Consider the following 51,620-nt stretch of genomic DNA (forward strand, 5'->3'; position numbering starts at 1 on the left):
TTACTATAACTTCATAGTATACTTTGAGATCAGGAAGTGTGATGCCTCTAGCTTTGGTCTTCTTTCTCAGGATTGCTTTGACTATTTGCACTCCTTTGTAGTTCCATACAAATTTTATGACTGTTTTTTCTACTTTTGTAAAAAAAAAAAATTACTATTGGAATCTTGATAGGGATTGTATTGAATCTATAGATGGCTTTGAGTAGTATGGACATTCTAACAATATTAAATTCTTCCAATCCATGAACACAGATATCTTTCCATGTATTTAGGTCTTATCCAATTTCTTTCATCAATGTCTTACAGCTTCCAGTGTACAGATCTGTCACTGCCTTGCTTAAGTTTCTTCCTAAGTATTTTATTGGTTTTGATGCTATTGTAAGTGAGATCATTTTCATAATTTCTCTTTCAGATAATTCATCATTAGTGTGTAGAAACACTACTGACTTTTGTATGTTGATTTTGTGCCCTGCCAACTTTACAGAACGCATTGATTAGATCTAATGGTTATTTGGTGGAGTCTTTAAGATTTTCTATATGTAAAACCATGTCATCTGCAAAGAGAGACCATTTTACTTCTTCCTTTTCCAATTCTGACAGCTTCTATTTCTTTTTGTTGCCTGATGTCTCAGGCTAGGACTTCTAGTACTTTGTGGAATAGGAATGGTAAGAGAGGGCACCCTTGTGTTGATCCTGATCCAAGAAGAAAAACTTCTAATTCTTCACCATTGAGTATGATGCTACCTGTGGGCTTGTTATATGTGGCCCTGTTTGCTGACAGTTTTTACTATGAATGGGTGTTGAGTTTTTTTAAAAGCTTTTCCTACATTCATTGAGATGATCATATGATTTTTATCTTACATTATATATTTTTTTAGTTTTTTAAGGTTTATTTGTTTTTGAGATAGAAAGAGAGACAGAGCATGAGCAGGGGAGGGGCAGAGAGAACAGAGGCAGAACCTGAAGCAGGATCCCGGCTCTGAGCTGTCAGCACAGAGCCCATTGTGGGGCTTGAACTCACAAACTGTGAGCCAAAGACAGACGCTTAACTGACTGAGCCACCCGAGCGTCCCTATCTTTCATTATATTAATGTGATGTATCACATTTATTGATTTGTGTATTTTGAACCAATCTTGTATGCCAGAGATAAATCCCACTTGATCACAATGTAAGGCCCTTTTTTTTTAAGCTTATTTATTTATTTTGAGAGACAGCACATGTGCACAAGCAGGGAAGAGGAAGAGAGAGAGAATCCCAAGCAGGCCCCATGCTGTCAGTGCAGAACCCAACCCAGGACTTGATCTTCTGAACCATGAGATCATGACCTGAGCCAAAATCAAGAGTCAAACACTTAACCAACTGAGCCACCTAGGAGCCCCAATAGTGTAGCATCCTTTTAATGTGCTGCTGGGTTCAGTTTGCTAGAATTTTCTTGAGAATGTTGGCATCTATGTTTATCAGGGATATTGGCCTGTGTTTTTCTTTTCTTGTAGTACCCTTGTCTGCCTTTGGTATCAGGGTAGGCTGGCCTGGTAGAATAGTTGGGAGTGTTCCCTCCTCTTCTATTTTTTGTAAGAGTTTGAGAAAGATTGGCATTCATTCTTCTTTAAATGTTTAATTCACCAGTGAGGCCATCTGGTCCTGGACTTTTTTTTGTTAGGAGATTTTTGATTACTGATTCAATCTCCTTACTTAGTAATTGGTCTGTTCAGATTTTGTATTTCTTTCTGATTTGGTCTTGGTAGGTTGTATGTTTCTAGGAATGCAGCCATTTCTTCCAGGGTGTCCAGTTTTTTGTCATATGAGTGTTCAGAGGAGCCTCTTATGATCCGTTGCATTTCCATGGGATCCGTTATTGTATCTCCTTTTTCACTTATAATTTTGTTAATTTGGATCCTCTCTCTCTTTTCCTTGGGAAGTCCAGCTAAAGGTTTGTCAATTTTGTTTGAAGGGTCAAAGATAGAACTCTTAGTTTGGTTAGTCTTTTCTATTGTTTTCCTATTCTTTATTTCATTTGTTTCTACTCTAATCTTTATCGTTTTCTTCCTTCTGCTGACTTTGGGCTTAGTTTGTTCTTCTTTTTCTAGTTACTTAAGGTGTAAAGTTAGGTGGTTTAGTTAAGGTCTTTCTATGTTCTTTTTTTTCTTTAAGGTTTATTTTAATGTTGAGGGAGAGAGACGGAGCGTGAGCAGGGGAGGGGCAGAGAGAGAGGAGACACAGAATCTGAAGCAGGCTCCAGGCTCTGAGCTGTCAGCACAGAGCCCAACATGGGGCTCAAACTCATGAACCGTAAGATCATGACCTGGCCCGAAGTCAGATGCTTAACCAACTGAGCCACTCATGAGCCCCTCTTATTTCCTTGACATATGTGTTTATAGCTATAAAATTTCCTCTGAGAACTACTTCTGCAGTATCCCATGTTTTAGTACATTATTTTTCCATTATTATTTGTCTCAAGATACTTTTTTATTTTCCTTTGAATTTCTTTTATGATCCATTAGTTGTTGAGGAAACTACTGTTTAATTTCCATGTGTTTGTGAATTTCTCAGTTCTCCTCCTATTACTGACTTCTAGTTTCATACCATTGTGGCCAGAGAAGACACTTGGTATGATTTCAATCTTCCCGAATTTGCCAAGACTTGTTTTGTGGCCTGACATATGATCTACCCTAGAAAATTGTTCTGTGTGTGCTTGAGAAAAATGTGTATTCTGCTGTTGTTGGAAAAACGTGGATTTTTCTTAATGACCAGATATGAGGGCTGAGAGAGAAGCTATCTGACGCCACGACGATGAATTACTTGGGAAACCAGGAGCCAGAGGGAAAGCAAGTGAAGAGAACTGGTTCCTGTTAAGACCCTCATTAGCCAGGTGATTTACACATGTTCTCATCACACCTTGCTTTTATAAAGGAGGAAACTGGGGCTCAGCGGTTGACTTGCCCAAGGTCACACAGTAAGTGGCAGAACCGGGATTTGAAGCCAAGTCGGCCCAGTTCTGAAGGCCAAGTTGAGCCCCTTAACAGAGGGCTCAACAGCATCAGGGGATGGACTGGTAATAGGCAGATGCTCAGTGGCTGGGTTCTGCCTTGAACAACTTAGATATTCCCTCAAGTCTCCCCCTGTGAATTCCACAAGGGAGAGAGTAAGAGCCAGGCCTACAGTGGTGATGGTTATCAGTGGATGTGCTTTTAACACGGTAATTAGCATGGGGGCATAATAAGCATGTGGTTGACAATTTCAGTTCCCCGGGGCAGGAGAGACTGGAGCCACAGACATCTAGCTGCAGTTACCATTTATTGAGATACATCACAGGCACAGACAGGGGAGGTGGGGTGGGTAAATTTGGAAAGGGATTGGGGGTTGGTGGGAGCCCGGGGAGGTTGAAAGGCCTTCGGGGACCATTCCCAACTTCCCTCCTTCCTCTCCCAGCCTGTCCCGAGTGCAGAGCAGACAAGCAGAGGAACTGAGGGAAATCTAGCCTCCTCTCGGTTGTCAAAAGATCACTCCCAAAGCACTCAAATACATCACTCAAGATGGTAGCCTTAACCCCCGCCCCCCTCCCATCACATTGCAGAAGCAAGGAGAAAACCTGGGCAGATTTGAGCCTTCCCAAAATGCAGATCACGTGCAAAGAGTCTGGCATGCAAGTAACACTGGACCTGTGGTCCGGGGGCTGTTTTTGCTCCTATGGAGGTAGGCAGGGAGGGCAGCAGAGGTGGGGTGAGTAGAGCAAGGGGAAAACGGCAGGAGCCCCGCTTGCGAGTCTGGGCAGCTAATACCTCCGGCTGGACGTCTTGACCGTGGTGGTCTTCCGCAGGATGGAGGTACCTCCAGAGACGGGCCCTCCCTTGGTGCTGTAGCCCACACTGGTGCTGAACCCGCCCTTGCCGGCACCCCCACTCCCGCCCAGGGACATGCCACCCCCGAAGCCGGCGGCACCGCTTCCGCACACAGTGGTGGAGTTGCCAGTCACCGCTGCAAGACAAAGGGTCTGGGTGAGGTAGGGCAGCCGTGCTGGAGGAGGGCCAGGGACTTGGAGAAACCAGTGAGGGACAGCAACAAATGCAGGCCGTGGAGCCATGGAACACTGATGGAGAAGGTGGGGCGGGAAGCTCATTCTTTGGGAACCCCCCAACTGGTCTCCAGGGGCTCAGGCGGGGGGAACATGGGCTCCCGGCCAAGGATAGATTGAGTGGACTGAGCAGAGGACGGGGCTGGGCCTGGGGCAGGGGAAGGCAGCAAAATACTCACAAATGCTGACTGCACTGGGGCACTCTCCAGACATCCTGCAGAAGCAGAAAGACCAGGAGAAGGGTCAGGGGTCCCCGGAGCCCAAGCGAAAACCCTCTGTCTCCCCGACTCCCTCCTTCCCACTCTCTGCCTTTACAATGGGTCAACTCAGTGGGTCATCTCTCGAGCCAGGGCCCGCAAGACAAGACCAGGAGACACGAGAAACACGTCGTGGCCCTTCCAGCCGCCGCTGCAGAGAAAGCAGAGCCAGGGCGAGCCAAGTGGCCCCGTCCTGCGCCGTCCTCACTTCCCTCTGCACGCACACCATGGACAGCAAACAGCCCATGCCAAAAGACACCCAGTTTCTGGCTGAGGGGAATTTCTTTACATCTCGTGCCTTCCCAAGGACAGAGATGATTCATTTTTTTCTCGAAGCTCCAAAGGTGGTGGCACCTGGTGTTGGAAGGAGAAGGCTCACTCTTACAGGGATTCCAGATACCCTAAGGATTACCGATGGCTGTGCCAACCGAGGAAACGCATGGCAGAGGCGGTCAAGCTCTCCCCCAGGGCAGGGCTGGGAAGCCCTCTGAAGCAGGAGGGGCCCCCACCTGCTCTCCTCGCTCTCCAGCAACTTGCGGTAGGTGGCGATCTCCACATCCAGGGCCAGCTTGACATTCATGAGGGCCTGGTAGTCACGCAGCAGCCGGGCTAGGTCCTCCTTGGCCTGGTGCAGGGCCATGTCCAGGTCCCCAAGCTTCTTCTGAGCATCCTTCAGCGCCAGATCCCCACGCTGTTCCGCTTCTGCGATGGCATTCTGCAGTTGCTGGCACTGCCCAGGGGATGAGAGGGGTTGGGGACACCCTCCAGGGTCATCACATCCACCTCTCTGCCCTCAAACCAGACGTCACCATCCCCCACCCACCCCACCCACCCTGACTAACCGAGCTGGAAGGAAAGCAGAAAAATTCCTCTGAGAGAAGAGATACTATTACACAAGCAGGGTCTTGTAGCACCACTGGGGAAGTCCTTACTGAAGTCTAACCTTAGCCTTTCCTGCTGCAACTCAACCCAGTGCCTCAAAAGAGATAAAATAAATAATGTAACCTCACCGTTCACCAGGTGCTTCACCCTGATACGGGGAAAAGTCCTTGCTTTTTTAGCCACGCCCTAAATGGAATCAGCATCTAGGACCTGAACACGTGAACCCTCAGCCTCCTGCTCTGACCCCCTGGAGATGGGACCAACCTCCTTGGAGGACGTTGTCCCAACTGCTCTACCACTGATATGTCATGTGACCTTCCCCAGGCCTCAGTTTCCTATCCTGTAAAAGGAGTACATTGATCCAACGTTTGAGTGTGTCCCATCCATCAGGAAAAGAGCAGCTCTGACCCCCTCAGCATGACAGTGAGAAGGTCCCCACCTCCGCCAACCCAGGCCTGACCCCCAGGCTCCCAGCCAAAGGCTCACCTGCTTCTTAACTGCATCCACCTCACCCTGCAGCCTCTGGACAGTGCGGGTGAGCTCAGCAATCTCGTTCTTGGTGTCCCGCAGGTTGTCCCCATGCTTCCCAGCTGTCACCTGCAGCTCTTCATACTAGAGACCAAAAAGGTGGCTGTTGTGAGCTGTCAGTTCCCGGCCCTCCTGGGTGACTAGGGGCCCTGCGGAGGCTGGGTGTGTCTGGCCCCAGGCCTCTCACGATGGGGGATGTTCTGTGTCCAGTCCCAGCCCATACACCTGACCGGCCATTCTCCTCACCTTGGTCTGGTACCAAGCCTCAGCCTCAGCCCTGCTCCTCTGGGCAATCAGCTCATACTGGGCCTTGACCTCAGCAATGATGCTATCCAAGTCAAGTCTGCGATTGTTGTCCATGGAAAGGATGACATTGGTGTCAGACACGTGGGTCTGCACTTGGCTCAGCTCCTGCAGAAAAAGAGAGAGCTGCCAGCGGTGCCCCTGCTCCAGGCCCCCAGGAGACAGCTGAAGGGTGAAGGATGGGGTCCCCACGTGGCATCAGGAGGCCTGTGCTCTGCCCCAGGCTCCAGCCTAGAAGGAAAAGCATTCTCCCCGGCTGTGAAATGGCACTCTCATTTTGGTAAATACCATTTCTTTTTGTGCATTTACAAGTTTCCAAGAGATTAAAGAGGGGGAAAGAATGCATACTTACTGCCCTCAACCCTGGTGCCAGGCATTCGGCCAGCACGTCCACCAGTCCCTTTCATCATCAGAAAGCCCTGGGAGGCAGGCAAGGCCATGACTGGCGCACAGGGTGCTTTTGTCAAATTGGGAAAAGTCTCCCCTCTGAGTGGAAGCAGCTGGTGGGGCCCAGGGAGCTGACTGTGGGCCTGATTCGAACCCCACTCTCCACTCAGCCAGTTAACAACCTGCACCATCATTCACGGTGGTCCTGACGGAAGTTGGTGAAGAAAGAGTCTTGGAGAAGAGAAGTGACACATCCAAGGTCATCCAGTCCTGTCCTGGAGCCCAACTGGAACCAGTCAGTTGAGCGACAAATCCCAAATCGTTTCCTCTAGAATATACTGACATTTATAGACCATGGTGATATTCTTGGACCCTTCCTGGGTTTCTAGGACCATCAACTTTGACATATAAACAGGCATTTAAAGATGTCATGAACAGCAGCTTAGTTTCTGTGTTCTGGCTTTGGGTTCAGCTCTATTGCTACGCCATGTGCATTGGCTCCCAGCTGAGCTCTGCCTCCGTCTCTCCCATGGTCCTTCCTGCCCTGGGCTGCCAACAAACTGCCCAAACCCCAGCGCCAAACAAATATCTCATCCAGAGGTGCCAGGGTGGTTTAGTAGGTTGAGCATCTGACTCTTGATTTTGGCTCAGGTCATGACCCCAGGGTCATGAGATCAAGCCCCACATCAGGCTCTGCACTGAGTGTGGAGCCTGCTTGAGATTCTCTCTCTCTCTCTCTCTCTCTCTCTCTCTCTCTCTCTCTCTCCCTCTTCTCCTCTCCCCCACTCACTCTATCTCTCTCTCTAAAATTAAAAAAAAATGTGGGATGGGTGAAGAGGAAGGGGTGAACATCCATGCTGCTCCCCAAACACAAGGCGTTCTATGCTGCCTCTGTGTCACTGTGCAGGCTGGACCCTGGCTAGCAGGCCCTTCCTGCTCTTCCTTTAGAATTCCTGCCCTTCCCTCAAAATTCGTCTCAAATCCCACCTCTTCTGAAGCTCCCACAGCTCTCCCAGGAAGAATCAGGCTCAGCCTGCTCCATATACATTGTCTCTGTCCCAGCAAGGCCTCACCACATGGTAACTGGAGATACGGGGCCCCCAAAGCAGGGACTTTGTCCTTCTGGTGCCATGTGGAAGCTACTCAATAATATGTGTTAAATGAATAAGGGACCGCAAAGGAAAGAAACACTGAGCATGCAGACATGGGTCTTAGACAGTAAGAAAGCCAACTGTTGTCCATTCAGAGAAGAGGGGGTGGGCACCGTTGACCTGGCCCAAAAGCGAAAAGAATCTAAGAGAGGAGAATGAGGAATCCACAAGCAATTAATGACCATCAGTGGTCCAGCAAGGAAAAAAAGTGGGGAGGCACCTAGGAAATCATTGTGATGGCACAGAACACTCCCCAACAAGTTCCATTCTGACAGGGCAGATGGAGATGTTGGAAGGAGAAAAACACAGCCATGGATGAGCCAGGGGAAATGCTGAGGCCAGTAGACAAGGGCTGTAGGTAAGCTCTAGGTGAAAAGAACAGAGAGGCAGCATTGAACTAACCCAAAACACCAATAACTCAACTGCTACATCATTTGCCTCTTTCCCATCAAAGAGAACAATCATCAACCTAGAAAGAGCAGCATGCTGGAGAAGAAATGGAAAACCAAGACAGACACAGAGAATATGAGAGGTCTTGGCCTTGTTGGGGATCTCAGGGGTCCAGGCCAAAGGAGCATATCCTAGAAGGCCATGGCATTGCCAAGGGGATGAACACTCCCAGAGATCCATGAGAAATATGGAGAGTAGGACAGGTTCCAGAACCCCAGACACGGCAAATGTCCTCATCTTTGAGGGGATGATATTTAGACTTTTTCAACTTAAACTTGATGTCAACTTCCTATGAACCTCTAGAAATACAAAATATAAGCAAGAGGCAAGGAGCCAGCAAGACTTACCTAAGGAAAGGCCAAGCCAAATGGATTTCACTTTCTACTATGGTTGTCTTACTAAAATGCTAAGGGACCGTCACAGATATTGCTTGACTAACAACTTCTTGAACACAAGACAGAAAGATGTGAGCCAGATAATGATGTGGTCACCTAGATTTTACAGTAGCTGAGCCACTTGAACCATAAATTATTGATTGGTGGAGTGAGTCAGCCTGGGAGAAAGGCACCACTGAAGGCCTAGGTCTTGCACTAGGACTCCGTTCTTGGCCCCGTCTGCTTTAATGTGCTTACCAGTCACTTACACTGAAATGTTATCACCCCACTGAACTGAAAGTTGACCAGGTCCACAGAGAACCCAAAGCTGGGGCATCATCAATAAACATATCCAATTACCCAACTGGGTATCTCCAACATATGGATGGGGGAAATCAAGTTTCAAAGTGCCCAATAGTGTCTAGTTGCCCAGACAATGGGATGAAACCACAATGACATTTCACAGGAGAAATGGGACTCATTAACTCTTCGGTTACAAAAATTCAACGGCCAACTTCCTGTCTTTGGAAGCTGGAAGCAAACAGATACATACCTCACTTGAAAGCACTCGTGTGAAAAACTCCAGGGTTTTTATGAAGGATCAAAAATCGTGAAGTGACTTCTAAAGATGACACATAAACTAGTGCGACATTAGGCTGCAGGAATGCAAGTCTGTAACTGCCCTCCCTACCCCCCCTGTTTTCCAAAGTCTGAGATCAGAACCCTATTTCCTCAGCTTCCTCAGAGGCCACAGATGGCAGTCACCTAAGCATCCTGACCTCTAAAGTGCTGCCATATGAAAGACACATGCCACATGGATGTGTGCAGCCTGGAGGGCAGAAGCAGGCCCAATCAAGAACAGAAGTCATGGGAAGAAGATTGAAGTCAGCTTTCTAATTTGATCAACAATGAAAATGCCTGCCCTAAAAAATAGTGAGTTCCCTGCCACTAAAAGCATTCAAGTTGAGACTACATGACTCCTATCAGCGATGTTTGAGGAAGGGCTCCAGCATGGAGGGGAAGGGGGGCCACGAGGTCCCTTCCAAGTCTGAGTCTGAGATGCTAGGATCAACTCGGGTTAACTTCAGCCCTCTTAGCCTGGTCCTCAAAGCCCCTTGTTTCCTGGGACCCGGCCTGGATTCTACAATCTACCCACTACCCATACCTCAACTCCCGAGCCAACCTGGAGTCTCCATCCCCTCTCTGTCCATCTCTGCTCCTCCAACCCTTGCTCCATTACAAATGGTCTAGAAGGAAAACGGTCTAACACAGGAATAAGAGTCAGACTTTGAAGAAGTCCAAGAACCAGGCTTTATTTCCAGCACTGCATCTAACTAGCTATGTAACCATGAGGAAGCTACTCTGAGCCTCAGTGTCCCTGACTATAAAATGGAAACAATAATGGTATCTATATTGTGGCTTTGTTGAGAGGATCATATAAAGCTTAGCCCAGTGTCTGACCCATCCTCAGCACCTGATACATGGAAGCCTGTATTAATTAAAGGCCCAGGTTCTATATTCTCTCAATTAAATTGCACTGGTGAATTCAGATCAGACCTGCGGGGGAATCCCCAATGCCATATGTAAATGTAATTGTCTCTGTCCATTGCCATCTCACCAGTTCATAGAGGTGGTTTAGGAACTCGAGCTCCTCGGTCAAGGTGCCTACTTTGCCGTGTAGATCCATCCGGCTCATGTATGCAGCATCCACATCCTGGGGGCAAGAGAGACAGCAGGCCAGATGCCTCAGCCCCCAGGACTCTCACCTCCCTCTGAGTCAGCCCAGCACCCTGGCAAGCCCAAAAACCACCTCCCCCACTCCCTGCCACCCTGCTCACCTTCTTGAGCACCACAAACTCGTTCTCCGCTGCAGTGCGCTTGTTGATTTCATCCTCATACCTGTTACACAGGAAGACTCAGGCCAGGCTCAGCCAGGTTCCGCCTTTTGGGACATTTAACCCACTCGGCTTTAAGCCCCGTTGGGTCCCACGTTATCTAAGAACACCTTTGAGAAGGAGTTCTGTAATACAGCCCACCAGTGAAGAAACTTGGGGTACAGTCTTTAAATATTCCTGCCCCGCCCCCCTTTGAGGAAATGGACACAGAATTTGTGCAATAATATGGCGACCAAGAACAACTATCTCTTTGGATCAGAGCCCTGAGGAGGCTTTTATAAGAACAGGCAAAGATGTGTCCACAGTGGCTCATCTTTGCTTTCACTTTCAACAGACGGGACATCTTTTAAAACAACTAACTTCTCTCCAACTGCTTTTGCTGAGACTTGAAGGGTTAGAAATTGCCAGTATCGAGTTATTGGAAAAGTTATGGAAGATTGGGCCCTAAAATGACAAATATACATATCAACTGATCATAATATGTGAACTTTATTTGGGTCTTGATTCAAACAAACTGTATTTTTAAAACTTAGGACATGTATGGACAGTTGGAAATTCATAATGAACGGACAGTCGATGATATTGAAGAATTACTCTTTTGAAAGTTTTAGGTGTGTGAGGTGTCTAGGTGGCTCAGTCGGCTAAGCGTCCAACTTCAGCTCAGGTCACGATCCCGCGGTTCATGATCTCAAGCCCCACGTCGGGCTCTGTGCTGACAGCTCAGAGCCTGGAGCCTGCTTTGGATTCTCTCTCTCTCTCTCTCTCTCTCTCCCTCTCTCTCTGCCCCTCCCCTGCTGGCACTCTGTCCCTGTCTCTCTCTCAAAAATCAAACAAACATTAAAAATTTTTTTTTAATTTTAAAGTTTTAGGTGTGATTACGGCATTGTGTTTATGTTTCATTAAGTCAAGCTATGCAGATAGGCTCTATGAATATAGCCAGAAAATATTTGTGAATGGAATCACACGATGGCTGGGATTTGCTTCAAGACAATAAGGTAAGGGAAAAATCAAGTAGATGTAGAAATAAAACAAGATGGGCTACGAGTTAAGAATTATTAAAGCTGAGTAATGAGGACATAAATGTTCATTGCACTGTCCTCCCTACCTTAGAGTTTTTACAATGAGGAACAATACACAAGTAAGTGGGACAATTCTCCAGGGCGCAATGGGTCCAGAGCCTGGACACCCAAGGGGAGTAGCTCTGTCTGGGCACTGCCCCGGGTGGGTCCCAGGAGCCTGGGAATGGGGTGATTTCCCACGCTGTCCCCTCCCCACCCCCACAGGTTCCCAGCCTGTCCAGTCCTCCTTACTTGCTCTTGAAGTCCTCAAGGAGATCCTGCACATTTCTCAGCTCTGAGTCCAGCCTCCCCCGATCGCTCTGGAGGCTGTCCAGCTGCCTCCGCAGGTTGCCCAAGTAGCTCTCAAAGAGGGGCTCCAGGTTGTTCCTGGTGACACCCGTGTTCTGGCCCTGCTCCTGCAGCAGTGCCCACTTGGTCTCCAGCACCTTATTCTGCTGCTCTAGAAACCGCACCTGAGCCAGAGCAAGAAGAGTGGTGGGCTGGTACCATTCCTCTGGCCCCAGGAGGGACCCAGGACTGGGCCCATCACCACAACCCATCCCCGAGCAGGACATCACAGGGCCAGTGCAGACTACACATTGCCAAGGGGAGGAGTTCCTGAGAAAACATTCTTTGCTGGAAAAAGACAGTCCAATCCAATGACAAGACTCTAAAGAGTTAATAAACCATCAAAGCCCCAGCTCAGTCATTTGGTGGTTGGTGATGGTCAAGTCACTTCTCTCTGCATCTCCCTTTCCTACTTACACTGATTACACTGGACTAGATCAATGTTTGTGAACCCTCATTCTGCATCAAAATCATCTGTTAAAAATGCAGATGATGGGGACACCTGGGTGGCTCAGGCAGTTAAGTGTCTGACTTCAGCTCAGGTCGTGATCTCGCAGTCTGTGAGTTCAAGCCCCGCATCAGGCTCTGTGCTAACAAGCTCAGAGCCTGGAGCCTGTTTCGGATTCTGTGTCTCCCTTTCTCTCTGCCCCTCCCCCGCTTGCACTCTGTCTCTTTCTCTCTCAAAAATAAACATTAAAAAATTTTTTCTAATGCAAATGCATATATACTATATGTGAATGTATGTATGCATATATACAAACATGTATGTATGGACGTGTGGACATGCACACATATACAGAGAAAGCAAATGTGACAAAATGTAAACATTGGTGAATCTAAAGCAAAATAAGTCCGTCAGAGAAAGACCAGACCATATGATTTCACTCATGTGTGGAATTTAAGAAACAGAACAAACGAGAAAAGAAAATAGAGAGAGAGAGAGAGAGAGAAACCAAGAAACAGACTCTTAACTCGAGAGAACAAGCTGATGGTTACCAGAGAGGAGGCGGGTGAAGTAGGGGACAGGGTCTGAGGAGGGCACTTGTCATGATGAGCACAGGGTGATGTATAGAGCTGTTGAATCACTATACTGTTCACCTGAAGCTAATATAACACTGTAGGTTAACTGTATTGGAAATAAAATTAAATTAAATTTTAAAAATGGGTTCATCTGGGTGAAAAAATAGTTAGAAATATGTTGTACTGTGCTTGTAACTTTTCTGTAAATTTGACATTTTTTTTTAAATTTTAACTCTAGATGCCCAGTCCTATCTCTAAAGACTTAGAAGGGAGCTCAGGGGTGGGCTCTGGGGGGCTTCTCTGCCCGGCCGGCAGGGACAACCACACAGACCACGTCCTAGACTGTGATGCTGAGAGCCTGGGAGAGGTTTTTGCTTGTCTGACCTCTGGGACAGTCCCACAGGAGGACCAAAAGTCACTAGGGGAGAAGGTGAGGAGGTGGGCGGAATAGCTTGCTTCACCTTCCACCATCTGGTTTCTCCAGGTCCCACCTCCACAGCACCCCAGGCCCTAAATCACATGGCCTGGGAACTACGCATCAGGTGCACCTGCCACGAGCGGTGACAGGGCCTCTTAATGCCAAGGACCACAGGACCCATGAACCTGAGTTTCAGGCCCACCTCTGCCTCCAAGTATCCGTGTGAGCCTGGGGAAATCTCTTGACCCCTCTAGACTTCTGCTTTCTCTTCTTTAAAATAGACACAACATCACCTATTCTGATTCCTCATGGGACACTGTAGGTTTCACGTCAGAAAAGGACATGAATGTTCTCTGGGAACCCACACATCACTGAACCAAGGTGTGGCCATCCGCCATGATTTTCCCCATCATGGTCCCTCTACCTGGGGGGTTGGAGTAGAAGTAGACGATACAGTGAAATGGACCTGAAAATGCCGGAGGGCAGTACAAGAGCCACGCGGTCAGCCTGGAGGCCAGGGAAAGAGTCAGGACGCCCCCGATCTGGAACAGACCAAACTCTATACCCCTAGCTCTGGTGACCACCCTCTTCACCGTCCATCCCCACTTGAGCTTCTTGGCCAGAAGAGCAAGTAGGAATAGAAGAGAAAGGTGACTTCTCCCAGGACAACCCCCTCTATCGCGCCCAATCACATCTTTGTCCTTAGGCCTTCTCCAAAACTGAGAGAACAGGAAACAGATGGGGCTCCTTGGATAACATGTGTGACCTTTGAGCCAGTTTTCCCAGCGGTGGAATGACAAGAGGCGATAAGGACCACCCTGTTAAGAGGAGCAGTGAGGACAGTCTGCTCCTTCACTGTGGGATAGGCTGCTGTGTGACCGTGTTAATGATGGCCAGAGAAAAGGCTGCACCACAGTCAAGGTGGGCTTGGCCGCAGACCTCCTGAGCAGAATTGAGATTCACCTGAGCAATGACAGTAAGATCCAGAAGACTGTCTCCACCCATCCACGTCTGGGCATCCCAGGCGCAGGTGGGAGAACTCTAAAAGTCATTCCATCAACCCCACCACACTGCACATGGGCTACATCAGCCTCTGCCCAGCCCACCCTCTCTTAGGGACCCTGCTTCTACTCCAAGGGCCCCTCCCGGCCTCCTTCCACCCAGGCTCACCTTGTCGATGAAGGAGGCGAACTTGTTGTTGAGGGTCTTGATCTGCTCCCGCTCCTGGGTACGAACCCGCTGGATCTCCGGGTCTATCTCCACGTTGAGAGGGGTCAGCAGGCTCTGGTTGACAGTGACCTCCTGGATGCCTCCGGGAGGACAGGCAGGCCCGAATGTCTGCCTGCCGGCGCCCAGGCCCCCATAGGCCCCACCGCCAAGGCCGAAGCCCCCCAGGGCCCTCCCTGAGGAGGCCCCTCCAGCCACACTGACCGAGATGCTCTTGCTGCCCCCCAAGTTATAGAGGCTTCGGCTGCCAAAGCCCCCCTTGCTGGGGCCACAGCGGGTTCCCCCAGCACTGCCACTGCTCCGGGACACCGTCACCGAGCTGAAGCTGGTGTGGGCCCGGGACCCCCCTCCTCCACCTGCAGAGTTAGAGCTAAAGCCTCCTTTAGTGGAGTATGTCTGCCGAGACATAGAGGACCTCATGGCTGTCAGAGGGGCCGGAGCACAGGCTGAGAGAGCTGTGAGGGAACGCAGTGAGCTTCTGTGACACTGAAGGGCTTTTTATCTTTTCCCGGTTGGGCTGGCTCCTGGGCTCCACAGACACTCCTGCCCCATTGCCCCAGGAAGAGAGGGAGGGGCCCCGGGGGCCAGGGGAGTCCCCTCTCCCCCAGTGGGAGGGAGGGGCTGCCCAGTTATCACCTGTGCTCCAGAGCTGGGGCTGAGCCGAGACTGTGTGGGGCAGGATGCCACCTTCTCCCCCCGGGGCTCTCCTGACTTGGAACAGGATGATACAGTCTCCCACGGCCACCCCCACCACCCAGTGGCTGGCTTGGTCTCCTCCTACTCAGCCCTGATGGCCGCCATCAATGGGGCTCTGTTCTGTGGGATTTGGCCCAGGCCCCTGTCGTAAGCCAAGGCCCCAGGGCCCATGGCTGCACAGGCGGTAAGGGAAGGAACATTGAGCAATGGGCTGGGGAGAGGGTGCCCAGGCCTGCTCCAGTCCCAGCCTCCCAACCCACGGCCTCACTGCCTCCTGGCAGGTCCAGGGTGGGGGGCACAGGTGACGGAGCGGGGGCGGGAGCAGTCTGCTCTTCAGTCATACATGGGCAGATGGTCTGCTGGGTGGGGTCCCCGAGACCAGGGAGATGATTGGGGAAAAGCACATTCTTCTAGGGACCGAAGAGAGATGGAGGGCTTTGACCATCACCTGAGACCCCCAACCCTCTGCCCTGCAGCTGAGCATCCCCAGAAGGGCCCAGCCACTTTGGAGGGGGCTGGAGGCCCCATTCGGACTGGACATAAGTACAGATCTGAGAAGTATGTGTTCAACAAAGACCACAAGAGGCCCACGGAGCGTCCCAACATTCTCATCTTCCCAGCCCCCAAGGATCCTGATGCTTGAATCACAAGGGCCGGAGGCTTTTCAATCACTTCACACAGTCCCAGGCACAGCCCCAAAGGAAGACTTGGAGGTGTCAGCCATTAGGACTGAGACAACGTTGAGGGGGTAACTTCAGAGATGTCCCTCCTCCCCGCTTGAGCTTTTAGCTGGAAAACTGGAAAATGGGCCCAGAGAGGCGAGAGAAACTCTCCTGAGGGAAGGAGCAGACGCAGTGCTTGCCGTGCTCCTCCCACAGTGGCTGGGCAAGGAGCTGGGGCTGTGGCCACTTGTGTCCCCAGGATCCCAAAGGAAAGGACATGGCCTGCTCCACAGCCCAAGGAAGTCAAGCGGAGAGCGGGCCCACTCCAGGCCCAGGGGAGGCTGTGGGACTCTTTCCCAGGACCACTGTGAGAGGCTGCAAGTTAGGTCAAACCTAACACCCAGGAGGGATGGGGTGAAGGGCACTCAGAGAACTAGACCCTTACTCCCCAAGAGAGGCTCTTCCTCCCTGCTGGGAGCTAGGATACAAGGCACTGGGGCAAGCCAGGCTGGAACTGAATCCCCACTGAGCTGTGTGTCCTGGGGCTGCTCTCTCAACCTCTCTGGGCCTCCTTTGCCTCTGCCTATAAGCAGAGCCCGCAGGGGAAATCCTTCCAAAAAGCCTTGGCCAGCCATCCCAGGACTGAGCCATTACTTCCCACTGACCTTTGCCTGCAGTCCCTGTGATCACTTTCTCAGCCTCCTTTATCTCTCCCTGCAGGGGTGTGGGAGGGGGAAGGCGGGAGGGGATGCGGGGAGTGGGGCTTCTGGGGAAGGTGGGGAAGGGAGTGATGTCAGCCGTCTGAGTCAGGGCAGCCGGGGAGGTGGGAGTAGCGTCGGCTACAAACAAACATTCCACCGCTCCCCAGGAATGACAGCCTCATGTCATTGACCTGGCACGCTGAGCCAGGCTTTGTGCTGAAAGCTGGTGACAGACAGCAGCACAGGCCGCCCAGGGCTTGTTCTCTGAGTTACTGCTTGGAGACATGCTCCCTCCTAGGCAGTGGGGGGGATGGGGGGCTCACGGGTCCCAACCCAGCCACCGTTGGGACCTTCTTCTTGGGGCCTTGACTGTCCTCTCTGCTTTCATACCGAACACCCAAGCTTAGACCTTCTTTCTGTGGCTTAGGAATCGCTTCCTCCCCTCTGCTGCCGCTCCAACCAAGGGCTTCTGTGTCTGCAGACTGTCACCTGCCTGGGGTCCCCCCGCTGTGGCAGAACACAAGAGCAGAGGGGATGGCAGGCTGCCACAGGAGGGACAAGGTAAGATGGCTGCTGGTGTCAGCTGAGCACCCAACATAGGCCAGGCTGGGGACAGAGCGGTAGGAAAGATACGGGTGCCAGGCACCTGCGTGGCTCAGTCCATTAAGTGTCTGACTCTTGATTTTGGCTCAGGTCATGATCTCATGGTTCGCGGGGCTGGGCTCTGGGCTGATAGTGGGGAACCTGCTTCAGATTCTCTCTCTCCTTCTCTCAGCCCCTCCCCCCTCAAAATAAATAAACTTTTTTTTTTAATTTTTTTAATGTTTATTTCTGAGAGAGAGAGAGAGACAGCGTGAGCCGGGGAGGGGCAGACAAGGAAGGAGACACCGAATCCGAAGCAGGCTCCAGGCTCTGAGCTGTCAGCACAGGGCCCAATGAGGGACTGGAACCCACGGACCGCGAGATCATGACCTGAAACGAAGTCGGACACTTAACCGACTGAGCTACCCAGGTGCCCTCAAAATAAATAAACAAACTTTAAAAAGAAAAAAAAAAGGAAAGATACGGGGTAAAGAAAACACTTGCTGCCCTTGGGAGCCCTCATACAGGGATAGGACTTTCTAAACTAACAGCAATGGTTCTTATAATCAGCATTTACTGAGCACTTCCTACGTGGCAGACACATCAGTGCAGTAACACATCTCACGTCCATGATGGGTAGGCTCCGTCCACCTCCTTCCTGCCCCAGATCAGTCATCTACCTTCTAGACCCTTGTAGGTTGCTCCCTTGCTCTCTGGCTTCCAGGTGGGTTGGCCAAGGCAGAGGGGATGGGGGGCGGGAGGCGGGGTCAGTAGGAGATCTGGGAGAGAGGAAGGGAGGACTGGTATTTCTCCCCAGCCTCTTCCATGATTATGGCTTCTTCCAAGTGATCCCCCCAAGAGTCCCTGCTCCTGTCTCATCTGTCACTCCTTCCTCCTGTCTTTCGGCTCTACACCGGGTGGCCTCCTCACCCTGGTTCTTCCAGGATTATCCTTATTTAGCACTGAAAGCCCCACGTCTTGGAAAAAGGCTCAGTCCTGGACAAACCACTAGCCTCGCTACCTCTGGGGATGGCAGTGGCTTCCCACTGCTCCCAGCCTCTGGGCCCCTCCATCCTTTCTGTGTCCTTAGCCACGCCCACACCTCCATAGGTACTCCTTTCATTAAAGTCCATTTAGCCGACCTTTCGGGTGAATTTCGTTTCCTTCTGGGACGCCAAATGGCATGCCCCTCCGCCAGCCCTGTGAGGCAAGCGCTGTTATTAATCTCTTTCCACGGATGAGGAAACTGGAGAGGTTCCACAGCTTGGTCAAAGTCACACCACTAGTAAGTGGCAGAGCTGGGACACAAGCCCAGGAATCCTGGCTCCTGAGCCGTGTACCCCCAACCCCTGTCTCCCTTAACGAAGGCTCAAAAGCTTCCTTCTCAGACATTTTTGATGGAGAGATCCACAGGTCTGAGAAAAGGGCTGACCTCCCCTTAAAACTGGGACGGGAGGTGGGGAACGGCCTGACTTCCTGTGGCCAAGACCATGGAGTTTGGTGTTAGCCACATGGGGAGGGAGGAGACAAGAGGAGCCATGCAGGAGCCGATGGGCTGCTGGGGTAGGGGCCCGGGTGGAGAAGGTGACCTTCCCCACCGTCTTAGCACCTGGCCCTGATGCCCACACTCCTGGTCTCCTGCAGAGCTTCCCACTGAAGAGGGAAGAAGACTTTTCCAGTCTCATGTTCAGACAGGCCCGGTGGTGGGATGAGAGTCAAGAGATAAGGGGATGGGCTGAGTTTCAGTCCCAAGTGCCCACCAGAGCCCCCCTGCACAAGCCGAGCAGCTGGTCCCCATCTTGGGTGCAGAAGAAGAACTTTCCCACGGGTCCCAGGCTAATGGGAAAGCTGGGTCCCAGGCAAGAACCAGACAGAGACAGAGCCAAGGATAGCTACGGGTACAGCCAGGCTGGGCCGGGGACAGAAAGGGTCTGGCGCATTCAGACCGAGGGAATTAGAGAAGGTCTCTAGGAGGAGAAAAATCCGGTGCAGACATGGGAAGAAGGAAGAACAGGGATGAGGGGCTGTGTTCAGTCAGGAGTACAGCCAATTTACCAGGGAACAAGCTAGAAGAGATACTGAAACATCAGCAGAGATGGAGGGAAAGAAGGACATCCCAGGGAGCAGAGCAGAGGGCTGGAAGAAGCCCCCCGATGAGCTGATTGGGATGAGGTGTGGGATGCCCGTTGGATATTCCCAAACAGTGATCGATATTTCCCAGGTTGACTTCTGCGGAGAGCGTGGGCTGGGCAGCAGGCCTGCTTCTGTTTTACTGGGTGAGGTGCAACCCTGGGGGCCGAGCTGAATTGCCAGAGGGAGTGGCAGAGAGACTGCACACCGCCACAGGGCACCTTCATCTCTGCCCTTCAGCCTCCCCTCTAAATGCCCTGGGATCACCTGTTTAAAGCTAGTGCTTAGCATCACTGCTGAATTGTTAATCTCCTGGGGGCACTGCTGTCCAGGAGAAGGGCCAGGTTAAAGCTCAGAGATGAGGTGGGGCTGAGGCAACAGGACCCAGCTTGCTACCTCGGATGGAGCTGGAGCCAGCGTGTCCCTGGAGGAGACTGTACAAAGGGGGAGGACACAGAGGGAACTTCACCAGAAACCCCCATCCCCCAACGGAGGCTGTCTGAATTAGCTACAGGAGGCTGGCCTCTGGCCCTGGTAACCAAGGCCTCTGGAAGGACGATCTGGCTCTCATGGGTGGGAAGGGTTATGTTGGAGAACCCAGAAACTGAAGGGGACGGGGAAGATGCTGAACCCCGGGGGCACCTGGCTGGCTCCGTCTATGGAGCATGTGACTCTTGATCTTGGGGTCATGAGTTTGAGCCCACATTGGACATAGAATTTACTCAAAGAGAGAGAAAGAGAGACTGAACCCATTAGGAGGGCAGGCTGGGATTGATCCAGCTTGCCAGCATAGCCCAGTCCTGGCACAGTGCCTCAAGTATGGTTTGCACTCAGTAGAATTCGTGAAAGGGAAAGAGTGGGAGAGGGGAGAGAGAGAAGGGAAGATGCCCCCTCAGGGAGAAGTGGGTGCTGTTTCATGTCACAGAAGAGCTAGAGAAATGGTCCAGAGACAGAGGAAGAGGAGTAGGCAGGTTGGCCCGTGATTCCAGCCCGCAGGCTCTGGTCAGTGGGCCTCAGGCCCCTCCCCTCCCCACAAAGGACAATATTTGGCTGGCCAAGCCCATCAGAGGGTTCCCAGCTCCTCCTGAGGGCTGCGGGGAGGAGAGGACGAGGCTGGCTGGCTAGAGGACAGGGTGCTGTGGACTTGGCCTGGGGTGGACAGCAGGCAAAGGAGATGTGGGTCAGTATGCAGAGCAAGGGAGACTGGGCAAACATTCGGAACAGCGGGCAGGCATGATTTTATTGACTTGTGCAGAGTCCCCTGTGAGCTGGCTCAGGTTGTGGGCAAGTGACACAGAGCTGGCCAGGAAGGGCGGTGGAGGTGGGAACTGGGCTGAGAAGGTTCTGGAAGGCAAGAGGAGCAAGTGGCTGCCAGGTCACTCAGTATGTGACGGACGTCTTCAGACTTGACTCCACCGTCTTCTTCAGGATGGTGTGGCCGCCGGAGCTGGAGCCAGAGCTGAAGCCGGAGCCGGACACAGAGCAGGGGCCCCAAACCGGGCCCTGCCCAGAGCCCAGGGTGACGCTGGAGCCTCCGGTCACGATGCTGGAGCAGCCAGACCCGAAGCTGCCTTTCCCGCCTCTGAGTCCACAAGCGCCCCTCAGGTCACCACCAGCTCCTCCAGACACAATGGTGCTGCCTCCCCCTACAGCTGCCAAGAAATGCGCCAGAGTCACGGCAGGGTCCTCAGCTCCCCACGGGGACCCCTCTCCCCAAGTCCCCTGATACTCACAGACAGTGACCTGGCTGGTGCATTCCCCAGACATCCTGATGGAGAAAGGACAAGAGAAGGAAATGCTAAGAAGGGCTGCAAAGAATGCATTCCCTATGCTTTTTAGCTTCTTGGAGCAGCTCACATACCCAATCAGCAGATAAAACCCACAGTCCCAATTTTAAATCTCTGCCTCCCCGCCCCCCAGCAGAATGGGTTGCCCTTAGTGGCTCGGAGTGCCAGGAAATCTCAGAATCCCCCTCAGCAAGGAGAGCACTGCAGTGGCAGTCCATCGCCCTTTGCCCCCTCAGCTGAGTTCCCAGGCCCCCCACCTGCACTCCTCAGCCTCCAGCAGCCTGCGGTAGGTGGCGATCTCCACATCAAGGGCCAGCTTCATGCCCATGAGCTCCTGGTACTCCCGCAGCATCCGGGCCAAGTCCTGCTTGGCCGCTCTCAGAGCAGCCTCCAGCTCCTCCAGCTTGGCCTGGGCGTCCTTCAGGGCCAGGTCCCCACGCTGCTCAGCATCAGCGATGGTGGCCTGCAGGTCGGCATTCTGGGATGGGTGTAGAAATGAGGGAGAAAGTGGCTGCAAGCCCAATACAGCCTCCCAAGTCACCTGCTGTGGATGGAGCTTAAAGCCCAGGGTAGACCACAATCTCATGAGCTCAAAGTATCCATGGTCACCCCCACTTCCCCGTTGCTCTCATCCTAAGGGAACGCATTGCCTCTTCTGCTTCCTTAACTCCCCGAGTGGGTCGAATAGTGTCCCCAAAAATGTCATGTCCACCCAGAACTTCAGACTGTGGTTTTATTTGGAAAGAGGGTCTTTGCAAACGTAATGCATTAAGGACCACAAGATGATAGCATCCTGCATGCAAGATGAGCCCTAAATCCAATGAGTTGTGTCCCTAGAAAAAGACAAGAGAACACGGAGACAAGCACAGAGAGATGACGCCTTGTGACAACGGAAGCAGGGACTGGAGTGATGCAACCGTAAGACAAAGAATGCCCAGGAGTCCCAGGGCCGCCAAAGGCTAGGAAAAGGCAAGGAAGGATTCCCCCGCCCAGCTCCTTCAGAGGGAGCGCACCTGCTAACACCCGATGGCATGCCTCTAGTCTCCAGAACTGAGACAATACACGGTCTGGTGTTTTCAAGCCTCCAAGTTGGTGGTACTTTGTTACGGCAGCCACAGCAAACTCATCTGCTTCCTGTCTCACCTCCTCCGATGATCTTCCCCTATTTCTTCCCACTCCTGCCCCTTAGCTCCTTACCCGAGGCACTTTAGCTCTACCCAGGCACTTAATGCCCTTCCTGTCCTGTATGGAGCAGTATCTACAAGTCTCATCTTGAGGGTGACCACCATCCTTGATGGTTTGAGAACAGCCCCATTTCAAACACTTTGTCCTGTTATCAAAGTACAGTAAAACCTTGGTATGGGAGCGTAATTCATTCCAGAACCATGCTTGTAATCCAAAGCACTCCTATATCAAAGCGAATTTCAAGAACCATTGGCTCCGTTGTGATCATGTGACATTCAGTGTCACATACTACTCGTATTGCCAGACATCGCTCGTTTGTCAAGTTAAAATACATTAGAAATGTTTGCTCGCCTTGCGGAACGCTCGCAGAACAAGTTACTTGCAAGCCAAGGTTTTACTATATATCAAACCATGTGCCTCGGTTTGGGGGTTGAGAAATACACTCTCTGTGCTTACCTCTCTGATCTGATAGAAAACTCCCAGAAGGGGAACAACTTCTCTATCTAATCTGCCATCCAGTGGGTTTACCCTCCTGTTTGGGTCAGGAAAGAAGGCATTCCCTAAAGGCTCTCATTATTCTAGTCCCAGTGTAGTCTCATTCCATTCTATTCTATTCTATTCTATTCTATTCTATTCTATTCTATGTTTTTCTATTCTTTTCTTTTGTATTCTATTCACAAGCACCTTGTTGTTGGGAAATATCATCTCTATCCTACAAATGAAGAAACTGAGGTTCAGAAAAGCGGTGAGGGGCAGAACTGGGACCCTAACCCCGGACAGCTGATGTCTGGTCCTAGACTGTGGGGCTCTGCCCTAGGTCTGGCAGAAGGATATCCAGTCCACCATGTGTGTGTGCAGGAAAATGGGGCCGGGTGGGAAGAATTCCCAAGAGGGATTCTCGCAGGACAGGCACCTTGCTGTGTGGCAGAAGCTGTGGGGCCCAGATGTGGGGACAGAGTAGCACTCCTAAGTACTGGCTGCTGGGCTGAGGCTCCGCACCCTCAGTCACCCTGGTGAACGAACTGAGCTTAGAAAGTATCTGGGCTCTGCCCTTAGATACTGATTCCCTCAGTCTGACAGAGGCCCAGGGATCTGCATTTTAACAGACATTGCCGAGGCATTCGCAAGCAAGGAATTCAAATCTATGGACAAAACACTGGCAGCAAATTGAACAATAGGACCTGGTCACCTTCATCTCGGGTCCCGAATCACATCCCACAGGAGAGCAGGTGAGGATGGGTGGAGACTGCGTCTGGGCTTTGAATGGCCTGAGCTCCAAGGGCTTTCCCAGGGGGGGCCCCACCGGGGAGTGGACGGGTCACACGCGCGCCCTGCTTGCCAAGCTGAAGTGCGTGAGGAGCCCGCCTGATCTGCCGTCTCGGCTCTCAACCCTCTGCCGATCCCAAAACCGATTCTTCGGGTTTGGGGAAAGTGGGTGCAAAGATACTGAGAGCTGAAGAGTCTGTAATCCTTCACGTCTAGAAGTGAGGTCTCCGGGACTAGCAGGAAACCATGTCTCTCTCCTTGCTGCCCTCTCCCTCTCCCCCTGCCAGCCCACACCAGCCACCTACAGCATCACCTCCAACCCACACATAGCATCTAAAGCATCTGCTTACGGAGGGCTTGCCCCCCCATGCACCCCCATTCCACTTCCCATCTCGCCTGCCCCCTGAGTTCCTGGCTCTCACACTCCCCAACGCGGGACCCAGAAAGTCAGCACCTAGCCTTAGAGTCTCCGCTGGGCTTGAGAAGTAAGACTCAAACGAAAAGACTAGAAAACAGATGGATTAACACTCTCCCCCAAGGAGCCAAAAGCCAAATGTACACCTGGCCATGAAAGGCAGCGCGAGCAGCGCCCCCTGGAGTTGTTCAGTGCAAAACACACACAGGCTTGAATTCAGAGGGAGGTCAAATTCCTCCGAAATGGGGCTTGAGGTTCTCTCCACCCAAATTATCCAAAGCTTCAGCCAGTACTCAAACCTGGACACAAACCTAGCAGTGACCCTGGCACCAAGAGAGTACCGGGAGGGCTTGGGGAGCTCTGGGAGCCTTACCTGCTTCTTGAGGTTCTCAATCTGACTTTGCAGCCTCTGACTCGCCTGCTGCAACTGAGAAATCTGGACTTTGGTTTCCTTCATGCTATCCCCGTGAAGCTGGGCAGACGCCTGAAGCTCCTGGTACTGAGGGGGACAGAGGTGACACCATTAGTTGAGAGGACCTTCACCTTTGACCCCAAGACCATGAGAAACATCGTGTCCCCAATTCTTCACCTCCTCGCATCCTCACTCGGAATGCAGGTGAAACGCTGAAGGCAGGACACGGTGGGACGAGCCCACGCCAGTCTGGGCTGGTGTCCCCTGGTTTCCCTCACTGCCCCCCTCCTGGAGAGGGGAAGTGGCCATGCCCACCCAGCCCTGGAGCCCCAAGGAGGTTATCAGAACTGCCCCAAGGGGACCAAGGGGGACGACCACCCTGGGGCATGGGCATGGAGACACAGCCCTTTCCAGCCCGGTGCTGCCCCCTGGCCCTGGCACCTTGGTCTGGTACAGCATCTCGGCCTCGGCTTTGCTGTTCCGGGCAATCTCCTCGTACCGGGCACGGACCTCAGCGATGATGTCACTGAAGTCCAAGCAGCGGTTGTTGTCCATGGACAGCACCACGGACGTGTCGCTGGCCTGGGTCTGGAGCTGGTTCAGCTCCTGCAGGGAAGACTGACTCAGTGTCCACCTGCCCCTGCTCCCTTTCCCCCTTGGAGTCCCGGGCAGGTTGTCAGGATGCCTGACTTCTGCCCACACTCCGTCAGGGGGCAGCCCTCATTCCCCTGGGTGGTGCTGAGCATGCCCTCTGTTGTCTCCTCTCCTGAAAAGGAGGGTTGTAGGAGGTGATGTCTGATGACTCTTGCAGCGTGGACATTAAAGGTAAATGTCCTGCAAGCTCGAAATCGCCTGGTCCCCATCACTGCCCTGACTTCTTATCACACCTGCCTCCCTCTCGCTCCTTCTGCTCCAACCCCCACAGCCTCTTCATTTCCACGAAGATACCAGTGCTCCACTGGCAGCCCTGCGCTCCACCTGCAATTCCCCGGTTCCACCTGCCTGGTTAACTTCCCCACCAGCCTTCTAATCTTCTCTCAAACTTTGTCTTCCAAATAAGGCCCCTCAGGGTGCCTGGGTGGCTCAGTCGGGTAAGCGTCCGACTTCGGCTCAGGTCATGATCTCGTGGTTTGTGAGTTCGAGCCCCGTGTCGGGCTCTGTGCTGACAGCTCAGAGCCTGGAGCCTGTTTCGGATTCTGTGTCTCCCTCTCTCCCTGCCCCTCCCCCACCTGTGCTCTGTCTCTCTATCAAAAAAAGTAAACGTAAAAAAAAAAAATTAATTAAGGCCACTCTGACCACCCTATCTGAAATTGCCACCTGCCTTACCCCCTCCCCACCTTCTTAGGCCCCCTTTCCCTTCTCTGATTTTTCCTGTTGGCCATAGCACTGATCGCGTTCTAACGTACTCTACAATTTACTTCTTTAGTAGGTCTATTGTTTATTGCCTGTCTCCCAGCAGAAAGCAGGCGTTGTGATTTGTGTCTGGTTATTGACTAGTGCATCTCCAGGACCTAGCAATCTACACAGTACATTCTCAGTATTTGCTTGTCAAATGTCTGCATGACTGGATCCAAGTCACCCTAACCAGGCTTCGCCTCCTGGTCACTCCCACTGTGGCCAGGGAGCCTGCCGGCCCCATCCCCTCCCCTCACTCCCACCTGCCCTCAGCAGACCACCACCCCGCATTGGTGGATCCTCACTTCTTCATACAGATGCCTCAAGAAGCAGAAGTACCCTTGCAGAGACTCCAGTGTGCCTTCTAGCTCCATCTTGCTCAGGAAAACCCCATCTGCATCCTGGGGACAGGAAGACAGAAGCCATGTACTCCCACTTCCTGCTTGTGGGTCCCGCTCTGGCTCAGGAATTCTGGTCGCGCACTGCCCAATACTCATCCACAGCTCTCCCCGCAGACCCACTCCTTCCTCCTCCAACCCCGCCCCACCCTGTTCTCCCTTTTGCCTGACACTGACCCACACTGCCTTCAGGAAGCCTTCCCGGATTACTCTCAACCAGTTCTGCTTCTTCCACTCCCTCCCCACCCTCTCCCACAGTGACACCCAGAGCTCATCATGCAGTCCTTCCATCCGATCTTGTCCTGGGGTCTCTCTGTCTACATAGATGTCTCATTTCCCTGGGGCCCCCTACAGGCTGCATGAGATCATGTGCTGCATTAGGATTCCCACCCCCTGCCCTCCCAGCCCTGAATTGGGCTTTAAAGGTGCATGGTGGATGCTCAGGATCCGCAGGAAGCAGCTGGACAACCCCCCCCTCACCTTTTTTAGGACCACAAAGTCATTCTCAAGTGTGGCGTGCCTGTAGGCCTCCTGCTCATACCTGTCAAATACGTACAGAAGGACGATGCCTGAGGTGGTGAGATCAGAACCCATGCCCCTCCTCCAAGCACAACCTCCCAGGAAAGGCCCCTCTTGCCTTTAGATGCTTCCAAGCAGGACAGATAACCAGCCAGCTCCCCTACCTTCCCTATCAGGAGGTCATTGTCACAATCTGGCTATGACCCTCTCCACTCTTTCAGCCCGTGTCCACCCGACCACATGAGGCCACTTTCCTTCACGTCTATAAGGCACATTCCCACACCTCTCCTCACTACTCACAATCGTCATGTGAAGGGGACATTTTGGATTGTGTCAGGGAGATCACGTGACTTTGCCCAAGTCGTAGATAATTAGGTGGCTCGAGCAGATCTAGGACCAGCTCTCCCGGTCCCAATCCTGTGCTCTTTGCAGGACCCACCCCGCCTCACAAGCCATCCTCCCAATGGCTCTGGGAGATGAGAAGAGCAGGTGACATGTTCCCAACCTACAGGTAAGGAACTGAGGCCGGCAAAGGTAAAAGGCCACACAGCTACCCTTTGCTCACAGTCGCCAAACCCAAGCCTCTGGTTAGTCCAGGGCTCTCTCCACACCACCAGGTGACCTAGGTGGGGAGCCCAGAAACACAGCCCAACTGTGAATCATGCCACAAGCCTGGGGATGGTCCCCCTAAATGGATTCCCTTCCACTACCGAGACCAGAGAACATCTGAGTCATTTTAGCCCACAGCTTGCTCAACAGGATTTATCGAGGAAAAACCCACTGCGGCATTGTTTAAACAGGCCCCTCCCAGCCCTGACCGGACACATGGCCCTTGTAGCTGGATCTATTGGAACTGAGGCTCTCTAGACCTGGGCATCAGGCACTGTGGGGCCTCCTTACCTGTGACAGCAGGGCACCCTGAGAATCAGAGGGCTTGGGATGCAGAAGGGAGGCCACCCATGTGTCTCTGGGAGCTCAGCATGTGGGAGACCCTCCAACCAACAGCCCCGATCCAAATCCTCCTGGACCCCACCCGGGCCCCCGGGGGCACTGGGGTTTGCCTACTTGGCCTTATACTCCTCCTCCTGGTCCTGGCAAAACTTCAGCTCGGCATCCAGGGCCCCTCGTTCTCTCTGGAGCTGCTCCAGCCACCTCTTGAGCTGGGCCACATAGGCCTCGAAGAAAGACTCCAGGCCCTGGGGACTGTCGCTTACCCCCTGCTGCTGTAGCAAGTGCCACTTAGTCTCCAGGACCTTGTTCTGCTGCTCCAGGAACCGCACCTGCAGCACAAACAGAGGGTCCCTGAGGCTCCAGTAGGACTCCCTGGCCACAGGCTCTGGAAAGTCAAGCCCCAGGAACCCCCCACCACCACTTAGCCCACCTTTCCCCTATCTCCCAAATCCAGCCTGGACAGGGGCAGCCTCACGCCCTCGAATGAGGCTCTGAGCACATCAAAATGATCAGGATGGCTAATAGGGGAGGGGCTTCCCACTGTTGAACAACTGTTCTCTGTCCCTGTGCCCCAACCATAGAACAGCAGGGCCTCAGCCTAATCAGGACTGCAGTTAAACCACTGGAAGGACTTCCTCACTGCAGAAGTGATTAGAAAAGTGGTAGCCAAGGAAACTTCTCCATTCCGAAACCCACCGAGGACAGTTCCTCCAAGGGAGGCCCAGAGAGAGGGGCTTAGCCGAGTTGACCCTCACCTTGTCAATGAAGGAAGCAAACTGGTTGTTGAGGGTCCTGATCTCTTGGGTCTCCTGAGTCCGCACCGCCTGGAACTGGGAGTCAATCTCAATCTTCAAGGGGGTCAGCAGACTGTGGTTGATGGTCACTTCCCGGATGCCCCCCGGAGGGCACAGGGAAAGCCCAGGCCCACAGCGGCCCTCCCCAAGCCACACCCCTAGCCTTCCCCCTGATGCCCAGGCCCTCCCACGAAAGCCCCCCCTGCGCCCCCCAAAAGAACCGAAGCTCCTGCTACTAAAGCTGCCTCTGCCACAGCCCCCAGAGCGAGGAGAGCAGGCCGAGCGAACACTGAAGCCCCTCTGGGCCTGGCAGGAGGGGTGAGACATGGTAGAGACAGAAGGTCACACAGCTGCAGGCAGACAGACGGACAATAATCGAAGTGTGTGAGTTCCTGCCCCGAGGCCCCAGCACGAGACTTTTATCCCCTCCCATGCCTGGGCTGGGCCTTGGGGAGCAAGATGTTCTTGGCCTGACTGTATCTGTCACTGGCTCCAGCTGACCTATTCTGACACGGCTGGAGAACAGGGGCCCAACACGTGCGGAGCCCAAGGGAGAAGGAGGCCCAGACCCTGCCCTCGGAGCTCCCAGACCAGCAGGAGAGCTGGGCCCGTCCCAAAGACAAGGAAGCAGCCCGAGACCTGGACCCCGGGGCTGGGGGTGGGAGCGATGGCCCCGAGCAGTCACTGTGGGTCATTCAAGGAAGGCTTCCCAGAGAAGGAGATGGGGGGGTGGGAAAGGAGAGACAGGGTTCAGATGGAGCGTCTGAGTGCCCAGGAGACACTGGACAGAAGAGAGTGAAGCTTCTCGAGGGAGAATCTACCTGCAATAATTGGAGAAGGAAGGCGCTTGGTGGCACTAGGAGAAACTACGAGGTTAATAGAGGTGTTATTGTCATCGTTGGCTGAAAGACGCTCCAGGATTTGGAAATGAAACCGAAAAACAGGGTGTCCAAGTCCCTTCTCTTGCTCAACCCAGCAATCATCCATGAGGCGCCACCCCACTCCAACCAGGCATCTCCATCCAGGATCTGGGCAAGTGGCGCATTTCCAAGCCCAGCCTATGTCCCCGCTCCTTCCACAGGCACGCAGCCCAGGCCCATCCACTTGGGTCACACACTGAGTGTATCAGCTTACAGATCAGGGGCACCTGGGCTCTGAAGTAAAATATGTATTTAGAAAAATACTCCCGGGGAAAGTGGGTGATGGGCATTGAGGAGGGCACCTGTTGGGATGAGCACTGGGTGTTGTATGGAAACCAATTTGACAATAAATTTCATATTAAAAAAATAAGAAGAGGGGCGCCTGGGTGGCTCAGTCGGTTAAGCGTCCGACTTTGGCTCAGGTCATGATCTCACGGTCCGTGAGTTCGAGCCCCGAGTTGGGCTCTGGGCTGACGGCTCTGGGCTGACAGCTCAGAGCCTGGAGCCTGTTTCCGATTCTGTGTCTCCCTCTCTCTCAGTCCCTCCCCCGTTCATGCTCTGCCTCTCTCTGTCTCAAAAATAAATAAACGTTAAAAAAAAATTTTTTTAAGAAAAAATAAAAAAATAAGAAGAAAAAGAAAAATACTCCCTTGGGGTACTGGGAGCAGACACGGGAATCCGGGGCTCCCCCCAGGATAGATTCTGTGTCTGCCCTCTGGTATTCCATGAGCCTCCCACCAGGTCCAGGACGCCTGGTAGGGGGCATCCAGCCACCACCACTGAAGCTCCCTGAAGCTCCTCCACTGCTGGTGAGCAGCATTGGACAGCTCGGATTTTTAGAAATTTCTAAAGTTTCTTCTTTATATGGTGGGAGGGCAATTTCTTCCTCCCCGCCACCCGCCTGCTCCTAGAGCCGGATGGCCCCTGATACTAGGATACTGTGCCTTTGATAATGCAACTCAAAGCAAGAATAAGCAGGGACTCGGCATAATGGACACTCAAGGGACATGCTATGAGGAAGTCAGTCCTAGCAATGTGAACCATCCTGTGGCTGCCCTACCCGCAGGCCAGACAACAGTGAGCAAGTCCCCCCTCCCTCCAGAGGATTAGAAGACCCTTCCTCCTTCTTCTCGCCCCACTTGGCACACCCCTGCACGAAGCTGAACCACAGATGACCTCAAGGGGAAGAAGTAGTGGGGCCTTCGGTGGGGAGAACAAAGGAGATCAAAGCGCTAAGGGGCCAGGTGAGGAAGAGAAGAAGAGCGAAAAGATCCCAGCAGGAAATCCGAGTGTGCCATGGAGAGGGAGGCAGCGTGGAGCCACTCTGGGGTCTAGAAAGAGAATCGGGGAAATGGGCTGAATCCCACTGAGGACTCACCTCCAAACCCTCCCCCCTGGGGACCACCTTGCAGCAACAAGGAAAGCCAGATGCCTGCCTTCCGGGCTCCGTGAATGTGTTTGAGAAACATCTCTGTGAACTGGACTCTACCACCCCTCCCCCTGGCATTAAGGGTGGAGGACAGAGATCACGGTGGGATGGCACCAAATCCACCTCCCTAGAACTTCCTCATATTTGTAATGTTACAGAATAGTAAAGCCAGAGTGAACTTCAAGGGCATCTGACCAATGCCCCCATTTTACACTTAAAGACTGAGGCCCCCCACAGGGTGTAGGGCAGGGTGCAGAGACTTGTGCACCCTTGGGTAACCTAAGAGATGGCACCAGATGTCCTCTAAGCCTGCTTTGACCCATCACTCCGTGAACTGAGTGACTTTAGCTCAAGGCCACCCACACAGCTGATCAGGCTGGAGCCAGGACCACCACTCAGCTCAGGCCACCGTCCCACGGAGCAACCCACTAAGCCCTTGGTCATAACTTGTCCACCACTCTATCCAGCTCAGGGTCTGGCATACGCTAGGCACCAATAAGTATTTGTTTTAAGACATGAGTCCTTATCCGTGACTGTCACACCCAAGGACCTTCTTGAATCGCCCCGGTTCTCAAATGCTGCTGTTTCCTTCCATTAAAAATAATAATAAGGGGCGCCTGGGTGGCTCAGTCGGTTAAGCACCCGACTTCAGCTCAGGTCATGAGCTCATGGTCGGTGAGTTCGAGCCCCATGTCGGGCTCTGCGCTGACAGCTCAGAGCCTGGAGCCTGCTTTGGATTCTATGTCTCTCTCTGCCTCTCCCCGACTCACACTCAGTCTCTCTCTCTCTCAAAATTAAATAAACATTAAAAACAATTTTAAAAAAATAAAATCAAAATCAAGAAATCAAAAATAAATAAATAAATAAATAATTAATTAAGTAGGGGCGCCTGGGTGGCTCAGTTGGTTGAGCGTCCGACTTCAGCTCAGGTCATGATCTTGCAGTTGGCGGGTTTGAGCCCCTCGTGGGCCTCTGTGCTGACAGCTCGGAGCCTGGAGCCTGCTCCGGATTCTGTGTCTCACTCTCTCTCTGCCCATCCCCACTCGTACTCTGTCTCTCTCTCTCTCTCAAAAATAAATAAACATTAAAATTTTTTTTTGAAATAAATAAATAAACAATCATTCAGTGATGGAGAGAATGCTGACGCAGTTTGGAGATTTGAATGCGAGGCCCTCACGGCCTGAGCGATCTGCTCCCGTACACAAAGGTGCACAGAGAGGTCTCAATTCATGCAGCAGCCGAAGGACAAACAGCTCGAATCACGGACTTCACACCAAACCCAGGAGTGTGAAGGCTCTGATGGGTCACGGTTATGGTCACGGTTACGGCTGTCCTCAGGCTCCCTGCTCCCGGTTAACCCTCCTCAGCCACACCTCCTGCTCTGTAGCCCCTGACCACTTGGGCCCACCTTCAGGAAAGTGCCAGGCTGGCACCGCTTCTTGTAACTCCCAGGGGCCCTAAGCTCGCCCCTGGCCACCGCTAGAATTCCCCAACCTCTTTGGCTCAAGCTTGTCCTGCCTGCGCAATTTCTTGACCCAAATGCCATTCGTTACTCACATTTATTCAATTTTGTATCAACAAAATGTGATTGAGCACCGACTGCGTGCGGGAGCCTGTTCTGAAGGTTAAGAATTCAGCAGAGGGCAAAGCCCAGCCCCCACATCAAGAAAGCCTAGAGTCTCGTGGAGACACACACAGTGAACAGGTAATTAGACAAGTATTTCATTGCAATTACAATAAGGAAAGAAAAGTATACGACATGAGACAGGCCTAACCTAGCTGATCCCCTGATTTATTCTTGAGCGTGCCAGGAACACTCATGCCTCAGAGCCTTTGCATTTGCTGTTCCTTCTTCCTGGAATGATCCTCCGCCGATACCCATGCCTAAAAGTCACCTTCTCTGCTGCCTTAAAACCACAATTGCAACCCTGGGTCTATCCCTCCTCTGACACTTTTTAGCCATTTCTCTGCTTTCTTTCTTTCCACTTAGCTCCTGGCACTTCCTAACATTCCATGTACTTATTCATTTTGCTCACCTGCCTTCCCACAGCAGACTGTGAGCCTCATGAGGGCAGGCATTTGGCCCCTTTGTTCATTTATGTATCTTCTGCACTTAGAATGGCACCTGGCAGGGGCGCCTGGGTGGCTCAGGCAGTTAAGCATCTGACTCTTGATTTCAGCTCAGGTCATGATCTCGTGGTTTGTGAGTTCAAGCTCCACATCAGGCTCTGCGCTGACAGCCCGGAGCCCACTTGGGATTCTTACTCTACCTTTCTCTCTGCCCCTCCCCCACCCATTCTCTGTCTCTCTCCCAAAATAAACAAAAATAAACTTAAAAAAAAAAAAGAATGGTGCCTGGCATACAGGAGGCACTTAATAAATACCTTATGAATGAATGGATCCCCGTTCAGTTTCGTTTCATTGATTTCCTTCCATCTTTCAACCTCTGGAGGTCCTGTGACTCTTACTTCTCTGAAGCATTAGTCAATCCCCAACCGACCACTGAAGGTGGGGGGCATGAATGCATTTGAGAAACATGGTCGTGTGTCTGTGTGTCTGTGTGTGTGTGTGTGTGTGTGTGTGTGTGTGTTTATTGAACTCCTACTTTGGGTCAGCACTGAGCTACATGATACAGGAGATAAAAAATAGGGGCGCCTGGGTGGCGCAGTCGGTTAAGCGTCCGACTTCAGCCAGGTCACGATCTCGCGGTCCAGGAGTTCGAGCCCCGCGTCAGGCTCTGGGCTGATGGCTCAGAGCCTGGAGCCTGATTCCGATTCTGTGTCTCCCTCTCTCTCTGCCCCTCCCCCGTTCATGCTCTGTCTCTCTCTGTCCCAAAAATAAATAAACATTGAAAAAAAAATGGATAAGGCCCCATCCCCGTTCTGAAGGAATATATAGTCCCACGGAGGATACACATATGAATACAGAATGGGAGGTGGTCTGAGAGGGGCCGCAACGGGTTGTAAGTTGGTGTGTTGGCGTAACAGTGGGGAATTCCTCTTTTGGAAGAACCTTGACCCAGGGTCCTGGTCTTGGAGGAAAGCAAGGGCAGTTCCGAATTTAAATGTATGTCCCCAAGTTCAGGGTTGAGAGAGGCAGTAAGGGACAATGCCCCAACTCCTACTTTGGAATAAGAACCTTTTACACATAAAACCCGATCACGTTTCATGAGGCACTCCTCAAATGCCTGTTGAGGACCCTCTGGGCACCATCGCTGTGCCCGGGCCAGGCCTTGGCAGATCCTTCATCTTGTTTCCAGAATCCAAGAAGCGAGCATTATGGTTGCTTACGCTACAGGCACAAAAGCAAGTGCCTGAGATCTCAAAGACGGCAAGACGCCAAGGCAGGACGCGAACCCAGGTCTTCTCAAGAGGCCTGCGGCATGGCGCTTGGGCCAGTGACTGCAGAGCCAGGACAAAGTGGGCACAATTAGCTCCCCTGCTTTTGCACAAGCTGGCTCAGCACGCCACTAGCGGAGCTGAGAGAGACCTCCCAGGCATCGGGGAGCAAACCAGTGGTGCCTGGGAGAGGGAAACGGGGCAGGGCCGGACCGAGGGAAGAGGGAGGTGTTCACACCAGACAACCTGGGAGTCCAGACTTGCCCGTCCAGGGCTCAGCACGCAGGCGCCGCCACTCTGAACCAATCAGGTTCAGCCAGTTGGGTGCCCTGTCGCTAGCAGCCAAGTGCCCCTGATGTGGTAAATATTTGTGAGACGTGTTGCTAAGGTCAGCCTCCTAACACCCCAGAGGGTGAAAGGCCCATGGGGCAATTTCTAGGGGAAAGTTCCCAGGATTCCTACAGCGCTGGGGAAAGTAAGGTAAGGCCTCACCAGAAGTCCTGGACTGGGAAGTGGGGGAAGGGGGGGGGGGTTACCCGGATGAGCTCCCCCCCACCCCCCCACCCCCGCCCCACTCATCCCCCTCGCCAGCATCCCTCCCCTGGCCATCTGCAGAGCTGTACCCGGACCACGGGAGGGATTGGGGATGGGGGTTGAATCTTCTGCCCCGCCCCCCAAGGAACTTCAGTCTGAGGGAACAGTATTTTCAAAACTGCAAGTCACAACCCAGCAGGAGGTTGTGAAATCAATTGAATGGGTCTCAACCAGCCTATCAGCGTGCATCACAGTGAGGCACCACGAAATTTTGTTCTGTGTGTGTGTGTGTGTGTGTGTGTGTGTAAGTGTGTACAGAACTGTGATATAAAATGAATTTTTTCCAGGGCGCCTGGGTGGCCCAGTCGGTGAAGCATCCGACTCTTAGTTTCCGCTCAGGTCATGATGTCACCCTTTGTGAGTTTGAGCCCCACATTGGGCTCTGTGCTAACAGGGCGGAGCCTGCTTGGGATTCCCCTTCCCTGCTTGCTGTCTCTATCTCTCTCTCTCTTTCTCTCTCTCTCAAAAATAAATAAATAGACATTTTAAAAAATAAGAATAGGGGCGCCTGGGTGGCTCATTCGGTTGAGCATCTGACTCTGGCTCAGGTCATGATCTCACGGTCTGTGAGTTCAAGCCCCACATCGGGCTCTGTGCTGACAACTCGAAGCCTGTTTCAAATTCTGTGTCTCCCTCTCTCTCTGCCCCTCCCCCACTCATGACAGAGCTGTCTTTCTCTCTGTCAAAAATAAATAAACATCTAAAATTTTTTAATAAGAATAAAATAAAAATAAATAAAATGAATTTCTTCCTAGGGATCATTGTCCACAAACGTTTAAGAAACTCTCTGATAGAAGTGGTCCCACACCCAAATACACACAAACCTAAGAAATAAGACCAGAACCAGGAGCAGCGTTAGCTGTCAGGATGGGGGATGGGAAAATAGAGGTTTCCTCTGGGAAGCTTTTCCAGAAGAAGGAGGTAATGAAAACAGGTTTGAGAAGGGGGAAAGCGGAGGGTAAGGGGCTCTCCCAATCTATCCCGAGGGTTAGGAAATTCTAATATCTAATCTAATCCCTAAACCCACTGATGCATGTTCTGCCCTGCAGCGCACCCACCCCCCAAAGCGAAGAGTCATGGCCCCCTCATCCATGGAACCACTCAGTCATGACAGTGATGAGGGCGGGAACCCTTGGTTGGGTCCACGGAGAACAAGGCTGGCCCGGCTGGAGAAAGAGCAGACAGCAGCAGGCTGAGCACAGACAGGGCCCAAGGGGCCTGACAGTGGGCCTGCTGTGAGCCACCCAGACTGGGTCAGACCGTATGCCTGACCTTGAGGAATGTAGACTCCAGTTAAGAAGACCACAGGGGCACCTGGGTGGCTCAGGCGGTTAAGCGTCCAACTCTCGATTTCGGCTCAGGTCATGATCTCACGGTTCGTGAGTTCCAGGCCCACATTCAGTTCTGCGCTGTCAGCACAGAGTCTGCTTGGGATTCTCTCTCTGCCCCTCCCTTGCTTGTGTTCTCTCTCTCTCTCAAAATAAATAAACATTAAAAAAATAAAAGACCACAATAACGCACAACCAGAGAGTGACCCAACAACAAAAATACCCCATATAACACCTGCCAGTTGTAAAATGTCAGAGCAGAGAGATCTAAGAGGTCATCTTGTTCAATACCCTTGTTTTACAGCACAAGAAACTGAGGCTCAGGGAGGGAAAGCAGCCTACCCAGGGCACACAGCAAGGATAGGACTAGAACCCACTAAGCCAGGACTCATTTCATCCCGCATTATAGAGAGCCGTGAGTCTAGGATAGAGACCCACGGAGGAGGACCCCAAGCCCCCAGTCACCTACCCACTCCCACCACCCCAGCAAGCCAATGAAGGCTATCCTCCACCCATCACATTTACCCAGCCACTTTTCACCACCAAGCACTGTGCTAGGTGTTTCAGATACAACAAATAATCCCATCCACCTAAGAATGCTGTCCTCCAGGAAGGGAGACTGGCTCTGTGACCCCCTCCTGCCCTGCCCAGACACTTGTTGCTTTCCGGATTGTAAGGCTTGTGGCATTTCCTTTTCTTTATACAAATGATGCAAGTTCATCACTGAAAATTTTAGAACAACAGATAATGAAATAAAGTTAGGAAAAATAAAAACTCTTCCAAAAACTACAACCTAGAGGTAGTCGCTGTCAACATTTTGGTGCCTAACCTTCCAGCCTTTTTCCACATGTAAATATCTTTCATCATTCCTTCAACCCATATTTATTGGACACTTTCTCTGTGCCAGGTACTGTTCTAGTACGATCTAGCGATAAAGTAGCCAATGAAACAGATCAAGATCCATGCCCTTATGGAGTTTGTGTGTTATAATTATATATATGCATATATCTGAAGGCATATGTATATATGCGTGTTTCTAGCTTAGTGCTGTATGCTACTCTAGCAAAAGCTCCACTTATTCATATAAATATGTATTTCCCAGAGGTGGGATCAGATTACACATATGGATTTGTGGCCAGTTTCACCCTGTCTGTATCAATAAATGTAGATCAGAGTATTGTAAATGGTTGGGTACTCCTTTGCAAGGATCCTCGGGGCTTTCCACTGGGTCCACTGTGTGATTTCTTTCCCAGAGGACACGTGAACCTCTGGGAGCCCCGTCTGAACGCATGTACGCACATACACGAACATGCATGCATACATTGTCTCCCGCGGGGGCCAGCCAGCAAGTCACTGGACAGGGCAGGCTAATCCCAGTCCTGGTCCCAGACATCTTTCCAGGATTTTCCAGGGCTCAGACCCATTCCTGGTATTCCCTTCCAGGCAGGAGCAGAAGCAGGCCTGGCTTCTCCTGCTCTTCACTCCCCCTGCAGGCAGCCGGGGCTCTCACAGCTAGAACAGGGTCTGGGAGCCAGGCAGAAGCCAGCCCCACAGCAATTCGTGAAACAGGAGTAGGGGCTGATCAGGATCTCCCTGAAGTGCCTTCCCTGTCACCACTTCTGTGGTGCCTGATGGGGTTATAAGGTGAGAGCCCCCAAACAGGCCCCCAAATGGGAATGTAAACCACCAGGGACTCCTGGGTGTTTTTCTGGACGTGGTGAAGTCCCAGCTGGCCCTGGGGAAACCCACACAGTACGTGGACTCCCTGGAAGCTAGCTCCTGGGGTCCTCGGGGTACCTTGGGCAGAGCCCAAGAGTGACCTGAGGGTCAGGATCAGGAAGAGAGGACCTATAGGCTGATGGTTAAGAGCATCAGTCAGACTGCCTGGGTTCAGGTTCTGTCTCCACTACTGACTAGCTCTGTGGCCTCAGGCAAGTGACCTAACCTCTCTGTGCCTCCATGTTCACAACTATAATAAGGGAATAATAATTCCTATTTCATAGGGTTGCTGTGTATGTCAAACAAGATGATACACGTAGTGCCCAAAACAGCACCAAGCACAGGGTGGTGTCTATCAACTATTAGCTTTGATTGTTATCTTCTCAGCCCCCACACGCCAGCCAGGCCCTGGCCTACTAAAGGCTGCCTTTCCCGGGACTCCTCCTGCTCTCACGTTCTCTGAGGACAACCTGGGGCAAGAGAGAGAGAGAACGGGGACATGTGTGTGTGTGGGGGGGGGGGGACATGTGGGGAGTGCATCGTGGGGAGCTTTTAACTGAATGCAGGACAATGAGTGTGAATGTGCAGAGATCAGATGACCACGTAGGACAAAATATGTGTGTGCACAAGTCAAAGTGTAGGGGCCCTGGAAGCATATATGGTTCACACGCGACTGTGGAAGCTAGCTGTGCATGTATAAGGGTGGGAGCGTGCACACGTAGCTCTGTGAACATCATAGAAGATACTCGTGCACATCAGCATGTAAGGGGGTGTACCAGGTGGTATATTGTGAGTGCGTAAGGGTATGTGTGTGTGCGAAGGCTGTGTGTGAATGTCCATGCTCCCCAGCCCCACCCCAAGCACACGGCTCTTGGGGAGGGGGCCACCAGAGACACAAATTCCCCATGCTGAGGGGACAGTGCCCCTGACCTGATCGGGGAACAGCCTTCATTGTTTTTCTCTCTTCTCGTTTCCTAGAGAAAAGCTGCTAGCTCAACAGAGCCCAGCCTTAAACCCCGCCCCACTGATCGAAACTCGGGAAGAAAACCAGCGCCAGCCATCTCCACCCTGCACCCCCACCCGTGTCGTGGAATGCTCCTGGCAGCACAGGACCCACACCTCGCCCCCCACTTCCCACTCGCTGCTCTGCTGGACCCACACCCTCTCCCTGTGAACCAAACTGCAGCCCCTCTGAGGGCACCTGGGGCAGCTCCCAGCCATGGACAGAAAGCTTAAGCCCTTCTCCAGGCTTTGAGAGCACTTTGCCTCCCTGCCCCAGCCATCCTTGGGGGGGGGGGGGGGGGGCTGCCAACTCCCTGCCAGAGGGGAACTGGGGCCTGGGGTGGGGGGAAAAACTTCAGAGCCCACAACCAACCCCCTCCCAGGAGGCAGGCACCCCACCCAACCCTGCATCTCCTGAGAAGGCAAAACCACAATACAGGAGTGGGTGGGGAGGACATCGCAGAAAGAAGGGTCACTTGGATGCAGAGGCCAGACATCAAGAGGGGTCCTTCCCTTCATTTCGGGGTTCCAGAAAAGACCTCTCTTCCAGGAAGTTGTCTCGATAGTTCACGGTGTTATATGCATTAACAGTAATCATCACTTAATGCACAACTACTAATGCCAGATGCTTTGCATATAGGACCTCTAATTAACCCCACTTTATAGACCGGGAAACTAAAGCTCGGTCAGGTTAAATAACCTGTCCCAGATCACACAATCAGTGGTGACAGAGTCCGGATTAGAACCCAGGTCTGTCTGTAAAGTCTGGACCCTTTCTTAGGCCCTGTTCTCATCTTCTTGTCTGTTCTTAGCCAGAATGGGCACCTCCATTCTTCCTCCTCCTCCAAGGGGATGGGGGCGGGGGGGTGGGGAACCCAAAGACAGACAGAAACATGCTCAGACCAGACAGAACAACTAGGGGGACTGGGGGTCTGGGCTGTTGGCAAAGACTTGCAGAGGATGGGAGCGTGGTGGGAGCTCAGAAAACAAGGGGGAAAGGTTGTTGAGTGGAGGGAAGCAGGGATGAGAAGGAGGACTCTGGCCTCTGTGACACCTAGCTGGGGAGGGTGGGCGCATGGCTGCATGCAGGGTGGAGGACAGGGGGGAACAGAGAAGGTAAGAATTGAGGCCTGGTGGCTGAGCCCCCAAAGTACCCGTCTCCCCGTGCCATCACTCCCCCTAAGGAGGCCTGGGCCATCTGCCTCTTGACCCCTCCCGAGCCAGGGGTCTCAGACCCCAGGGAGCCCAGGCGCTGAGCCACTGAGCACCTTCAAATTCTGGAATGTGCCAGAGCTTCATTCCTCGAGCTGCCTTGTTCCCAGCAACAAGGAGGAGCACTGGAGCCCCTGGGCTTGTGGGGAGGAGAACTCAGTGAGACTCCAGAGTAACCATCCAAAGTGCCCAGAGAGGCAGGCCTGGAGGAGGGGTTGCCCAGGGAAAGATTCAGGAGAGAGGGGATCCACAGGGACCGGAAGGCACGGTGAAGGGAAGAGAACATGGGGGGAGCGGTGCCAAGGAAGCCTGGCACAGGATCCTTGCTGAGGTGGGGCTGAGGCAAAGCACTGTGGGGGGAGGGGGGAGGGCACACCTCCCCTGGCCCCACCCCAGCCCCCTTCCAGCTTGTCCAGGCCCAGCCAAGTGCCAGGGAGAACCCGTGTCAGAAACCCAGGGAGCCAGAGCATCAGTTCCACTCGGCCCTCCCTCTCTGGGATTCTACTCCCAGAAAGCGACCCGTGCCTCACGAAGGCGCTTTGCAAGTAGGAAGCAGAGAAACTGTATCAAAATCCCTTTTCCCATTTAGCCCCCTCCCACTGGCTGCAAATTTAAAACATAAAATTAAAAAATAAAATAAATAATAACCCCTTTTCAAAGTTCCTTGGCAAGCCTGGCCCGGCCAGGGTAAGGGGCTAGTGCTGCAGCAAGGGTGCCTGGGGGCAGACAGCTGACAATGAGGAAAGGTCAGAGTCAAGGAGCATTGGGAGAGGGGGCTGGGAGACCCGAATCAGGCCGGGAGAGGCTGCCCCACAGAGGCAGGGGAATGCTCAGATGACCTCTTTAGAGTCCTCTCCCAGGCTTGACCCCCAGGAGTCTTTTTGTGGCAAAGGGCAAACCGAAGCCCCCTTTCTCAGGGACCTCCCAGGAGGACCCAGCTCTCCAGAGGGTGGGGGGTGGGGCCGCGTCACATTCTTTTCCAGCCCATTCAGTATCTGCTGATTTGTGAGGAAAAAGGGAGAGACTGGGAAACCTCATGCCAAGCCCACGGGTGTAAATGAGGGTGACGTTCCCTGCCAGTGGGTTATCGTGACAAGTAAGCACAGCATCTAAAGCACCCAGCGCGTGCCTGGCACAGTTTCTCGGAGGCGCAAGCAGCCAGGATGGGATCCTAACACCCACGGGGGCCGGCAGACAGCAGGCGGCCAACTTCTCTCCACACCCCTCCGATAGGGAAGAGGGTCCTGGGCCCAAACACCCGCTGGCTCAGGCCTGGGCGCGCTAGCCAGGCTCATTTGCATGTCCTTTGCAAGCTCTCTGTCTGGCCACCCCAGACATTTGTCACTCCCGTCGCTTCAGAGTCCCTGGGCCCCATGGTGCCTCTGGCCCTTCCTACACTGCTGGAGGACCCCAGCGGGAGAAGAGAGCCGGTGCTGGCTGCAGGGGGCTGAGACGGGACCCCGCCTCTCAACAGGGCCTGACCGCCGGCCGCCGACAGGAAGCCTGGCTTAGGGCGACCCCTGCAGGGCATTCCCAGAATGGAGGGGGAGGAATGAGAGCGAGCGGCCGCTCCTCCCCTCCAGGCCCCACGTGGGCGCAGCCGCCCAGCCCCTAAGCCTCCCGGGCGCCCCAATGCTCCCCGGCCCCATGGAGACTGAGGGTCGTCCCCCACTAGATCTTCATAGAATCTGGAAACTCACATCTCGCCCCCGACGAGCCAAGACCAAGGGCTCAGCGGGGTTGTAGCAAGCACCAAAGCAGAAACACTGGGAGCTCTGAGCTGTCGGCATCACCCGTGGCCCCAGATACCCCTGGATCTGCGCCAGTGGCCACCTGGGCACCCACGCCCCCATTCTGCGGCCCCGGCCACAGAAGGGGTCGTGGTTTCACTGTTGGAAGAATTTAGGGAATACAGAGAAGATTGAGGAAGTGAGGAGAGCCTCACACAGCCAAGGCCGAGGTCTCTCCAGCCCAGGCCTCAGCCCATGGGGGATGAAACCACTAGGGAGGGGCAGCGGCTGGCTGCATTGAGGTCAAGCCAGGGGAGGATTTCCCCCACAGCAATGGGGCTCTTTGGGGGCCTCTGGGAGACACCTATCTTCCCGTCCAGGTCAGTTCTGCCAGTTCAGTTCCGATGGGAGGGGAGCCACGGAGAAATGCAGTGCCTGCAACATTTGACTCTCAAAAAAAATGTCAAAAATGCTCTGAGCCTGCAGTTTGCTTGTTGACATCTACACATACTCACAACCCTTGCTTTCGCCGCTGGGCTCCCTCTGCCTGCCGCCCCTGCCTTGGCTGGGCGTGTGAATGGGGGCAGAGGAGAGGGCAGGGCAGAAGGGTGTGTGTGTGAACAAGTGAAGTCATTCTCTCTGGGTGGCTCCTTTTAATTAGCACCCTGAAAAACTCCCAGCCAGCAAAATTGAGTCTTGCCAACTGGGAGCCCCACCCTTCTGGCTCATCCAGGCCCTGGGGGCAGAAAGGGGCAGGAAATCTGAGAGCAGGGAAGGAAGGGGTCTGTTGAACGCCTGGGTGTTTGAAAGGCTTTCTCAGTCCTCTGAAAACCCCTCAGCAGGACAGGGCCACAACCAAGGGCCAGCATGCCTCCAGGAAGTTTGGACTGGCTTTTTCTGGAGCAGGCGAGTGGCAGTTGGCAAGGAATTGGTGGAACCATCATCTCCTTGCTCCCAGCTCCGCCAGTGAGACCAATCCCTGAACGTTTCCAGTGTCCTACACTACAGGGCATTACGCCCAGGTCCAGGCCTGGGTGAGACATACAAGCCTCTCTCTGGCCATTCTAGTTGCGCCAAACATTTGAAGCAAAGAGTCACCCAGTCAATCCCCGGATTCTAGTCCCCAGGGTAGAAGCAGCAGAGATTTACTCCTTAAGTGGATAGAACAAGCCTCATCCATCTTCCCTCAAGACCCCCAGCCCCACTGTCTGGAGGCCATCCCCTGGACTTGTCCATGCCCCCCAAAACCCTCCTCCAGGCAACTGCTTGATAAACCTCCCAGGGGCTGTGAGACCCTTCCAGTCTGGTGTGTGTTTATGTTCAAGTCCCAGCTATGGCATGTGTCTCTGTTCCCTGGATCTGACACCCTCCTCCGCCATCAGGCTGGAGCTCCAGAGAACAGGGTCTGAGTCCCCCATTGCTCTAGTCTCCAACCACAGCTCCTAGGACCAGGGGGCCGGGGAAGGAGCTCAGACCTGCTCGTTGTGAAAATGGACAGGAGGGGCAGGGGAGACAGAAGCACTTAGAAGTGGGGTTCCTCTGGATGATCCCACTGCTGCCCTTACAGAATCACTGTGTGACCTCAGACATGAGGCCCTGCATCTCCAGTTTTGACTCAGTAACCTTGGGAGTTCCTTCCAGCTCCGACAGCCTGGGTTACTAAAATTATCCAGAATCCTAATGCATCCATGAGGAGAGGGGACTCCAGTGAAACGGCAAAGCACTAAGTGGAAAACCAGGCTGGGGTGGCCATGACTCCACAGGGAAGGACTCTCACTCCCAAAGCTGGGGTCAGGGATTCCTTCTAGCTTTCCCTGAGACTAAAGACCCATTTTCCAATGTCCTCGGCCCTGGGGAGGGTTGAAGACAGGCAAGAGCTGGGGACAGGGGGCACAAGGCAAAGTAGAGGGTGGCTCAGTTGGGCCCCCGAGTAAGTTCTAGAGAGTTGTCGCACACGGCTCTGCCTTTGGTTAGCAATACCGTACTGAACATGTAAAGGTTAGGAGGGTAGATCTCATGGTAAGAGTTCTTACCATAATAGAAAGAAAATAAAAAAGTAGAGAGAAGCTATCCGAATCCTGTCCAGAGCCCAAGGGGACCTGAGTCCAGAGGGGTGTCCCCCGCTGCAGGTGGTCCACTTCTGGCTGCTTCCAGGACCCAGCAGCCAAATCCCCACAACCACTACCCTCCAGAACCCACCGGCCCAGAGACGTGGTGGGGACAGGGCTACCCCTGACAACCCCCAAGCCCTCCCCAGGAAGCCAGGCCATCATGCCCGACCACTAACCACCCGGAGCCCAAATCCTTGGGGGCCCCACCCTGGGACTCAGGCTGTTAGGAGAAGGTGGGGTTTGATTTCAGATGACAGTGGAGAGAGCATGGGGTGACTGCTCTAGGGGGACAGAGAGGGGCGTGTTGGAAGAATGAAAGCGTCCTCTCCCTGGGGCTGAGTGGGAGCAGGAGCTCGGCAGGCACCGCCCGACGCGGAGGCCTCCGCCCCCCACCCAGCTGGGCTGACTGTTCCCATCACACCCAGAGCAGTAAAACTTGCTTTTATGGTTGTCGTGGGGGTTGCTGTTTTCCTTGGGGGTGCTGTTTGTGTCTGTGTATCTATGTGCAAACACACCTGGTCCTTATGTATGTATCGATGTCTGAGGTTTGATGTGTCTGCGTGCCTTGGTATGTGTCCTTAAGCGTGTTTGTGTGGGTATATTCGTGTGGGCCTCAGTGATCATCATAGCTGCCATTTATGGAACTATTACAATGCACGGGGCACTTTCCACCTCTTATTGCCTTTAATTCTCTCAACGACCCTTAAGGAAGGTATTCTAGCAATGTCTATTTCACAGGTAGGGAAACAGAGAGATTTGATAACTGACCCAAAGTCCCTAATAAGGGACAGAGCTGGGATGCCTGCCTCTTGTGCTCAAAGTGTGCGTGCGTGTGTGTGTGTGTGTGTGTGTGTGTGTTTTCTCAGATATACGAGACATGACATCTGCACATCTGTCTGTATGTGTCCATGTATCTGCACAGTCATACCTGCTCAGGGAGTCTATGCATGTCTGCACGTGGGTCTGTGTCAAGGCCCAGGCCCCAGCCAAGCCAGGCTCAGTAGCTGGGGCCACCAGAACCTCGGGAACAATGACCCTCTAGAAAATAATGCCTGTGTTTTCTGAATACAGCCGTGTGCCTGACTGCGGGCCAAGGACTTGTGCCGTGGAGACTGTTGGAGGAAATGCCAGTGCACAGCCCCTTAGCCTGGGAAACGAGGGCAGTCTGTCCCCTCCCCAGAGAGGCTGAGTGCCCTGCAGAGACAACCTGGGAAGGACTCAGAGCAAGAAGGGGGCAATCCCACCCCTGGCCGGTTCCCTAACCAACCCCTGCGAAAACAGGAAGGGGGCCTCTGGGACAGGAGCTGACTCCGGCTGGGAGCTCTTTTCCCTGAGAGCCCAGGGCTGTCTCCTACAGCCCCCCTCCGGAAGCACTGACCATACGATCGGGCCAGGTGTCTCATCAGAGGTGCCTTGGGCTGCAAAGGACCCTGGGAGTTGGGAAGCCAGCGCACCCCCCACCCCCGCGGGGGCGGGGCCAGAGCTCCAGGCCGGGTGGCAGCCGGTGATTGGCTGGGCCCCAGCGCTCCCACGGCGGCCCCAGGGCCCAGGGCGGCTCCCTCCGGCACCTCTCGGTGACTCACCCTAACCCCCATCCCCCACCCCTGGAGTTGGACGAATGCCCAGTAGCTTCCAGCCAACACCTGCCCGCTGCTAAGCTAGGCCCGCCTGACTCAGCAGGGAGAGCGCGCGGGACATCTAAACTGGGTCCTTTGTAGGGCGCACAGTCTGGTGTCTGGTTTTCTGGGGGATCCGAGTGTCTACCCTTGGGGTGGTGGGGACTTCTGTCCTTCTGAAACGGGAAGCCGTGCCTATCCTTCTGGAAGTGTCTGTGTCTCCCTCTCCCAGATCTTTGTGGGTCCCGCTGATGTTTATGGTACTCTTTTGAGTCTCCATTTGGAGTGTCATTCCCTTACCACCTTTCAAGATCATCTCTGCACCGCCCCCCCCCCCCCCCCCCCCCCCGCAAGGCCCTCCAAACACATCCTGGACACCACCTCCACGCCTCTTTGAGGCCTGGGTTCAGAGAGGCCCAGACTAGTCTGTCAGAGGCTACGTTGGGAGAGTTCTCCGGCTCCGGCTCTGCCCACCTCCATGCTACAGGGCCCCTGGAGGTCAGAGACCAGATGCTACCCTGCACATGAGGTTCAAAGCATCCTTCCATCCCCTGGGCCTTACCTGCAAGATCTCACAGTGCTTTTAAAGCCATTCCTTGAGGGGCGCCGGGGTGGCTCAGTCGGTTAAGCATCAGACTTCACCTCAGGTCATGACCTCATGGTTCGTGAGTTCGAGCCCCGCGTCGTGCTCTGTGCTGCCAGCTCAGAGCCTGGAGCCTGCTTCGGATTCTGTGTCTCCCTCTCTCTTTCTGCCCCTGCCCTACTTGCACTCTCTCTCTCTCTCTCAAAAATAAATAAACATTAAAAAAAAAAAGCCATCCCTTGACAAGAAAAGGACCCATATCCAGAGACTACTGTGTGCCAAGCCCTCTCATCCGTTGCTTCTCACAGCAACTCTAAAGATAAGCCTCGGAGAAACTGAGGCATAGAGAGTCACACACGTATAGTTTGTGAGAGTCTGAATTTGACCCCAGGTCTGTCTGGCGGCAAAACGTATGCTCTTGCCGCTGGCTGTGGCTGCTCCCTAAACCCTTGAGCTGACGGCAGCCTCCGTTTGGCCCCATTGTACCATGGCACACTTGGGGGAAACCACTGACTTCACAGAAGGGCCCAGAATTTCCTATCCCAGGGAAGGATCCCTGAGGGCTGTGAGAGGGAGTGGGGTGGGGACCAGGGAGCGGAACAGAAAGAAGCTGAGTGTCAGGGCACGTGGGCTTTGGAGGAGCAACAGAATGTATGTGCCAGGTTCCCAGCAGAGAGAAGGCTGAGGGACACGGTCAGCTAGATCCTTATACTGCACGGGAGCCACACACACACACACGCACATACCCGATGTTTTGTGGGGGCCGTTGCACATGGACACACAGGGGTATATGTCACACTTACACACGTATATTTCACACGCTGCACGCGGCACACGTGGTTTTTAGGATTGCTACAAACACATATAACCAGTGGAGTGGTTACACAGAATGATAAATGGTTTGTAGGTCATTACACACACACACACACACACACACACGCGCGCCGTCAGAACTCCCAAAAAGGGGGTGATGGGGGGACAGGAAGAACATGTGGATTTGTTGCAGAAACAAGCAGGTTCCAGGTCCTGAACAAACAACCCAGGAAGCCCAGCCCCCTGCACTCTCTGTGCCCACTCACCGGGGACAGGCCACTGCCAACCACCGCCCCTCGGCAATCTGCACCTAGAACCTTCGTGAATCATGCGCGCGCACACACAGGCCTTGGAGAAAGCTTGCCCTGCCTTACACAGATGTCTTCCACAAACATGACATAAGCAGTCGTGCGGGCACACGGCCTGTCCACAGACACATCCGAGCAAGACCCTCACGCACACATGCCTGGGTGCCAGCCACACACGCACACACACACACACCACCGCCCACGGCCCACGGATACACGCACCCAGCGAGACAGACACACAAATACATAACGTAAATCAAACACACATACAATAGGAGTGAGGGTGCAGGCACACCGCCCCCCTCACACAAGGAATTAATTTCCCCAGCAGGGACCACTGCCCCTCAAGCTTGCATCTTGACCAAACAAGGCCCAGGCTTGCCCCATTAGCTGTCTCCCCTCCCTGGCCTGAGACAGACCCTGCCTGGCCTGCCCTGGCCTGCACGGGTGGGGCCCCGCCCGCTCCCAGCGCCAGCTGCCAGCTCAGCACAGGGCAGGGCGCCCTAGCTCCCGGCTGCCGCTCTGGCATGTCGCTGGCCCCACCTCCTCCTCCTAGGCCTGCCACCTCAGCATCTGGGCCCCAGCCTGGGCTCCACCTAGCCCATTTCTGCAGGCAGTCGGCACAGCTCCTGATCCCCAGAGCCGGTGGGGGGTGGGGGGGGGTGGCTACAAGGAAGGGCCTGCTGGCAAGACCCTAGGGGAAAGGGACAGCCCTTCCAGAGTCCCCACCACAACGCCCTGCTCCCTTCTCCTTCAGACTGACCTGAAGATGATCAGGTGCCCCTGACTGACCCTCACCAATCCTGGGTCCCCCAGCAACCAGTGACTTCCCGACTGCAGTGAGCAAACACACCCAGAGCCACAGCTCCATCACACTGTCCCCTATCCCGCGGGCATCTGTCCATACTCGCGGGCTTTCAAGCACACACACAACCAGTGCTCTGTCTCATGGTCCCACTACATGCAGCCGCGCACACGCGACCACTCAGTCGTCTGCTCCCAGCCCATCACAGCTGGGGCCCCGGCACTGCCAGTCACCCAGAACCCCTTCGGGGTTTCAGGCAGCCTTCGGGAAATATACAAGGTCGAAAACAGTGCCCTGCGCGTGGCCTGTCACACAGACTTGCGCAGACCGCTGGGTGTTTATAATCGTCCCGAACGGTCATGCCAGCTGTGCCCCGAGACAGCTGGTTCTGGGGGCGCAGGGCTCCGCGCACACACACCCCTTGTGTTTGCACTTCCGAGACTTCGGGGTGGGCTTCGTGTGATCCCTGCCTTATTCCTGTTCTGCAGCTCTGATCAGTCAGGCCAGGGCAGAGGGCTGGGGGATGTCATCCCAGAAGCCATGCCCTCTCACAGACCGCCCCCCCCCCCCCAGGCATGAGGAAGAGAAGCAAAACTGGCCAGGGGGCTGATTTGAGCATAGACACCCTCTGATACCTGAGATGGACAAAGAAAAGGAGTAGGCTCTGGCAGGGGCCCCCGCAGGGGCCCAGCAGGCCGGGTGCTGACGGAAGAGGGACAGTGACAAAATGGTGGCAGAGGCATCAGGGACGGGGCCTGGGTCCAAAAGGCAGTAAAGCTCCTCTGGCAAAATTGGGAGGCCCAGAGCCTGCAAGCAGGAGAGGCGGCGATCTGAAGGCCCAGACTCTCTCCTCTCCACGCTCCTCTCTGCCTCCCTCTCTTGGCTTGAGAGTCGAGCAACAGGCATTTTAAAAGCCCCCACTGGGGGCTTTGGGGCTGCCCTGCTTTTTTGCGATCAGGGCGCCCAGTTTGTGAAAACCCATCAAGCTATATACTTATGGCATGAGCGCCCCTGTGTGTATGGTATACAACAAAGACAATATTGGTTAAAAAGCAAATCCCCCACCGCGTACAGAGCGCTGTGTCTTTCCGGGTCGATGCCATCTGCCTGTGCCTGTCTGTGCCTGTCTGTGCCTGTGCACGTACAGCCTCCCCCATGAATTATTCCCTATCTCTGCTGCCCGAGGCTCTCTGTGTGTGCGCTGCACCACATACATGTGTGCTCACAAGTGCACACACACACACATACACACATGCACACGCATGCACGCACACGCCTGTTTTCTTTCCGTGACGGCGAGGCTGCAGCCGGCAGGGCGAGGCCTCCCTTTCATTGAAACAACAGATATTTACGATCGCTCCCTCTGTGCCAGGCACGGGGACACAGGATGCATTCCAGGTCGACTCGGCCCTCACCAACGTCACCATCTGTTGAGGAAGCTGCAACACAGTGCACAGGCCACGTGGTGCAGTGCAGGGCAGCGAGGGAGCCCAGCCTCAGAGGGGCCGGACAGGAGATGCACATCGCGGACAGGGGGAGAGCGCACACAAAGACTGAGAGGCGCCAGGAAGCTTCCTCCAGGAACCTGCAATGGTGGGGGTGGGGAATGGCAGGGGTTGTGGCTGCAGGGATGGTCTTCAGCCAGGGCAGGCAGGGCCTTGAGTGCCAAGCTCAGGGGCTCGGTTGTCTTCAATGAAGGGATTTGGCCAGGGGGGCGACGTGATCAGAATCAACCCAAAGGAGTGCTGTGGGGACAGGAGCACTGCCTGGGAGCACAGACACTCAAGTCCTCACCCTGGCTCTGCTGAGACACTCAGTGACTTCCCTCTCTTAGCCTCCAAAACAAGAGTACCAGGGCTCTGTGCTGCTGACCAGGCCGGGGGGGGGGGGGGGGGCAGCCATGTCCTGATGGGGTAGATGTCCCTTCTTCCAGAACCAAGACCCGCCCCCCCCCACGCCTGCTGTGCACATCCTCCTGGGTCCTGTCCCCAGCTTCACCAGCCAGCCCTTCTTCCTCAGCATAGCCCTCCCACCTTGGCCTCCGCTGGCTTTGCTGACAGAACCTGGAGCCTGCCACCTGCTGGAGAGGCGGGACCCGGTGGACTGGCACCTGGCAGTGTGGCGCCCTCTAGGGGAGCCCCTGCCACCTCTCTCATGGAACTCAACCTTCCAGTGCCCTGTACCAGGGGACACACCCCACTCAGCTCCTGGGGGCCCTCGGCCCCCAGCTCCCCACCACCACAGCATTGGCCCCAGGTTGTCAGTGTGTAAGACATAGGTAAGTGGGGACTGAAATTCTCCCCAAGTTCCACTCACCAAGCCGTGCCCAGGGCTGAATCCCCCAGGAGGATGGGAGCATCCTCTGATTTGCAGGAGAGCACCTTGTGGGATTGTGGTGGACTGCAACCCAGGGCCTCCCCCCCGTCTGGCTCCTGGAGTGGGGAGGGTGGGGCAGTCCTGCCAACTCAGCTCTAAGGAGCGTGTGGACGGGCTTCTTCCCTACTCCTCTGCTGCCCCCCAGTGGACATCTGAGGTACCTTCTATTCGCTCAAATTCAACCTTCCCTCAGACTATGGCCCAGTGTTAGTGCCCAGTCTTCCAAGGTCCAGACGGGCTAAGCAGTGGGCTTCAGGGAACAATGAAAATCCAAGGTTTTCTGCGTCCCTTGGGTCCCCACCATTGCACTGGCCCCTAACATCAATACTGGACTCCAAGTGTGGCAAATGGGGGTGGAGACTGGTATTGGAGATTTTCCAGCTCCTTTTCTATGCTTCCCACAGTCCCTTGCATGGTGGTGTGGGCTCCTTTGCTGTGGGAACCAATTCCAACTTTGTCTCTCTGACCTCAGTCTCTCCACTTTGAACCAGAGCCTGGCTTGTGTTTTCCCTGGCTTGTGTGCTCTTAGACTGTTTTTTCCTAAACATTTGAATTAGCTGTCAACATTGAAAAATCAGATTCCATGGGGCGCCTGGGTGGCTCAGTCAGTTGAGCATACCGACTCTTGATTTCGGCCCAGGTCATGATCTCAGGGTTGTGGGATGGAGCCCCTCGTCGGGCTCTGCTGAGTGGGGAGCCTGTTTGAGATTCTCTCTCTCTCCCTCTGCCCCCTCCCCCACTTGTGCTCTCTCTATATATATAAAATAAAATAAAAACTTTTTAAAATCAGATTTCATGCAAAAATTCCGATTTCCAATTTCTGTTGCAAAGTTGTAAGTTCTGAAAATTCTGGATAAAAGTTCTAGACCCTGCATGTCTACAGCAGGCAGGGGTTGAGTAAAGATGCTGCCCAGGGCCTGGCCCCAACACTTGGGCAGGCACCAAAGGGTACAAAAGGAGGCCTACAGCTCCCCTCCCCTTCCAACCCAGGTCCATCTCGTACCTCACCCCACATTTGGAGGGGTCACCAGGACAACTCTTCCAAGGGCTGGCTGTACCAACCCAACAGGAATACAGTGTGAACTACAAATGCAAGCTACATACGAATTTTTAGTTTTCTGTGTGTGTGTGTGTGTGTGTGTGTGTGTGATTATTTATTTTTGAGAGAAGGAGACAGAGAGACAGAGTGCGAGCAGGGGAGAGGCAGTGAGAGAGGGAGACACAGAATCCGAAGCAGGCTCCAGGCTCTGAGCTGTCAGCACAGAGCCCGACGTGGGGCTCAAACCCACCAGCCCTGAGATCATGAGCTGAGCCGAAGTCAGACGTTTAATCGACTGAGCCGTCCAGGCTCCCCTGAATTTTTAGTTTTCTAGTAGCCGCGTTCGTAAAGTAAAAAGAAATAGGTAGAATTAACTTGAATGGTGTATTTATTTAACCCAATATATGCAAAATATAATTTCAACATGTAACCA

At 53.5% G+C, this 51,620-nt stretch overlaps 2 protein-coding genes across 2 annotated transcripts; both read right to left on the reverse strand.

The window, feature by feature from the left end:
- Positions 1 to 3,773: 3,773 nt before the first annotated feature.
- Positions 3,774 to 14,791, reverse strand: KRT79 (keratin 79). Its single transcript, XM_047866568.1, has 9 exons — positions 14,315 to 14,791; positions 11,611 to 11,831; positions 10,244 to 10,304; positions 10,024 to 10,119; positions 5,987 to 6,151; positions 5,699 to 5,824; positions 4,840 to 5,060; positions 4,253 to 4,287; positions 3,774 to 3,976 (listed from the first exon to the last, which is right to left on the reverse strand). Exons 1-9 carry the CDS (start codon positions 14,789 to 14,791, stop codon positions 3,774 to 3,776), a joined length of 1,605 nt encoding a protein of 534 aa, XP_047722524.1.
- A 5,642-nt stretch (positions 14,792 to 20,433) lies between these two features.
- On the reverse strand, positions 20,434 to 28,752 carry KRT78 (keratin 78). Its single transcript, XM_047866692.1, has 9 exons — positions 28,226 to 28,752; positions 27,585 to 27,799; positions 26,481 to 26,541; positions 25,908 to 26,003; positions 24,649 to 24,813; positions 24,169 to 24,294; positions 21,187 to 21,407; positions 20,876 to 20,910; positions 20,434 to 20,794 (listed from the first exon to the last, which is right to left on the reverse strand). The coding sequence occupies exons 1-9, from the start codon at positions 28,589 to 28,591 to the stop codon at positions 20,523 to 20,525; spliced, it is 1,557 nt and encodes a 518-aa protein (XP_047722648.1). The 5' UTR covers positions 28,592 to 28,752; the 3' UTR covers positions 20,434 to 20,522.
- Positions 28,753 to 51,620: the final 22,868 nt, after the last annotated feature.

The sequence above is a fragment of the Prionailurus viverrinus genome, chromosome B4 (genome assembly GCF_022837055.1).
Source record: "Prionailurus viverrinus isolate Anna chromosome B4, UM_Priviv_1.0, whole genome shotgun sequence".
Lineage (NCBI taxonomy): Eukaryota > Metazoa > Chordata > Mammalia > Carnivora > Felidae > Prionailurus > Prionailurus viverrinus.

Excerpts from the sequence above, each read along its gene's own strand:
- KRT79 (XM_047866568.1), bottom strand. The coding sequence starts at position 14,791 with ATGAGGTCCTCTATGTCTCGGCAGACATACTCCACTAAAGGAGGCTTT. Across the intron at positions 10,120-10,243 it reads AGTTTGTGGTGCTCAAGAAG|GATGTGGATGCTGCATACAT; the intron begins GTGAGCAGGGTG and ends TCTTGCCCCCAG. Across the intron at positions 5,825-5,986 it reads AGGCTTGGTACCAGACCAAG|TATGAAGAGCTGCAGGTGAC; the intron begins GTGAGGAGAATG and ends TTTGGTCTCTAG.
- KRT78 (XM_047866692.1), bottom strand. The coding sequence starts at position 28,591 with ATGTCTCACCCCTCCTGCCAGGCCCAGAGGGGCTTCAGTGTTCGCTCG. Across the intron at positions 27,800-28,225 it reads TTGCTTCCTTCATTGACAAG|GTGCGGTTCCTGGAGCAGCA; the intron begins GTGAGGGTCAAC and ends TTTGTGCTGCAG. Across the intron at positions 26,542-27,584 it reads GAGGAGGAGTATAAGGCCAA|GTATGAGCAGGAGGCCTACA; the intron begins GTAGGCAAACCC and ends CGTATTTGACAG.